Source organism: Clytia hemisphaerica, unplaced genomic scaffold, assembly GCF_902728285.1.
Source record: "Clytia hemisphaerica strain Z4C2 unplaced genomic scaffold, Clytia hemisphaerica genome assembly, whole genome shotgun sequence".
Lineage (NCBI taxonomy): Eukaryota > Metazoa > Cnidaria > Hydrozoa > Leptothecata > Clytiidae > Clytia > Clytia hemisphaerica.
In genome coordinates, this window is record NW_027103476.1 from 6,910 (window position 1) to 78,998 (window position 72,089).

At 36.7% G+C, this 72,089-nt stretch overlaps 1 protein-coding gene and 1 long non-coding RNA gene across 2 annotated transcripts; both read right to left on the reverse strand.

Moving 5' to 3' along the window:
* Window positions 1-1,757: 1,757 nt before the first annotated feature.
* Window positions 1,758-15,255, reverse strand: LOC136798549 (uncharacterized). The gene is made up of 4 exons (XR_010845396.1): window positions 15,191-15,255; window positions 14,749-14,860; window positions 4,743-4,805; window positions 1,758-1,904 (listed from the first exon to the last, which is right to left on the reverse strand). It is a non-coding gene; the product is annotated as an uncharacterized lncRNA (long non-coding RNA).
* A 471-nt stretch (window positions 15,256-15,726) lies between these two features.
* LOC136798546 (uncharacterized) lies at window positions 15,727-60,372 on the reverse strand. The gene is made up of 14 exons (XM_067055168.1): window positions 60,316-60,372; window positions 59,644-59,688; window positions 59,232-59,294; window positions 58,533-58,685; window positions 49,176-49,238; window positions 48,474-48,626; window positions 48,195-48,254; window positions 40,984-41,190; window positions 40,322-40,459; window positions 24,166-24,273; window positions 22,443-22,472; window positions 22,138-22,254; window positions 16,875-16,978; window positions 15,727-15,810 (listed from the first exon to the last, which is right to left on the reverse strand). Exons 1-14 carry the CDS (start codon window positions 60,353-60,355, stop codon window positions 15,727-15,729), a joined length of 1,365 nt encoding a protein of 454 aa, XP_066911269.1. The 5' UTR covers window positions 60,356-60,372.
* Window positions 60,373-72,089: the final 11,717 nt, after the last annotated feature.

Consider the following 72,089-nt stretch of genomic DNA (forward strand, 5'->3'; position numbering starts at 1 on the left):
ATTCAAAACTCCAGCCATTAAAAACGTATAGGAACCTTTATTTTCACCCCATTAGTTAGCTGAAAAAAATCCTACCGGGTATGTGAAAAAGTAGTGTAAAAAATCTTGGGTCAGTCCCTTTCAGAGATTGCTGTAATGAGGGATTCTACATGTTTCGTCTGTAAATATAGCATGAAATACTGCGTTTCTATCGGAACAAAATGAAATCATATCTCGCCTCCAAGTTCATTTCCTTACTGCGCTACGTTATACGTCCGATAAACTTGATACAAAGTACATCCCTGATGTGCTTCCTCAAAATTAGAAACGCAAATTAGGCGCAAATTTTCATTGGCATTCAAAATATCTTCCATCCTCTCTTTGACCATTCCCTAAAAAACACGATGTCTCGTCAGCTCCTTATTCGAAAGTCAATAAGACTTTTTTGTCTCAAAATCGCACGAAATCCCTCTTTCATACTCGAATCAACCCCCAGACAAACCATTCGAAATGCAGCTTTGCTACCATCTTGCGTTACACACAATTTTCATAAACTCATTTAGTAATAGTAAGATAGATTGAGACCAGCTGGAAAAATATGGTCTGTTCTACTGAAGATTGGGACCAGCTGGAAAAAAATATGGTCTGTTCTACTGAAGATTGAGACCAGCTGGTACTGAAGATTGGGACCAGCTGGAAAAATATGGTCTGTTTTACTGAAGATTGGGACCAGCTGGAAAAAATATGGTCTATTCTACTGAAGATTGGGACCAGCTGGAAACATATGATCTGTTCTTATGAAATAGTTTGATATCCAAAACTAAGGTGTCTAAGAATTTCCTATCTGTTCTGAGGGAATTTCAAAAAACTCACAAAGTCAAAAAGTCTTTGAGATATGTTCTTTTCCTTCTAAATGTAGATGCCTGGAGTGGCAGCTAAAAATTCTCCACCTGTGTAGAACATTTGGAAATTGTCGATCTTTTCGCACAGATATTAAAACTGTTAGCTGGAAATTAAGTTTCTGTTCTTAAAGCCCTTTCAGTCGAGCTGGAATTTAGCGATCTGTTCTTATAAAGATTTTGTCAGCCCTGGTAGATAAGAACAGTTAACTTGCATAAAATCAATCGCCTAGCAATTTCGTACCTGTTCCAAAGGTTTTTTTACCTCATAACTGGACAAATATAACTGTTCTGAAGTAAAAGAAATTTCTCCCCTGGAAAACGAGGAACGTTATTAATTTCGGGGAAATCCTTCCAACTGGCAAATCAGAACATATATTTGCAAATTTTAGGTCGGTGGCTGCTTCTGGATTAGGGGGAAAGTTGTTCGTCTTTCTTAGGTCGCTCGATTTTTTTAGTCAAAGCATTATACATTTTTGAAAAGCTAAGGGGTAGAGAAATCAAAATAACTTGGGTGCCAATTTTTTTTCGGACACTTTGGTGTGATTTTCGGAGAAATACGACGGTCTTAGGCAAAAATCATAGTGTGAAAAATTAATGAAAATTTTAGCTTGAGAAAACAGAGACCTGTTGTATATTTTTGGAAAGCTCTCAAAAAATTAAGATTAATGCTATATTGCGAGTATAGGTGATTTCTGTACCTAACTCGAGATATTAACCCTTAAAAACAGTGTTTTCAGCCAAAAACAGCTGTTTTGTCCAGTTTTTGCGCTTTCGGAAGCTCAATATCTCAAGTAAAAAAAATCGAGCGATTTTACAAATCCCCCCTACTATATGGGATCAAAAGATTGGACAAGGTATGCAAGGTATAGTTGTCAATGTGATAAATTCTTTTTCTAACTTATAAAAATTTTTACAAAATAAATAGCGTAATTCCAAAGAGTAGAAAACCATACAAAAAATACAAAAAAATTATCTATAATACAAATCTATCACTTAACTTTGCTTTCTTTGGCGGGACTTCATCTGTAAAAAGAAGAAACATAAGGTTTTTTATGAATTGAAAAATTAAAATAAAGAAGAAGAAAGACGACTTGAAGTCTAAAATTTCGCCTAAAGTTTAAACTGCATGGGAAAAACAAGAAGTAGAGATGGAAGCTAATCTGAAATCTACTTTACATTGAGCCTTGATGAAACAATTTTATATAAACAATGAGGTTCAAAATCGCTAAAAAGATAAGATCAATTTAAGAACAATGGTTGGTTAATTCTTAAGAACTAATAACTGAAAGGTATATCAGTCTATCAAGAGTTGTTAATTTGATTTTTATAAGAAAAATAAATATGTTCATATTGCGTGCCATCCCTTGTTTACTTTGTAAGAACTAATTACCGAAAGGTAAAAATGTGATAAATTCTTTTTCTAACTTCTAAATTTATACAAAATAAATAGCGTAGAAGGTGATATACGGGGCCCCCCAGCGGTTTGCGTGATTGCGTGAATAGGCATTTTCGGTTGCGTGAATGCGTGAAAGTTGAAAAAAAAATGCGTGAATGTGTGAAATGAAAAAACTTATGTGAACGTGAAAATGTACTTTTTGATTGCGTGAATGCGTGAATCTGGGCTATTTTGTTCGTAAATACGTGAATTTTTCATTTTTTCCACCGATTATGTGCAGTTTTCCCGATTTTCCCTAAAAAATTTTCCGATTTCTGAAAAATCGGGTTATTGCGTGAAACTCGAAAAAAATTTGCGTGAATGCGTGAATTTCGATAAACGCAAACGTCTTTAAAAAATTTAAGAATTATTTCTTCATCAAAATTTTTCATTGCGATTCTTAAATTTTCAAGGATAATTGGTCTAATAGAAAATGTGATAACATGCCACATTTTTTTGGGCTACATCAAGTAAAACTTTACATTTTGTAAGTGTCAAATATAAAAAATTCACTATGGTCAGAGCCCTTAACCCTATTATTATCAGGCTTTTTCGGATTTTCTCAAGGGGAAGCCTTGCATAAATTATGATCTAGAAAAGATATGGACTTGAAATTTGGCAGAAATGTTCTCTACCATTAAAGGAGTTCATAGAAAAAAATTTGGGTTGATGACGTCATCATAAAGGTGGTGACGTCATCACAAAGTTTCACGATTATCGCTAACCAATGAAAAAGTACTATTCAATAAAATAGCAATTAAAGTTGAACAAATGGAGATTTTTCCATTCTGTTTTGAATTTCTAAAAGCCACAAAGAATATCTTTAACATATTTGCCGGTTTTTAACATTCTAATAAAAAATTGAGGTTTAAAATCCATGCAGAAAATGAGTAATTTTTTAAAAAAAATAATGACGTCATTTTTGTTGACATCAGCAGTTTTTGAAAATTTTTAAGATATTTTTAAAAATTTATTATTGATACCTAAAACCTGTCAAAATTTAAAGTCAGTTGGATGCCTAGATCAAAAGTTATGGTAAATTTAAGATTTTGGGATTTTACAGGGTTTTAGCTGGATTTTATGATATGCCTGCACAAAAAAGTCATAAAACCTGACTTGGTCGGTGTTTAATTGTAAAACTTGGTATACATGCTGCTAATAGAATTATATTAAAAGTCAAAAACTTTCAGAGTGTTAAAAATATTTTTCGGTGAGCTATTAGCAAAAGAGTGCCAGCCTGGTGGAAAACACCTCCCCCCTGATAAAAATAGGGTTAAGGGAAGGAATTTAATTTAATCGCAGAATTTAATTTTAAACCTTAAGTCGGAGTCGGTGTAGGTCTAAAAAGTATTTCTAAAATAAAAAATAAGCGCCCCGCTTGAATAAGTGCCCCTCTTAGAGCCTGAAAAATTAAATAAGCGCCCGGGCGCTTATTCGAGGATTTACTATCTTATCTTATTTGTTTTTAAAGAAAAAATATTTCAATTCTATTATAATAATTACCTTATCGGCCCTTTTTTCACCGGCCCTTATTGGCGTTATTTTTGGGCTCGTGGCGTAATAAGGGCCGGCGTAAAAAGGTTTTTAGGAACTTAGGTTCCCATTTAGGCTCTTACTTAGGATTCTCACTTGGATTCCTGGGTTCTCCCATCTCACTTTTCCGGTATGTCAGAAATGTAATAGGCCAATCACGAGAAATGCCTAATAGACTCATTTTCCCTAGAAATGACAGAAAGTAATTTCTCCAAATACATATTGATAACTTGCTTTTCCTTACAGAGGATGCCCGGTTCTGCTTTGAGTAGTCTTGCGCTGTAGTTTATACTGTTGTTGTTATACTGTTGCTGTAGTTTATAAGTTTGTGCGGCACTGACACTGACACAAAGTGCGTTATCCGGCGTGAACCACTAGGGAACAAGGCTAGCGCATTCTTACCTCATCCACAGTGTATCATGGAATCGCTACCTAGCACAGTCACCGACAGGCTTCTTGAGTTTCTTTCTACCCAATTCCCCTCACATGGCATGGGTTGGCCAGGGCGAAGGTACACTCACTTGCAAAGTTAATAACAGTACCGAATGGAAATCGAACCCCGGCCTCCTGGATGGCAGTCAGGATTGATAACCACTACACTATTTTGCCTAATACATAATAATCTGATTTTTACAGCCAAAAAAAAATTTCCTAGAAAAACTGTTTCAGCCACTTTTTGGAGAACCTTTTCCTCCGAACGGACGGACGGACGTGGGTTAATTTATAGAACCTCCGAGCTAGGTGCAAAAAATGTAAGGTTTTTAGCCCCGTTGAATGCCCAAACGTCGAAATAAGAAACGAACGAAATCTACAAAAAGAACTAAGAACTGGCATCGATAAAGAAGGGTATCAAAAAAGACCAAATAAAAATTTAATGAAAGAAAAGGACCGACCTGTATTATCTAGTTCCAGTTCCCGTGGAGGCGGTAGCGAAGCACTATCATCTTCAGCTGGCTCTGAAAAAGAAAGGAAAATAAGTCGTAGAAAAATAGGAACAAAAACCAAACTAAATGTGAAAAAAGGTAAACGAGGCCCAAGCTCCATAGCTCTTCAGCACGGTGGAGAATAAGAACTAGTTCATTTTTCCTTCACATCTTTCGTGATGTCTTTCTCAGAAATAAAGTCAACATTGATATCGGAAATATACTGAGGACAACACCTTCAATTATATGCAAAGAACACTTTTCTGAAAGGGAAAAACTTGAAAGATTACAATCCAAAGACAAAATTCTGTTAATGACTCCGAGAAAGGTTCGAGATATCCTAGGACCATTGACAGCAGTTTGGCAGCAGCGATGCAAGGCGAATAAAAAAGTCGTCCAGTTTCAACTTCCAACATAATCTCAGGGGTGTGATCCAAATACGAGAAGATACTACGCATCAATATTTTAGAATTAAAGGTAGCTCTGCTAGCCATAAAAACCTTCACAAAAAGTCTAAAAAATCTTTCCCTTCATCTTCTGATAGACAATCAGGTGGTCTTAGCCCCTGTGACAAAAATGGGGAGACCAATAAACCAAAACACTGTTAATGTCGGCCAAGACGGTGTGCACTTATCTCATAAAGAGAACGATCACTTTAGCAGCAGAATACACCCCATCAATACAAAACCAAATTTTAGATTTCAATTCAAGGAATGAGGGGGGGGGGAAATTAGATTTCCCAGATATTTCAGAAATAAGAGAACCTATGGGCATCTACTCCAAAAATAACACTCATTTGATCTTCTAGCGTGACTGAGAAATTAAATCCAATGTTAGTCTCTTTATGTGAAGAACTAAGCTATTCTTTCTACCGTTTTAGTTAGCATAGCACGTTTCGTCTGGCTTATCCTCAAACTTCTTGTCCAGATTCTTTGTATAAATGGAGATCAGTTAAAGACATCTTCGCTCGTAACAAGAAAAACCATATTATTTTGTGACTTGCACAAACTCGGCTGCTGTATGCAGAAGATGTGCTGATGGTTTGGTTTTCAACGGGAATTTCAAAGCTTGTATTTGCACTTTCGAAAAACCAAACAGATCAACCACAACCACGAGACCAACTACAACTACAACAACTGAAGGAAGGTAAGTTTTGATTAGAAGTTTAGATGCAATTCAACCCTGCTCGTTAACGGCATCGTCTAGTGCGGTATTCAGCGAATTGGTCAAACTGAAAGAAAAAAATCTTTTGCGTTTCGGATGCAACCAAAAGCCATAAAATTATTTATGGTAGTTGAGAAAAAAATGTTGTAGGAGTGCGACCTTCAGGGTGCATCAGCCCCTCTAGTTGATGGTGCATTTTCAGTAAAATTTGAAAACATTAGAAAATGCTGAGAAAAGATTTATATTTTTCAAACATTTGTCAAACTAAAAGAGTACCCTCGCAAGGACATTTCAAAATGCATACGAAAAGATTTTCCATCCTTATGTGTGTTTTCAGCGACGGAGACGGTAAGGTTCTAATTTGGCAAGATCATGACCAACTGAGGATGACGGTAAATCAGCACTTTTACCGTCCTCGATTTTGCGGGTCAGAAGTGCGGGTTTTTCCAAATCGCTTCAGTCACTTTACCGTCCTCAAAAGTGCAAATACATAAACTCGCTAATGAAAGGGCAGGGAATACCACTACGTGGCAGCACAAAGGCCTTGACAATGAGGGGACAGATAGAACTAAGAGAATCTGTAATATTAAAAGTGAAATCAAAGTTAAATTGTGCAAAGATGAATCTTAAAACGGTGCTTTAATCCAAATGAACGACCTCGAACGAGAATTCTACGTAAAATGTAGTAACGGAATCGCTGCTTATCGTCGATGTGCTCCTGGAACGGTCTTTAGCCGCAAAATGAACATTCAATTCTTTGTATCCACAAATGAAGATAAAGATGGCAAAGATAATCACAACTGGCGATATGGGAAGGTACATAGAGGTGGCGCAACAACAAACCGGCTTCATTTCTCACCCAAGAGTTTCAACTCTAGCCTCTTCGGGGATTCAAACTCAATGATTCTGCATAAATGGGTAATTTTTTTTTATGTGTGTTTTAATGGGTGTGTTTTGTGATGGTGTGGTTTTGTAATGGTGTGGTGTGTATTTCTTGTAGTTTTCATTTTTGTCAATTTTTATACGATTTAATCTGTGTTCGGGGGCCTTTGTCAAATTACAAATGGGGTTCAGTATAATCCTTGCCGGACTCTTTGCGTTGTTTACGCCGAAAAACATTCGAATTTTCAAATGTAAACGCGCTTTGAAAATCGAATGTATTGATATAAACGAAGACTTTGTATTAACAGACAAATCTTGTCTCAATATTACGGTCATATCAATGACCTACGGTCTAAAATAAATTTTCTGAGGATTCTATTACGGCAGCACAAATTTGACATCCTATGTCTCAATGAGGCCAAAATTGATTCAACAGTTCCTGACGCTGAAATTTTTGTTCCTGGTTATAACATCTTTAGGCAGGACAGAACCTGCCATGGGGAAGGTGTTCTTATCTATACTTCGTGTCAGCTTACTGCTAAAAAACTATCTCATATTTCTAAGAAATCAAATGAAACTTTATGGGTCGAGATAAAACGAAAAAATATGAATCTATTTATGTTTGTGCTGTGTATCGTCCACCTGTCAGAGGACAGAATCTAGATATTGTTGAACATTATAAGTCTTTTTTAATGTCGTGTATTGATAAATCACAAAACGATTCGGAATTTTTTATTTTTGGTGATTTTAACTGTAACATGTTACAGAAAAATAGGCTCTCTGGTACTATCAATGAGCTCTGTAAGGCCAGAAATCTTTATCAATTTGTTGACATGCCTAGTCGAACTACTGAAACATCTTCTACTTTGATCGACCTCATACTCTCGAATAGTGATCATGCCATGGATTACTAAGTCCATGATATAGGCCTCAGTGATCATTGTTTTGTATCAATTATAAGAGGCAATGTTAAAATTGCAAGAAAACCAAAGTTTGTTGAAAATAGGTGCTTTAAAAACTTTAATGAGGAATCTTTTCAACAAGCCTTTGGAACTAGATTGGGCAAATGTCTTGACCGCAACAGATGCCAACTGTGCAGTTGAAGCATTCAATCAAAATGTCCTGTATGTTCTAGATAATTGGCACCTATCACAAAAAAGAGAGTTCGAGAATATAGTCCTCGTTGGATCACTGGAAGAGCTCTAAAAAGCCATCAAACTAAGAGACTATCTAAAGAAGACAGTTACTCATACTAAATCAGAAAATGACTAGTTGAATTAAAAAAAAACTCAAAAAAAGTATTTTCAAAGTACATGATGAAAACAAGGATAATTCAAAAAGCTCTGGAAAACCTTGAATTCATTGATTCCTAACGACAAAAGATACAACCCCAAACTTTTTAACCGATGAAGGGGGTGAGATCACAGATAAAAAGCAAAGCGGGTTCTCCAATTCTTTCCTACTACCTAACATTCATTTATAATTTATCTCTCAGTACTGGTGTTGTTCCATCGTGTTGGAAAAGGAAGAGAGTTACTCCTTTTTTCAAAAAAGGAGATGCTGATGATGTCAATAATTATAGGCCAATATCGATCCTACCTATTACAATGAAAATATTTGAGAAAATTGTTCATCTCCAGGTTTCAGAGTCCTTGAGAGAAATAAAATAATCAGCCAATACCAATCTGGTTTCAGAAATGGTCACTCGAATGACACTGCTGTATCTTTTGTTTCGGATTTTATTTTGGAAGAAGTTGCAAAGGCACTGTTTTGATTGATCTAAAAAAGCCTTTGATACTGTTGACCATATCATCCTTTTGGAAAACTTTTTTTGTTATGGTATTAGGGATGTACCTTTTGAATGGTTTGAGTCCTATCTTAGTGGTAGAAAGCAATGTTCTGTTTTAGGGGACTCGAACACCGGTAAAACTGAGTTGATATTTTTCGGTAGAAGACAAAAGGTTGCTGAGTGTAAAGTTTACCACTTTTATCTTTTCAAAAGGCAAAAATTAGTCCAAAACCTGATGTAAAACATCTTGGAGCAGTTTTTGATGAGGGTATGTTAGAAGGCTTAACAAGATTAAGAGAGTCAGTTCCACCTTAAATAACGATATAAGACGTTTATTAGTCAATTTGAATTATTGTGTGAACACCTGGAGCATTATGGAGCAATAACGTTCATAAACGGTTTTAGTCCTTTGTCCAGACAGATAAATCAAGTCTCTCAAACCAAAAAATCCTTTGAAAAATTGACAAATTATAGCACTGCGCTAATGACTTTTAAATGTGTAAATGAAATTTCTCCTCCTTATCTCTCTAAACGATTCATTCTCTGTGGTAACAGGAATGAGAAAGGCGAGCTAGTAGGTGTGAACACCAGAGCTGCGAGGGAAAACAAGTAAAACGTGTTCAAAAAACAAGAAACAAGTATGACTCAAAACGTTAAAACGTTTCTTCATAATGGTACTGACGTCTGGAATAATCTACCTAACGATCTCCGCCAAGCCCAATATATCGTTACTTTCAAGTCAAAAGTCAAATGTCATTTCTTTCAATAATCAATTTTTCAAAAAATTTGATGAGATTTTGGAATATGTTTTGTCTTGTTTTTATTTTTTTAATATAACTCTAGCCCTGGATATCCAGACCGTAAACTATTTCACCGTCTAGTTTTTTATATATAATATTGTCTCTGGTTTACGGTCTGGTCCAACTAACTTGTCTGCAGGGATATCTGTCCCTGCATATGCGAGTGTCTCTAATTGGTCAGTACGCGCTAAGTCACTGAGAAGAATTTTCGTGGAGTTTTCGATATTTCTCGATGCGCGCGCATAATTTATGGAAAAAGCTGACATGACAAAAAAAGATAAACAAATGAAAATGAAAACAACAGGTTCATTTCTAAACAATATGGCTGATGGAAAGGACATTATAAATAAATGTGGCTGACGTTTGGATATAGTTTAAAACTAGCCGTCACCCGGCGTCGCACCCGCCGAGTAGAGTGTTGTTGAACACATCAAAAGCCCTTTGGATGGTGGGAGAGGGTAATAAGTTTGAATTCTAAGCCGAAAAAACGAAATATTACCACTTATCAATAATCGAAGCTTGAAAAATCACATATTTTATATTTGGTGACGTCATTTGAGACCTAAGTGACGTCATCGAAAGGGTAATAAACTTTTCACTTCACTGAAAGTATTTCTTCATTGACTGAAAAGATTGTCTCGATGATTTCCGATCCAATGAGGGGTCAATTATTACTGAAATCCTTCTCAAACTCGAGATATTGTATTTTTAAGGTTTTGATGACGTCATCCGACCAAAAAAGCCTCAATTTAAATATACTTATTTTTTAAAGTTTCTATATACCAACTATTACCCCTCCCAACTTATTATCCATTAAATTTCCGATCAAATGAGGGGTCGACGACTTCCCAGCTCCTATCCAATCTCGAGATATCGCATTTTTCCTGTTTTGATGACGTCATAAACTGAAAACGCCTTAAAATTCAGCCAAATTCAAAAGTCACTTTCAAGCCTCATAACCCCTCCAATCTTATTCTCCATAAAATTCGCGATCCAATGAGGGGTCACCGACCTCCCAACTCCTTTTCAAACTCGAGATATCGCATCTTGAAGTTTTTCCCAAATCTGTGACGTCATTGGGTCCCTCTACCCCTAATGTTGCCAACGGAAGAGACAAGAAAGATGGCGGCGGTAACGGTTGTGCTGCAAAAGAAGATGCGAAGAAGATCTTAGAAATTCGACTCCGTAACGACGGAAAACCACGCCGGATTTCAGAGGTTGGATTTCATTTTCATCATCACTATCGGACGCTGCTGTAAGATCTGCCTTTATCGGTAAATCATCAGAGAATTGATTGTTAGATTCTCTCTCAATACAAAGTGACCGCTCCGTAAAGCTTACCCTCTTTTTCTTGTAAGCTGGTCTCTTTTGTATCAACGTACTCTTATTTCTCTTGGCTCTTACGGGCTCTGCTGGAAGGCCAGGACTTGCTCCTGGGGGACCACCCGTTTTAGCCGAAGTGTTGCTGCCTCCATTCCAGCCTTTTCTTTCTTTACCGGTATCATCGAAAGCAGAAAATGGCCAGTGGATGCAGCGAAGACGACATGTCAACCAATTCACCAACAAAAAACACCGAGAAGAAAGACGAGATATCCGTATTCCCCGAGACCAAATCATTGGATCAAGGACAATCGTTTTTCCGAATGTTTTCGATCCCAAGGCATGCTGTACAACAGGAATAGGAACCAAAGGAAGGCAAAAATCTCCCCCCTTCTCAGCCGATGCTTCCACCGGTTGCAGAGGAATATGCATGCGACATATGTGGGACTATCTTTCGTACCAAAAGTGGCAGGACAAGACATCGAAAAAGTTGTTCGAACGAAGTCGCTCCAGTGTCAACGGAAAAAGTAGTGACGCCGAAAGATTTGACGTCATTCCTAATCGTAAGATCGAACGAGCCACAAGTTTGGGCTGACCACACCTACTCTGAACTAACCCAAATCATCGATTCAGCATATGAAGAGTGTGTAAAGTGGAAGCGTAACCTCTTCATGCTCCCATCAGGCAAAATTGGGAACGATATCATCGACGAAATGACCCGTCTGGTTCACAAATGGGTCAATGATTCGCCACAAAGGAAACTTTCCCTTAAAATTCTAATGATAATGCCGTATCTTCTTCTACAAAAACCAAGTCGAAATTCCAAGTCAAAAGATAACTCTGATGCACTCAAACGGAGATTTCAGCAATGGAAGAATGGTGACTTCCACTCACTGATTCGTGAAGCACGCTACCTCCAAACTCAACTTGTGGACGCTGATGGCTGGAGAAGAATTCTGACATCTGCCTCTTTCGGAAGCCATAGTTTAAACCTTTGTGATGCTATCGCAAAAATGTCGCGAAAGTTATGTCATGAGCCTGAACTTTGGCAAGATGGTTCGCTGGAACCGTTGCTTTCCAGTAGATTGATCCCCTTGGACAAGAACCCTGGAGTTAGACCCATCGCAATCGGTGAAGTTCTTAGGCGGTTGATCGGCAAATCCGTCGTGACAGTCTTGAAACCGAACGTTTTAGCGAGTGTTGGTGATCTTCAGCTATGTGGTGGCCAGAAGTCCGGATGTGAGGCTGCAGTTCATGCCATGGGCATCCTTTTCAAAGAAGAGAATTGTGATGGGGTACTATTGGTGGACGCTGATAACGCATTCAATCGTATAAATCGCCGGGTGATGATCCACAACATCAAGATCATCTGCCCTCAAATCTCTACATATATCGGCAACACTTACTCATCGAATTCACGATTGTTCCTCTCCGGTGGGTTTGAAATCATTTCTTCAGAAGGAACCGCTCAAGGGGATCCGGTAGCAATGCCCCTCTACGCACTAGCTTTAGTCCCTTTACTGGAAAACATCAAGTCGAGTGACATCAACCACGTTGCTTATGCTGACGATCTAACAGCAGCTGGTAAATTGAAATCCCTCCTGAAATGGTGGACAATGCTTCAAAACGTCGGTCCATACCTCGGATACTTCCCAAAAGGATCAAAATCCTGGCTCGTCGTAAAACCGGACAAATATGAACTAGCTAAAATCATATTTAAAGATACCAATATCAAAATCACAAAAGAGGGAAAGCGTCATCTTGGTGCAGTTGTTGGGACCGAAACATTCAAATCAGAGTACGTTAAGAAGTTCGTTCAACATTGGGTCAAGCAACTGAAAGTCCTTTCCGAGATCGCTAAAGCATACCCCCAATCAGCATACTGTGCTTTTACAGCAGGGTTCGCACATAAGTTCAACCGAACCATCCCAAACATCAAAGAAGAGCTGCAACCTTTAGAAAATATCATCCGACACCATTTTATCCCCGCTCTATGTGAAGGAAGAACCTGTAATGATCATGAGAGACAGCTTCTTTCTCTACCTGTCAAGATGGGCGGCTTGGGAATAATCAATGTCACCGAGATGTGTGATCTTGAATTTCAACAATCTATCAAAGTCACTCAAAATCTTGTTCGTAACATCGTAAACCAGAACGAAGTCATCATTCCATCAACCGAAACCAGTAGTCCAAATACCGATTCAAAACTGTCGTTCAACAAGAGAAAACTCGAACTCTTGAAATTAAATTCATCACCAATGGAACTGAGAGCAATCGAAATCGCCAGTGCACACGGTGCATCAGCATGGCTGTCGTCACTCCCCATCAAGTCAGAAGAGTTCTCACTGACAAAAAGAGAATTCTTCGATGCAATCTACCTTCGGTATAACTGGGAGATGAAAAATCTACCGAGCGACTGTGTCTGCGGCTCCAAATTCAGCGTCGATCATTCACTACAGTGCAAGGTTGGCGGTTTTATTCACATGCGGCACAATGAATTGGTTAACATAACGGCTAATCTATCTGCAATTGTTTGCAAAGATGTTGAGAAGGAACCAATTCTTCAAAAACGTTTCGATCATGACTCGGAACTCCGCGCTGATGTTACACTAAGAGGATTTTGGCAGAGGCAACAGAAGGCATTTCTTGACGTGAGGGTTTTTTCCCCTTCAGCCATAAGTTACCAAAACCAAAATCTTGCTAGTGTAATGAAGCAAATGGAGAAAGAGAAGAAAAGAAAGTATGTAAATCGCATAATCGATCAAGAAAACGGTACTTTTACACCACTCGTTTTTTCTGCCAACGGTGGAATGAGCACAGAAACTAAGCGATTTTACGCCCGTTTAAGCTAGCTTCTATGTGAGAAAAATAAATCTTCATTTTCGGAAACATATTTTTATGTAAAACGAAAAATTTCTTTTAGTCTGATTCGGTCAGCTGTGGTGTGTTTGAGAGGCTCGAGGTCCTGGAGGCACCGGAGACACTCGCCTTTCGTTAACACCACTGCTGACGCAGAAGTCACAAATTTCATTTGTAATATTTAATTAAAGTTTTCAATAAGTTTTCAGTTTTTTTGGTTTTTTTTATTACTATATTTCATTAGACACGTATTTTTCAATACGTATTGTTGGACATTTTTTTGAGTTTTTCACACTGGTCTTTGCAGGGTTTCAGTTTCATGTTTGCCTGTTCCTTTTCCTATTGGTTATTGCTCACTGTTTTTCAGATTTTTCATCTTAAAATATAATTTATTTCTATTATATGTATATCCAAATAAATTTGTGATTTATCTTATGTGTTGAAAAAAAAAAAAAAATGTCAACGGACAATTCGCGAATTTTGAAATTTTTGCGGTCAACGGGTAGCTTATGCCCCAAGGGTCCCAAAAAACTAAAAAACGTCAATTATTTCCACGGGAAAGTGGGTTTTTAAATTTGCGAAAGATTGACACTGCAAGGACTTCTTTAAAAAAACGCTAATTTTCACACTCTTCCCCTGACCACTTTCGCTTTCGTTTTCAACCACAAACCCAACCATCCAACCATAAAATCGGTCACGTAACTCTCGAACCCCCTATCTCAAAAATCCATAATGGCCCCCCACAGCTTAATACGAATTAGACTTTTAGTAATATAGAAGTAGTTTTGAAAGTTTATTTGAGTTTGCAAAAGAGGTTTTATGGTAAGTAATTATGTGGGTTTCCAAAGTTTTGAGATTCTGTCAACAAGGGTTCACTCACAGACTGTGTCATTCAAAACTGTATCAGACTTTTTTAGTTGTACCCGACTCTAAAATTTTAGAAACTTTGTATGTTGAGGTAAAAGTTTTTTTTTCTGAAATTTTGAGTCTGGGTACCCAGGCTAATATAACTCTTGAAAACGAAAATGAAAAATTTCAAAATGGCGATAGAGGATAGAGTGTACTTAACTGTCCTCTTCAAGATCATCAGCAAGCAAAGTTCAGTCAAAAATAGTAGGTAGAGAAAAAGTGCTGGAACAATGTAAGAAATAGAAAATCTCACCTTCTAAATCTTCCCATTCAAGGTCAAAAAAATCGGGAAAATAAAGGGCCGTCAATTCTTCGTACGTCCGTAAACTTTCCTCATCGTTGAAACAAAATATGATTCTCTCGACCTAAAACAAATGAAACAAAGACAAAGACCTTAATACACGCTTCTTTATAAGAACCAGTAAATTTTGGCTCAGGCTGGGAGTTATGCAGGCTGGGCTCTTCATTTTTTGAAACTTCAATTTTCAGCCTTTTCTTATGAAAAAAGCGTGTATTATCATTTTGGAGCCCGACTGTTCATTTTACAAGAAAACAACCTGATGTAAACCATTGTATCGTCCTATTCAACGCAATAGCAAGGTTTGCTACATGTTAGTCTCCTTTCGCTGCCATTCGTAGGATAAATTTATATCTGATATCTATTTAGTGTATTAAATTCTACAATGGGTTCTCACGTCACAGAAAAATTCTTCTAGCCATGTACGGACAGTGTTCAACGCCACGTGTGTTGCTTGTTCCAAAGGATCCTAAATGCGAAAAAATTATTTTTTCAAATTGAAATCCAATAGAGATAATGATCAACGCAAATACTAACAATTATGAATTGGCAGAAGCCCTCCGGAAAATCATAAATAGTCTAACTCATGAGAAATTAAAGTCCTACTCTTTGGTAAGTTATTATGTCTTGTTCGGAAAAAATTTGATAATCGAAAATTTATTATTGTCCGAGAAGATAGACGTCACCCGCGTTTTTCCTACGCAATGAACCAAGAAACGAGATGAAGAATCCTGGTTTAAGGTGAGGTGCTTGCTACGAGAAAATAGGCGCAACAGTTTCTCTCCTCTTGTGAAATTTGATAAACCTTCAAGTTTTACCCTTTAAATGACCGCACCCCCAATTCAAAATCTTAGACCAACCAGGATGAGCAACAGTTTGCTCTAACATTATTCATCTCAACTATTATTATTATTTTTAGCTTTAATGAGTTGATTAAACGAAACAAACAATTGTAATTGAAAAAAAAAATTGGATATTCTTCTCACCAAATATTCCGGTGGAGATACAAGGAAAGGCCTGTAGATGAAAAGGAAGAAAAGTCATAATATAGTAGAGGGGCCAAGTCTGGGGTCCCCTGACATGAGGGGTAGAGAAATAGCTTATTTTCAAAAATCAAAATAAACGAAAATGATTGGTACCTTCTAAAAGAGTATGAAATTCCGAGTAAAAAATGTACACGTTTTTTTTATAAGAACAAACTATATAAGAACATAAGGCTTCGAGACCCAAAAGTTTAAGAACATTCTAAGAACATTTTAAGGCTTCAAATCCAAAAAACTAAGAACATCCGTAGGCTTCGAAAATTTTTGACGTTCTTATAAAAAAAAAACGTGTATTACAACAACTCTCCGACTAAAACACACAAAGAAATACAGCCGCTTGAAGTTCAAAAACATACCGACATCATTACGAAGTAGAGCTGACAGTTAGTTGGTCTTAAAGCAGCTGTATTTCTTTGTGTGTGTTAGTCAGAGAGTAGTTGTAATACAATTTTTTTTGCTCAGAATTTCATGCTCTATCAGATGGTACAAGAGTCAGAAAATCAAAGATTAATATACTGATTAGAAACTAGACTGGAGTCGTTTATAATGCGTGTAATACAGTAGTATAGGCGTTATATGATAATACGATTATTGTTACGGGATTTAGTTTTTAATGTATATCAATGTGCCCTCCCGGTTATTACCATAGTGGATTTATATGGCAACTCCTGAACTTGGGCACAGGATGTACGGTTACACATTTTGTGGATTGTATTGTGGAGTCACAAGAGTGCTCAAACTGCGAGCAGCGAGCAATGCATAATGCAAATAGTGAGCGTCTTTAACGTCGGGATTTTGTTTTTATAAACTAAAATTTGTTCCCTCCATTACTTTTTGCTTTTTTCGTCTATGTCTAAATTAGTCGTCTAGTTTGCTAGTCTAATTAGAAACATGCTTTTAATTCAATCAGGTATCTTCATTCAGTCGTCATTTCCAAAGTGGGAATTGAAGAACCTTTTGTTTGACTTGACCCTTTAACCGAAGCCGTCTGTTATTTGCTTCTGAGAAATAAAAAAAGTTAAGACTAACTTAACTTACAATTTGCTTAATGTTTTTTCGCCGAGCAAGGTTCAGCACATTAAAATATGCCATTTGTAGCACATTGGCATCATTGCCCTTCGGGCCAACGGTGTGGATAATATCTAAATCAGGAATGAATGAGAAATTCAGGATAAAGCGTTCTTCCATTGTCACAGAAGATAAGTACATTGAGTTCATCGCTCCTATAAGTTCGTATCCCCTACAAGAAAAAAATTATTCCTCCTAGGTACTATTCTGGAAAGTCAATTTTCCATGAAGTTTTATAGTTAATATTTGGACTAACAATAAGTGTGGTATATTAAGTGGACTACCAAATGTAAAATCTCGAGTTTGAAGGTAGTTTCAGAAGGTTCTTGAAAAAAAAAATCATTGTAAATTTAAACTTTATGAAAATAGATTCAAGACTGTTTCTTATCTATTATGCTCGAGACGTAAAGCTAAATTAGATCTTATGTTCGATCGATTAAGGGTAAGAAAACGTGTAGGGGTATTTTCAAAATCTACTCTTTCTAAAAATCTTGCTGTTCTCATCTTTATAAGTAAATACCTATAACAACCTACATAATCAAAATTGAGCTGAAATTAATTCAAGTAAACACAAAACATAACTTGAAGCTTAAATATTTTAAAAGTTTTTTAATTAAAGGGCTCGACCAAAAAAGTGACGTAATCATTCGGTCAGGGAAGAAGATGGTTACATGAGCGCATTTTACAGCAAATAAAAATTCGATGTTCAAATTTTTGTTCGAATCCACCCGGAAACGAGATGTTGAAGACTACTTGTCTTGACTAATTGTAACTTTACAATTGTGAAACTTGATTAAGAAAAGGCTTCAAAGATGCGTTTTAGAAAAAGATTCTAATATAAGGAATTATATGGTGAATCTAAAGACTTAAAAGAGTTCAAAATGAGCAATTCTACGAAGCTACATCTTCAACTCCTCTGACCATGACCAAAAATTGTCCTTCGTAAACTTGATCATAAAATTAGAGTTAGCAGGTAAGAGAATTAAAATGTTGTATAAAAAAGAAGTTTAAAATCTCTCTTTTCTCTACAAATATTCGATGAAAATCAAGTACCTTAGGGGAAGAAATTTTGGCGGGAATTTAATTTGGCTTTTCAAAGGGAATTTAATTTGGCGCATAACTTTAAATTTTGCGCGAATTTAATTTGGCGGATGAAAGACATTTTGTCCAAAAAACACAATTAAATAAGGAAAACCTGTTTTAAAGCCTGAATAGCATACATTTGGGACAATGATATAAATTTGGCGAGAATTTAATTTGGGGGATAGCGGGAACTTAAAGAGACCGAAGCTAAATAGGGGGTCCCGAGATTTGTTCCAGTTCCATGGTATATTCGCTAACGTCAGCACGGGTTTTAATTGGTTTAAAAGATTCGAAAGAGAAAACAAAAGTTCTTTTGAGTTATGAACGTTTATTTTCGAAAGTTTTTTTTTGTTTTTGTTTTTTATCCATGGCCGGGTTGTTCAAAAGTGGATTAGCGGCCGATTAGCTTAATTTCCGATTAAATCTCGATTAGCGCCGATTAGCACAGAACCGTCAGTTGTTCGAAAAAAAATAGGCTCAAATCTGGATTAAATCCCGATTAAATTGGCCAAAATATAATCCTGCTCTGACCCAGGATTAACGAGGATTAAGAAGCTTTTTCCTACTAAAAAAGTGAAGTCGCTGCAAAGATTGCGGACGCAAAACCGTCGCTCCGGTATTAAAAGAAGAAAATAAAGCGGAAAAGAAGATTAAAGGAGACAAAAGGCAAACAAAATTTGCAAAAAGGTGATTCTCTTCATTTGAGATTTTTCCACAGCGCTCTTTTCATTCTCGAAAATGCCGAACGAAGCTGAAACGGCCGAAAATCGAAATCAAGCAATCGTAAACAATCTTGTGGCGTGCGAGAGATGTGGACAGAGACGATTTCGTTCGCAACGTGGTGTCCTGCAACATCTTCCACACTGCAATGGACCAGCTCAACCACCTCCTGTACCACTACCACCTCGACCACCAGATCCACCTCGAGAACTCATCCAACCCGTAGTGCAACAATTATTCATGTGGGGTCAGCTCAATGGTGACCAAGCTACCCACGAATTGAAAGAATGCTACGAAAAGGTTGTTTATTGGCGAAAAAACATCTTCATGCTACCAAAAGGAGCTAGCGGTAAAGATTACATCAGAGAAACGACACGCTTAATGAATGGATGGACAACCGAAAGCCCCATCAAAGAGTGTGCGATGTATCCAATCCATGTCATGCCCGCTCTTCACCTACAAAAGCCAGCTAAAACATTAAAAAGCCGTCATCGCGTTGAGGCGCTAACCAGACGACTAAAACTTTGGCAAAACGGTGAATTCGACCAACTATTTCGAGAAGCTGACACCCTTCAAAAGAGACTGCCTAAGATCGAGCGAAAAAAGAACATCAACGTGATTTCACGAGAATTCCGAGATCACGTATCAAAAGCCAATCTAAATTCGGCCATCAAGGTTTTGACGAACAATATGGAGGGAGGTATTTTGCCGCTAAACGATCAAACGAAAGAGTTGCTCAAAGTCAAACATCCGGAAGGTCGTAAAGCTCAAGAAGACGTTAAATTGAAAGGTCCACTCCCAAACGTCGACAATGTTATATTTGATATCATTGACGACTCGATGGTTTTGGAAGCTGCAAAGATCACTCGTGGTGGGTCTGGACCTTATGGCTGGAGACGAATTCTTGTTTTCAGAGACTACAGAGAAACTGGCACAGACCTCCGAAAAGCAATCGCATCACTCATCAGAAAAGTATGCTCCGTCGAGGTTGAAGACACATCACTGGCGCCACTTTTAGCTTCACGACTCGTACCCCTCAACAAAAACTCAGGACTCCGACCGATAGGAGTGGGAGACGTGTTACGAAGAATTATGGGAAAAGTCGTCATGGCGGCTTTTTCAGAAGATGTGGTACGTGGATCATCCGACGTGCAAATGTGTGGTCGAAGTTCGGGAAGCGAGGCAGCAATCCATGCAATGAGACGAATGTATTCAAACGACTCAACTGAAGCAGTCATCCTCGTAGACGCAGCCAATGCCTTCAACAACATCAATAGAGAAGCACTGATCCACAACATAAAGTATGCTTGCCCCGAAATCGCAAGATACGTTTCGAATTGCTACGCGAATCCTGCAAGACTCTTCGTCATTGGTGGTCTTGAATCATCTCAAGAAGGCACAACTCAAGGCGACCCGCTTGGTATGGCTATCTACGCTTTGGGTGTAACGCCGATGTTGAACATCCTTCTGCTTCGTATTAGCAATCAGCACAATCGAATGGTTGCCTTCGCTGACGATATCACAGAAGCTGGAACTTTGGAAGCGTTAAAGCAATGGTAGGATCATCTCCTCGAAGTCGGTCAGTCGCATGGCTACTTTCCTCAACCGACCAAGTCATGGCTGATCGTCAAATCTGATCAACTTGACCAAGCACGTCAAACCTTTGCTGGAACTCAGATCAAAATCAAATCAAAAGGCGAACGACATCTTGGTGCAGTGATTGGCACTGATGAAAATAAAAGTCAGTACATCAACAAGAAGATCGACGACTGGACGCAAGAAATCGACCTCCTAGCTGAAATTGCAGCAACGTATCCTCATGCTGCTTACTCAGCCTACGTTAGCAGTTACCAACACAAGCTGACATACTTCCTTCGCACCATCCCATCAATCAATCAGCGACGAACTGAAGAGAGTTGATGAAGTAGTTCGACACAGACTCATCCCATCCTTGACTGGTGGACGAATCATCAATGATCATGAACGAGTCATGTTATCCTTGCCACCACGTCTAATGACATGGGACTGAAGATCTTCTCCGAAGAATCAACTAACGACCATCACGATTCGATGAGTGCAACTGTTGTACTACAAAACCTGATACTGCAATCAGAAGCAGATGCACCAGACTCGAAAAGCAAGTCTCGCCTGCACAACGAACGTCAACAACGAAATCAGGTGAAGCTACCAGCTTTCCTGGACGAATCCGATGACGAAACCAAACGGATGATGGAGACACTAAACCAAAAAGGTGTATCAAATTGGTTGACGGTCATCCCAACGAACGAACGAGGATTTGAGCTAACGAAGCAAGAATTTTGGGACGCCATCAGAATCCGTTACAACTTGATCAAATGCCATCAATTTGCGCGTGCAGATCCTCGTTTGACCTAGCACACGCGCTCTCGTGCAAGAAAAGTGGATTTGTGTCATTAAGGCACAATGATGTTAGAGACATTACGTCTAAACTTCTGGAGGAAGTTTGTCATGACGTAAGAACAGAGCCCATTCTCAATGAAATCAATAATGAAGACCTGTGCAAATGTGTCACACGAAGCAAGACTGGACATAAGCGCTCTCGGTTTTTGGACTGCTGGCCAAAGAGCATTTTTGACGTGAGGGTTTTCAACCCGTTCGCTCGAAGGTACAGCAAAACAAAAATTGAGAACTGTTTATTGTCTAATGAGAAAGAAAAGAAGAAACAGTATTGCGATCGTGTTCTTCAAGCTGAGAATGGGACATTTTCACCGTTAGTTTTTGCGGCAAACGGGGCTATGGGACGACCCAGCTGGCACACAACGTTGTTTCTACGTTCATCTAACGTTATATGGACGTTGTGAACGTTAGATAAACGTTGAAACAACGTTATGTGCCAGCTGGGGAGAGTGTACAATGTTTTACAAACGTCTCGCAGAAATGATTTCGGATAAGAGACATGATACACTCTCAAAAGTCACGAATAACATAAGAACTGTTATATGCTTCTCACTTTTAAGATCGACGGTGAGATGCACTCGTGGATCAAGAGGTAGAGTGCGACTCCCTCAAGATGAAATATTATTTGAAATATTGTATTAAAAACCACGTTAAAAAAAAGTAAAATCGAATTTCTGACGTTAAGACATTATAGCGTCTTTTTCGAACTCCAAACCAGAATTGACGTCACAAAAACAAACAAAAACAAAACTCAGCGTTTTTAAAAAGAATTTTATTAAGCCTTTTGTCGTTCTGTTTAATTTGTCAAATTTTGACCAAATCCGCTAAATCCGTCAAATTTTCTTTCCAACAAAATCTCTTCCCCTGAGATAAATTAAGAGGATTATTTCTTCACATCACTTTTCCTTCATTCTCTTCTGGACATAATATAACTACAGTAAAGTGTGCATTCTTTTCCAAGCACATGTTTTCAATTTTCCATTAATACACTTACATTTTGATGGTAATAGATGCCCTCCAGTTAAAATGGCGTTACCTGGAGGGCATCCATCAAACAGCGATAATTCTTTTGCTAGCGACGGACCAGCCGATTTCTGGATTGCGCCATTAACTATAAAAAAGTGAGTGAATAATGTGTTCGAACTCTAGCGAGCTAATATGCGATAACTGTCTACGATATGACTGATTGTCTTTTATGCAATATTCAGAATAAGAAATCTATTTCATTATAAACGACAACCAGCTCAGCTGAACCTAACGAACAAAGGTTTGGTTAGAATCTTTGTGAAATTATCTTACCTCCTCCACCATTGACAAGTTTCTCGTTGGCTAAAACAGAAAAAAAATTGTTCATTTGTTTACACGTGATGCTGTTAATTTCGGACAAAAGGTAAAATTAAAACTCATCCATATTTTATATTGGAAACGATTACAGTATGTGGCACCCAAAACGTCTATCAAATTTAAAATTTCTCTCAAATCTAGAGGAAAAGAGGTTTTACAAAAGTTTTTGCTGCATGAAAAACTTTAACATCTCTACTTTATTTCCCAGAAGTTCTTTTTCAAAACTATCAATTTCAACAATAATTTTCAATCGCTTAAAGATAGGTAGCTTTTTTCTAATGCCCCCCAAAACGGAGGTTTGCAATTTTAGCGATTTCTCGAGATATCTTTAAGATATGAATACAAAATTTTGACGATAGTTTTGAAATGTGATTTAGAGGGTTTTGGGCATAAATTTATTTGATAAAATTTTTACAGTATACCCCTGGTTGTCAAAACGGAGGTTTGTGGCCCCCAAAACGTAGGTGTGGTTAAAGTCAAATTATTAAGCCCAGTGGTAATAGGGGGAAAACTATGAACATATTTGTGTTTTCCCTTAAATTTACGATCCGATAGATGTAAAATTTACGATTTCTATGAAATATTTTAAGATTTTCGATATTGCAAAGTCCAAACTAAAAAAATTTAGAAATTTTTAAAATGACAATTTTGATTTAACAACGTCTTAATCAAGTTTCTGAAAACCAATCTCTTTTGAAAATAGTTTCGTTCATGTAAGTATGGAATAAGCTGTGAAAATTTTAGAACAAAACTTAACTGAAACTGAAAATATTAAGCTTTAACGGTATTTTTCTCCTATATTTTGCAAAAAAATGACAGAATTTGCCGTTTTTGCTGATTCAGCAAAATTTTTTATATATGATTTAATTTTTTGTTATAAACTATCAAGTCAAGCTGATAGGAATGGAATTCCAAGATTTTTTGCTGTTTCTCATATTTAAAATTTTTGGTTTTATCCATGCTGATTCTAGGGCTCCAAAATACTGGTTGACCTTTAAGATGCTATATCTTTTACCCAACCTCTAAAGTCACAGATGTATATGCATATTCTGAACGGCATTAGGTGTAGAAAGTTTCCTATACCCTATTTTCATAACTTATTTTCAATATCCAAGGAGCTAGAGTGAGTTATATGCAATTTTTATCCAATTTTGGTGTTAAAATATTTCCTTTAGACGCAAATATGTTATTTTGAATCCGTCTCAAACCAGCAAAAACATGCTCATTTTTAAGTATAACCATCATTCTTTCAAAATAAACAAAAATCGTTTAATTCTGATAAATCTACAAGTCAGAATCTTTATTTTAATGACGACCTCCGTTGGGGGCCGTCTCCGTTTTGGGGGCCATATACTGTAAGCATTGCAATTATAAGCATATGCTAGGCTCAGATTTGGCAAAAGATTAAGCATTATATGCTAAGCATGACCTTGAGCCTAAATTTTCCAATTTTGGCGGTTTTTGGCTGGATATTTACGGATTTTGGAATTTCCCGTAATACTTTTAATATTCTAAGGATATAAGCACCCTCCAAGCATTTTTCAGCCTTGTCGATCTCTTGATCTAAGCATCTCCGAACCAGGATTTTTGTATACTTATAAAAACACTGTGTATATGTGTGCCAAGATGACAAAAAATTTAAAAACTTTTGAAAACACTGTCATTTAACAATACTTACAAGCATTTACAATGCAGTCGATTTCGAGTCGGGTGATGTCCCCTCTCCAGAGGGATATCTTTCGATTTATTTCACGGTTCGTAATAAAGTGAGCTCTGGAAGGAGAATCTGAAAATCAACAGTTTCAAGTTTAGCAAGAATGACTATAGCTAGTCTTTTTTCTGGAAACCTTGTTCTGTCAAAGCTAGAAATAGGCCTACGTTTCAAATCTTCTCAATTAAAAACATTTTTCCGAAACAGAATCTAACATGTGGTAGCAGCGTAGCAGCCACCGTCGAAAAAATTCCCAAATATCTGTTCTTACAATCTTTATTTGAAAGAAAAACTTCTTTAGACTCGAAAAACTCTAATAGGGGCAATTTAAGATAAGCCCACTAGATGTTAAGAAAATTAAACATGTTAGCATTGTAATAGAAAAATACTAGGAAAGCACCCCTTCTGAGTTCTTTTCATGGAGATTTTTGCTTTATTTTTTAGCTATCGGCTTCAGTTTTATCCACTTACATTTTCCTGGAATACTCTTTCAACTGCATTAGTCACGTTTTCATCAAACAATTAATATTTTTTTCGACAAAATCATTGAAATTGATATACACGGCAATTTTTGTCTAATTTATCGCTAAGTTATCTAATATCTTTCCGGAATTTTGAGAGTTCTGTCAGTTATCCTTGGGTTTTGTGTTTACGGCATTTTTTAAAGAGTATATATTATTTTTTGATTTAATTTAAATATTTTTTAAAAAGGACGAATATTGCTCTCTATCAAGATGAAAAATGCTTCGACAAACCTATATGGATTTCTCTCCCTATTAACACTGGTCCTTTCATTTGCCGAAGAACTCAATAAATGGACCATTACATTAAATTTCCATACAGGAGGGGTGGACAAACCTTTTCAAGTCAAAACACATTTCTGGGATGTGTGGATACAACCTGGGAAATGTAAAAATTTGCAAAATAACTCTTGAAATTTTGTTTTCATGCCTTAAAAGTGACGATGGACGGACTAAAATCAGTTTTTTACCTTTCCTCACCGGATCGAGCGAGCTCGCTTTTCATCGTGTTCGATCTCTCACGAACACTGGAATGTTATTATGTTTATTGGTGGAAGATCCCCGTAGAGTAATCTCTTTGTTAGATGTTCTCTCCACGAAATATTCAGAACTGCCCGAAGCATTCTCGTATACGCGCCATCCAGCATTTTCTCGAGGGTTTTAGTCAGGGTCCGCGAGGCAGCTCCATATCGAAGAACTGACTCGACTGTTGCTCTGAAAAAATTCCTTTTTAATTCTGATGATAGGTTAGATTTCCATATTTTGTCCAATTTCGTTGAGTGCTGACCAGGCTTTTGCTAGTCTAATTTCCATATCTCATTTCGTAGAGGATAAGTTACTGCGAAGTTAATTCTTGAACAGCTTGGATGTCTTGGTTTGTTCGGGATTTTATTGAATCTAAATGCGCTGTCTTTTTCGCATTGACAAAAAGACCTATTTTGATGTACGCTTCTTCAAAACGATGGATGAGGACAGTTGCATCATTGAGATTGATGCACAAATCATCGGCATAATCAGCATCATTAATCATATCAGAGGGATGTCTACGGCTTGTCTGTTGCTTCAGAGTAAAACCAAGATTTGTATTATCTTCGGTTGCTTTCCTCAAGACTCTCAAGGCAAATTATAAAGAGGTATGGTGCGAGCCTGCCTACTTGCAATACTTCTTTGGTTATGTTAAAGAAATCAGTGCCACCGTCTGGAATCTGACCATGGATTTTGTATTCTTATGGAGCATCATTATTGCTGAAACTGTTTCTTAAGGTGTGCCATATGAGAGTAAGATCTGTTTCATTTTGGTTCCACTTATAGAGTCTTATGCTTTAAAAAAAGTGATAGAAAGAATGACAAGTGGGAGACTCTTTTCTTTTGCTCCTTCAATTAATCTACCAATGGTGAGGATATGGCCGTTAGTTGATCTGTTTGTCGGAAGCCATTTTGTTTTTTTTTCGCAATAACGGATCAATGTGGTGGAAGTACTATTCAGTATGGTATTGTAAATCTTAGCTGTTATTGATGTGAGGGTGATTCCTCGATAGTTGGACGCTACACCAAGGTCTCCTTATTTGGGAAAAGGAAGAACATCCTTCTCTCCATTTGTCAATTAGCTGGCCTTGATAGACCGAGTTACAAAGTGACAACAGGATATCATTGTAGTTACTTAGCTTCCAGACTTCAGCGAGTATGTTGTCTAAGCCACATGCTTTCTTGTCTTTTATACTTTTTAAAAGTCCAATTCTTCAATGGTGAAATCACCTTTAATTATTGGTAATTCGTGTGAGATAATGTTTATGGTAGATTCGTCAGTGTCTGTTGTCCCGCCTAGATGTGTCTCGAAGTGAGTTTTCCATAGCTTTAGCCTTTCTTCATCATTTAGGGCTTTAAGTTTGAAGTTATTGGATGATTTTCGGCCTGTTATCTCATTGATTATCTCTTTTTATGGACATGTCGTTTGTGTCCCAAGGTATGTGCCTTTTGGTTTTCTTTTTTATTGGTACGCTATTATCAAGGATTTATTGGATATATATACACTGGATATACAAGTAACAGATTTTTGCCGATTCTCGTGTACTAGCTATGTCCGCAGTAATGATATTATTGTTCACTCTCCTTCCCTCATTAAATGATTTTTCGAAGCATTTTTACTGCATTTCTTATATCAAAAATCACTCATCCAATTCCCAAAAGAGACTTAAAACTTTCCTGTGAAAGTCAGATTCTTCCACTTAATTGCTAATTATAAGTGACTTAAACCCTATTAGCCCTAAGCTTTTTTGACTTTTGTATCCCCAGGGGGGGGGGTAGAATCTACCGCCCTCGATTATTTTCGATCTAGAAGAGCTAGGGCCATGAATCTTGGTACAGATGTTCTCCATCATGATACAATTTTCCAGGAAGAAAAAAAAAATTGATGACGTCATGCAAAAACTGATGACGTCATCACAAAATTTCGACCTTTTGAAAAAAAGCCCAAATATATGGTTTACAAAAATGTCTATTACAGTTGAACCAATAAAGATATTTCAATTCTGTTTGAAGATTCTGAAAGGTAAAAGACTCTTCTTTAACATAATTGCATGTTTTGCAGTTTCCATAAAGAGTTTTTCTTAAAATCTATGCTGAAGATGCGTAAAATTTTCAAAATTTAATAATGTCATAAATGATGACGTCATCATTTTCAAAAATTTTCTTCCGATTTTTTTAATTTGTATTATCAATGCCTATCACGTGTCAAAATTTGAAAATGATTGAATAAATAGTTTAGAAGTTATCAGCACTTCAAAATTTTGAGTTTTAAGTGATATTAGCTGGGTTTTATATCATGTTTCACAATAAAGTCATAAAACCTGATCTGGACAACCTATGACCCTGAAATTTTGCACAAGTACTCTTAATAAGATTTTATTAAAAGTCAGAAAGTTTTTCTTTCAGATATAAACAAAAGAACTCCAGCGTGGTAGATTCTACCCCCCCCCCCCTGGGGCTAATAGGGTTAAAGTCGTTATGACGTGACAAGCTGTGAGAAAGACGCAAAAGACGTGTTGTGTATAAGAAATTTAATGTTGACACCGGAAATATTCAAACTTCAACCTAAAAAAAAACCACCTTGCCACCACATGCCTCCAAAGGATTTTCATACCACAGTGGAGCCAAGACACTCAGGTCTTATGTATGTTAATTTCAGCTCTTCTGGGGTTACAGGAAAGATATTTCCAATTGAAAATTCCGTGACACTATAAGCATTTTGTCTGAATTTCTTTTGTCTAATGATGTTTTTCTCACATTAGATTTCACAAAGGCGCAACCATGGTTTGCGCTGACGGAGAATTTGTCAGTTTTCTACAGTGGGGAAAAGGGTTGGTGTCCGCTAATTAGAAGTGTCCGTTAATTAGAGGTTTTACTGTAGCTTTTGTTTAGGCTAAAAACGCCCTTTTTAGACACTTTTTTCCGAAAATAAGCTGGCTTAGTTAGTGAATCAATACTATTCAATACGGGTTTCTGCATTTATTATGTTGGTTGCCCTCGATGGAGAAAACTTTTGTATTTTTCTCAACCCTCCATGCGAGCGAAGTGAGCGAGAAAAAAATTGATGGACTTATTTGTGCCGAGATTTGTGCAAGTTACTTGTCCACGATTTTAAACTCAAAAATTATAATCTCTAAAATCGTGTTTGGAAAAAGCATCTTTTGAGGCCCTAAAAGTATTACTGGACTGGACTATTTTATTTTCTGCTGGTCATATATACACAGTAGAGTGGTGGGTAGGTCAAGGATGGGGAGGCAAAAGTAGAATTTTGGCTGAAGGCGCCCCCTAGGCATATTCTGGCGCCCCCTTTTTGGTCACATTAGTATACCGAAATTTGTTTAACTCGAACTTTTGGTCATTTTCAAAACATTTAGGAAATGCAAGCGAAGCGAGCAAGAAAAATTTGCGACATTGTTATCGAGATGAATTGCGTAAAGTCAATTAGAGTATAATGATACTGAAATGCGAGCGAAGCGAGAACAAAATTTTCGACTAGAAAAGAAACAAAATAAAACCACGTTAAATTATTTTAATAACTTTATAAAATTATAAAACCTTTAAAATCAGGCATATAATATATGACAAATCTTATGAAAAATTCCACATACGATCCTTGAGGAACTATTATTGGTTATGCCTATTCTAAACAAGTGATACTTTTATGGACCTACCTTGTTATGCATTTAACACATACATAATTGATATCTACGTGAGCGTGACCATTAAACAATCATTCAGAACACAAATAGTGACGATCTATCAAAATTAGTCATTTGTTTCTTATAAAAAACGTTTAGAAATCAAAATTTCCTGCTCTTGAAATATTCTTTCATATTCAAGACTTCGTGAGCAAAAAAACATCTATATCATCAAAAAATTGAGTAATTTGGCTAAGAATATTGATGTATGCTTATTCATAGTGATTCTTATAGATAAACATGCGTTTTTTGAGCCAACAAAATTTTTTTGCAAAAATCTGCTTGAACCATCTTTTACCTACGATGGTACTCTACTTTCATGCAAAAAATCTGAAAAAATTAATGATCCAATTTTTCACCAAAAACCCGTTTTTTAGCCGTTTTTTGGCCCAAATTTGCCCAAAAACATTTTTTTTCGAAAACCGGGCTCCGTCACATTCTTGACTTACTTGACTTATCAGCACACCTCTGGTTGAGGCTTCGCCCACTTGTGAACTTTCTCTCGCCATCTGGTTCTATCACGTGCGTATCGTTCGGCCGTTGCTAATGGAAGACCTGTGTCTTCCCTGATTTTATCTTGCCATCTTTTTGCAGGTCTACCTCTTCTTCGTGTGCCTTGGAATTCATTTTTCAAACATATTTTAGCTAGGCTTTCCTCGGGCAGTCTTGCTACATGCCCAAACCAAGACAAGCCTCTCTTTTTGATCGTATAGACAATCGGCATTTTGAGCTTTGCTCTCTTACGTAGCCGTTTGAGTGATATCCGGTCTTGGAGTCTAATCCCCAGTATGGAGCGAATACAATTGTTTTCGAATACTGAGAGCTTGTTTTCATCAAGCTTTGTTAGAGACCAGGTTTCCGCGCCGTATATTGCGATTGGGAGGATGAGAGCTTTGTACAGTCGAATAGAGTATTTGAGACATCTCTCCTTAACCAGATCTTTTGTTTTAGTTTTCCAAAGGCAATATTTGCAAGTGCAATTCGTCTTTTGACGTCCTTGGAGGTACTAGGAACATTTGATCCAAGGAAAATGAAGTCTTGAACAGTCTCAACATTTTTATTGTCGATTACAACTTGCTGAGGGCTGGCTGTGATGGCTTTGCATTTTGTAGTATTGATTTTCATGCCGTATTTCAAACAGGCGTCCTGTAGTTGATTTGTGGAGAGTTGAAGTTTCTCAAAGACAGCTGCTATCAAGGTGGTATCATCTGCGTAGCGAACATCAATACACAAGCCATTGTTGAGGATTGTTGCCTCTTGTAGTTCTTGGAGCTCATCCATCACAAACTCCAGGAATAGGTTGAACAGCGTTGGTGATAGCAAGCACCCCTGTCTAACACCTACTGTCACTTCAAACCAGTTGGTTAATTTACCATCTACGTTGACAGCACATTGGGTCTTCTCGTACATGTTTTTGATCACCTCAATTACAGTTTCGTTGACGCCGATTCGCTTCATCATTTTCCACAGAGCCTCTCTCCATATGGTGTCGAATGCACTTTTGAAGTCGATGAAGTGGTAATGAAGATTGATGTTTTTCTCTTTGGATTTTTGCATCAATTGCCGGACAACGAATATCGCATCTGTTGTCCCTCTGTTAGGTCTAAAACCGTACTGCCTGTCGCTTGTAATTTCCTCCGTTTTTGCTTGAATATGTTGCAGTAAGATACGGTTTAAAACTTTTCCTGGGATCGACAGAAGGGCAATAGCTCGGTAGTTTGCTGGATTTTCCTTGTCAACTTTCTTGAATATCGGGGTAACAATCATCTTAGCAAAGTGAGATGGAGTATCTACTGAATCCAAGATCTTATCAAAGATAATCTTGAGCGCATCAACGATTGTGTTTCCACCTGCCTTCAGCACTTCTGGTGTGATGCTGTCAGATCCGGGAGCTTTGTTATTTTTAAGGGAGGCGATAGCTTTTTTAATATCCTCTTTCAATATTATGAACTCGTTTTCCTCGGTAAGAACAGGATGGTGATTTTCGATCGTTTCTAGCGTTTGTTCGTTTCTGGGAAATTCCGTGTTCAAATGGTTTTTGAAGTGCTTTTCCCAAATTTCAAGGACTTCGGCTGGGTCTGTGGTCTTTTTCCCGTTTGCACCTTTTAGGGCAGGGACATTTTTTCTTGGTTTGCCTTCAAGCTCGCGAACGGATTTGAAAAGGCTGTGAGAATTCTTTTTCTGAAAATCATCTTCAAGTTGTTTTATCATGTTTTCGAGCTTCTCTTTCTTTGCTTTGCGGACTTCCTTTTTTACAAGTTTGTTGATTTCACGATACTTTTTCCTCACATCTTCACAGTTAGGAGACGATAGCATGTCTTTCCGTAGTTTTCTCCTTTTTTCACATAATTGTATGGTATCCTTCGATAGGCCATCGACAGATTTTCTTTTTCGAAAGCCTACAATCTCCTTTGTTGCTTTATTTACAGTTTCGACAAATTTGTTGTATGATGCCTCGACTGAGCTGTTGTTTATTTCATTTATTAACGTTTCGAAATAGCCACCAATCTTAATCTTGAACTCTTTAGCGTATTCCTCAGTTTTTAGTCTGGGTATGTCGTATCTCTTTGGGGGAGTTTTGAATCTCTTTCTTTGGGGTAGCTGTAGTTTGTATTTTGCCATTAATAGCGAATGATCTGAGTTCACATCAGCAGAATTGAATACTCTACAACTTTTGACACAGGACTTTTTGTCAGCCGGTACAAGGATGTAATCAATCTGATTTTTGGTTCTCCCGTCTGGTGAGACCCACGTTATCAATCTTTGAAGTTTCTGTTTATACATAGTATTCATGATTGACAATTTGTTGGCTGCACAGAAGTTCAGTAGCCTCTCTCCTCCTTCGTTCATTTGACCTACTCCATAAACACCACAGTTTCCTGTCCAAAGTTCGTCTGTATGTCGACCAACCTTTCCGTTATAATCGCCAAGCACTACAAATCTAGAGTTACGTGGTAATGCGTTAATCTGCTGCTGCAACAAGTTGGAAGAAATCCTCTTTGGTATCATCATTGTAAGATGAGTCGGGAGTGTAAACTTGAAAAAGAAACAGGGGTCCTGTTTTGGTATTCAATTGTATGGACATGATTCGCTCATTGACAAGGGCATATCCACACATGTGCTGTGAGAGCTCTTTGGTGATGAATATGGCAACACCTTGGCGGTGGATATTGTCCTTTCTGCCAGACTGTACGATAACGTAATCATTCATTTCGAATGCTTCTTCGATCTCGTTAGTCCAGTGGGTTTCAGATACTCCAAGTATGTCGATTTTAAGACGCTTCATTTCGTCAGTTAAGGCTTTCAGTTTGAAATCATCATCGTCGTCACTATTGTAGAGTGTCCTTACGTTCCAAGTAGCTAAATTTATAAGTTTATTTTCATCCGGCAGATTTTCGCACCCCCTGATGTTAACCGGGACTGGGGGCCTTCTTTGAACAACTTTATACATTTCATCAAGTGGTTTACGAGTAGTAGAATCAAATTGACTTTCTCAAGGTTCAATCAGAGTGTTTTTCCAGAGACACCATCTCACCGATATGATATCAAGTTGGGTGCCATGGATCCGGATACCAGCCAGCCAACAAGTGGACAGTTTATATTATACAGGGCGCTGAACACTCGCCCTGTTGTCAGGGCCCTCGATTTGCGTTATCCAGTGCACACCGTCGGGGACTTCTGAGTTGAGAGGCTTTTTGAGACGCCGGACCTCTATGTGCTTTCGCACACGTCCATTCACTCGTCCATTCACTCAGCTTGAACACCACCGTCACATTCAAGGGTTTATAGTTATGCATCTTTGTGCAAAAAATCATAAAGAATGAAAGAGCCAATCTCGAGAAAAACTAATACCTTAAGTAATTGGCAGTGTGCTTATAAAAAAAAATCGAATTTGGCCAGTTTTTCTATAAAAACACGCCAAGCAACCAAAATTTCATGTCTAAACACACATATTCTTCAAAAGTAAGCCTTCCTGAGCAAAAAAACATCTATCTCATAGAAAAATTGAGTAATTTGACTAAGAACATTGATGTATGCTTATTAATAGTGATTCTTATAAATAAACATGCGTTTTTTGAGCAAACAAAATTTTTTTGCAAAAATCTACTTGAGCCATCTTTTACTTATGATGGTACTCTACTTTCATGCAAAAAATCAGAAAAAATTAATGATCCAATTTTTCACAAAGTCCAAAAAACCCGTTTGTTAGCCGTTTTCTGGCTGAAATTTGCCCAAAAATTTTTTTTTCGGAAATCGGGCTCCGTCACATTTTAGCCATCACCATTTTGCACCTTTGTACCAAAAATCAAAAGATTCCTATGATTCAATCCTGAGAAGAGTTGGTAACAGACGAACGGACGGACGGACGGACGAACGAACACAGGTTAATTTATAGGACCTCCACCCCACCGGGGTAGGTCCAAAAATTCAATGCAAAAAGTTGACTCTGTTTGACGCGAGCGAAGCGAGGGAAAATTTTTTCCAAAATAGAGCTTAAATTTGAGCAAAAGTTTAGTAAAAGGGCGCCTTAAAGGAAAAGGGGCGCTAAAGTTACATACTAAAGGGCAAATACGAAAGAAAACTTCTTTCTTTTGGCGCCTCTTCAAAAAGCCTCCACTGGGAGGGGGAAGTTGCCCCCTGCCACCACGCTACTGTATGTAAACAATTTTTTCCATCAGAGCTTTTACTAATGGGCTATTGCTGAACATATGTTATTTAACTAGGTGTTTTCTGCAAGCGAAGCGAGCAAAGAAAATTTTACTTCTTGATTTTTGATTATTTATGCACAATGATAGTCAATTCTCAGAAACCGACGTATGCGATAATCACCGAAAAGCCGCTATTTTTTGATTTTTTTATCGATAACCCGAACAAAAAAAGCTCAATCACCGACACCGTGATGTTTTCCCTTCACCGATAAACCGACAAAAAAAGGGCCGAAACCGACAAACCGCGCAAAACCGCTTTCCCGTACGCCCCCCCCTCACAAATGTATCCAGCTTGGAATGCTAGCCTTACTTTCAAACTTTTTTTTCTGCAAATGTACAAAAAGAAAGAGCTAGAGAACTTTTTAAAAATAAGACTGATAAACTAAATTAGACATATTCGAGCCGCCATAACAGTTGTCCTTTGCGGACAAAGCTAGAACATCAATTGTTTTCTGAAACAATGGAAATACAATGATCGCTCTCCATCGTTTTATAAGTCGTTTATCCAGTGTATAATAAATCTTGGCTATTATGTGCTGCTCCTCTTTACAGGTAATGACAAACTTGTTGAAGGTTTGGTTAGGTGAATTGGTTTCATTTGTGTCCTGTAGGACATCGAATCTGTTTCTTTTTTTTTTGTTTTTTTTCTATTTATAAGTAATGACACGAACATAGAATACAAACACTAAAGGTTCCAGCCCTCCCGCAAAAAAACCGCTAGATTATACCGCCAGGAGAGAGGAACCTTATAAAAAGAAAAACGAGAAATAAAACAATAGAAAACTTAGGCAAAATTAAACAAAAAACAAACTAAATGAGCATTGTGAACAGTCAAAACAACGGACCCTCGAATCGACCGGTATCTTGGATAAATTTTACGGTTATACTTATTATTTCATGATTTAGGTTGTTACTAAAATTCGAATCCCCAAAGAGAAGTATTCTGGAGAGTATTCTTGGGTTTAATGGTAGCAAGCATATCATATGTCAAGTTGAAGAAGGAAGGCTGTCAAACATTACATGTCTATCATCGGAGAAATCAGAGCAATGCATCAGAAAATGCTGTGTAGTTTCGATAGAGTTATTTCGACAGTTGCAAAAAGGATCAACTGTGTCTGCAAAATTGTGTTTGAATTTATGTTCCCGAAGATGACTGAAGTCGACCCTTAAACGGTTAAGTAGAACCACACCTCTATTGTTATCAAGTCTGAAAACCGAATTGGCATTGGGTTTTAAGAATCTGAGTATCGCGGTTTTGAAAAGAGAGATTGAAGGAAGATTTCGTATGTTCTCGTCCAGGTTATTCCACTCACTGATACAAAGAGGAAAAAAGGAAGCACGATATTGTTCTGTTCGACAAAAGGGTGGCACAAAAGGAGGTCTAATCCTACGTCTTCCACCAGCATCCTCATCTTCATCTTCAACTTCATCAACCTCCCCCCTCCCCCTCTGGGGAGGAAGGATATTAGAAAGATAAGTTGGCGCAAAGCCATTAATTATCTTATAGAAGAGAATAAGTCTGCGGCTAAGTCGCCTGTCCGCTAGACTTTCAAGACCTAGCTCAAGATAAATTTTTTCTCTAGATGTTCTTCTGAAACATCCTGTTATCGCAAGACAGGCATTGTATTGAATTGATTCGATTTTTTCAGAGAAAGTGGAATTACCTGGACGATCGTATACTACATCTCCATAATCAAGATGTGGTCTTACATGGGCCTTGTAAATAGTGAGAAGTGAGTCCCGTGGGAGGAATTCGCGAAGCCGGTCGATGAGACCAATACCTCGATTGGCTTTTTTAATTTTTTTCATCAAGATGACAATCAAAGGCTAACTTTTGATCAAGTATAAGACCAAGATGTTTTTGATGATCTTGAAACGCAATGGGTAAATTGTTGAATGTAACTACTGGAGGATCTAGGTTTACCCTCCTTGTAAAGTAGACTTCAACGGTCTGTTTAGAAGGATCAGGGTTGAAGGACGTCTTCCATTGATGAGCCGACTCATTTATCTTCTGTAAGTCACTGTTCAGTTCTTGAGAACAGCGAATCTGATCAAGAATCAAGGAAAACAAAGAAGAGTCATCAGCAAATATTTTTATCAAGGAAATTATATCTTCGGGGAGATCGTTAATATATACCAGAAAAAAGAGGGGTCCCAGAATGGAACCCTGAGAGACACCTGCTGAAATTGGGGTCCATTCAGAGGATTGACCATCAAGAACTACCCTCTGTGACCTTCCAAATAGAAAATTTTAGATTAAAAGAAGGAGAGAGCCAGAAACCCCATATGACTTAAGCTTGAAAAGAAGGCCTTCGTGCCAAACTGTCTAAGGGTGGGTTTACATCAAAATTTTTGAGGATATCATGCGTTATGGATAACAGCTGAGATACACTAGAGTCTCCTTTATGAAAATCTGACTGGGAATTTGTGAAGAGTTGATTTTATTCGAAATAGCTGTAAGTAAGTAAGTAAGTATATTCATCTGGTGGCTGTCGGTGGAGCCGGGAGTGAGGGAGTCTATCCCCTTTTCTATTTGCGCTAGACCTGGGAGATCGAATGCTGAGGTGGAGCGCCACACCTACTCTCAGCTCCCAGTAACTTACCGCCTAGATCAGATTACCCAATCTAAGCTACTCATCCGCTGAGTTGGCGGTGACCGGGGATCGAACCCACAACCCTGAGATTGTAAGGCGAATGCTCTACCGACTGAGCTACCCGGCTGTAGACGGAGTCAAAGATGCATGTTTCATAAATTTTACCAAGAATAGGCAAGAGGTCTATAATTTCTAACCACGCTCTTGCCCTCCTTGATTTTGTATACTGGGACAACGTTTGATTTCTTTCATTTATCAGGAAAAATACAAGACTCAAGAAAAAATTGATTATTATTATCATCTGGGTGGATATGTCATCCCAGCCATAAGCTTTGTTTATACAGAGCCCACGGATCAAGGCTAATATTTTAGATTCATTTAGAGGAATTTTGTCTACCTTAACGGAACTTATTTTGGCGGGAACTAATTTTGACGAGCGGCAAAAATCCTGAAAATTTTTAATTTTGGCGAGAACTTATTTTGACGATTGATGAATTTTTTTTAATTTTGCGGGAACTAATTTTGGCGAATGACAGCATAAATCTGTTCTATTTTGCCTTATTTAAAGCTTTTTTTGTGAATTCAAGAAGTTATTTAGGCAAAATACCAAAAAAAATAATTTTGGCGAAAAATTATTTTTGTGAGTGAGCAAAATATTTAATTTTGGCGGAAACTAATTTTGGTGAATTTTGTCTAAGTTCGCCGAATTCGCCAAAATAAGTTCCCTTAAGATAATCTATGGTTAGTTTTAAAGTTTTCTTGTGGTAGCACACTATCAGTGTTTATCAAGGAACACTGATTGGCAAAAAATGTATTAAATATATTTGCTTTCTTCGGGACATGAGCAACAAGATTGTTGCTGATATCTCGAATAGGTGGATGGAATTCTTGGTTTCTTCCTCTTATGAAGAAATTGATTTAGAATTGATTTAGACCAATATTTCTTTGATCCTATGTTGGGATCATTAAGGTTTTTAGCTAGACGGGAATAATAATTTTTCTTTACATCCCTGACAACCCTTCTACATCTGGATTGACTTTGGGAAAGGAGTTCAAGATCTTCATGTATCCTCCAATTTTTGACGTAACGTTCGTAGATTTTAGATTTATCAAGAAGAACTCTCTTTACCGCAGCTGTCATCCACGCCGCATTTTTGTTTCTGACTGTCAGAAATTTCGCGCGGACAAATTTTAGCGATCTGTCGATTTGGCGTTTTTTAGCGAGATTTATTTTAGCGAAAATAGGGAAAACTCGCTAAAACGCTAAAATTAGTCTCGCTAAAATTTCTACGATTAAAGTATCGCACAGTGCGATGGTTATGAAAAAGTTTTCATATTTATCGCACAGTGCAATATACACAAAACTGTGTATAAAAGGAAGCAGCTAATACACTCTTCTCGAGATGCATAAATTTATGAGGTGCAAACAACACAATTATCATTGTGAATATGTAATTTTATAGCAATGAAATCTGTTTGAAAATGAGGACTTCAATAAATTTATGCATCTCGAGAAGAGTGTATTCCTCCATTCCTTCCGAGAAATTTTTTCAAATCTTGGGAGATATCGCACTGGTGAAAACAAAGTTCACCCTATTACCATATTCTCTAATGCGATTGCGAAACATTTCATCGCATAGTGCGATAGAGAGTGTAGCTTTATCGCACTGGTGAAAACCACATTTTAGCTGGTTACTTTATCAAACAACGGAAATTTTAGAAACAAAGCTATAACCATGAACATGTTTGTCATGAATGAGATGATTGGTTTTTCCTTACAGAGGATGCCCGGTTCTGTATTAAGCGGTCTAGGAGTCGTCTCGGAGAACCGTCTCTCACTATAGTTTATACTGCCTGCAAGCTTGCGAGACACTGACACAAAAGTTCTCGTATCAAATGCGTTACTCCGGCGTCAACCCCTAGGGAACAACACCAGCGCACTCTCACTTCATCCACAATTATGGAATGTGCTAGGTGCACAGTTACCGACAGTCTTCTGCATCTTGCCTACCCAATTCCGCTCACGTGACATTGGTTGGCCCGGGCGAAGGTACATCACAGCACCAAGTGGGAACCCCGACCTCCTGGACGGTAGTCAAGAGTGATTACATTGATTACCTCCCTGTCATGAATAAGCAGGTTAAAACTTCTCTAATCAACTCCACCATGATTAAATATTCTGATCAAGTATTGAGCTCTCTCCACTAACAAATTCAGATATGCTAAAAGCCCTCAATCATCTGAATAAGTCTAAGTCAGTCAGTGGTAGCATTCCTACTAAGATCATGAAGTTAGCCAAATTTGTTTGTGCTCCAACTTTGACATCGTGCTTTAACCATTCTCTACAAACTCAGAATTTTTCTGACAGCTTGAAGTTGGCTGATATGATACCAGTCCATAAGAAAAAAAGTAAACATAACAAGCAACATGCTGAATGGACCTGCCTAACGATTAACATCAGATGAAAATAAGAAAAAAGTGACAATAATTTGTACAAAAATTCAGAATGGAAAAATAAAGCTTGTGTGATGAATAATGTAAAATGGTAAAAAGGAATTTCCCCAAATACGAAAATCACTTAAACCATTCACTCCACCGGGGTACCCGGAGGTAGGTCCAAAAAGGATAATTACAGGCCTGTCTCCTCCCATATCCAAGTAAAGTTTTGAAAAACTCATATCAAATCAACTAAACGACTTTCTAGAATCTTTTTTCTCGAATGGACTGTGTGGTTTTCGTAAAGAGTATAGCACATAGAGTGCTTTACTATACATGTTACGAAAATGGCAGAACTCCTTGTCTAAATCCAAAAAGATTGGAGCGATTCTGATGGATCTGTCTAAAACCTTTGACTGTTTACCCCATGATCTTTTGATCGCTAAAATTTCATGCATATGGAATGGATTACAGAAGCTTCTTGCCTTCATGCAAAGTTATTTAAATAATACAAAGCATAGGGTCAGGGTTGGCTCTCTTGTTGCTAATCCAGAGAAGTTTTAGGTGTTGTTTCCAGGTACTAAGAATGCAAATATAGTAATCAATATAGGGAATATTATATTAAAGTCTTCTGAGAGCGTGAAACTACTTGGATTATCTATCGACAGCGGCCTTACTTTTTATCCTCGTGCAGGAAATCTGCAATAAAGCTGCCCAGAAGACCAAAACAATTCTTAGATTTAGATCCTATTTGAACCAAAGAACAAGCAGATTTTTTAGTAAACAGTTTTATATTGTCTGCTTTTAAATGCTGTCCTCTTATCTGGATGTTTTGTAGCAAATAGACTCATAACCTTTTAAAAGAAACTCATTGTAGGGGCCTGAGGGCAACGCTTCATTCTTTCAATCTTAACTATGATGAACTTTTGAAGAATGTTAAATGTGAGTCAATTCATACTCAAAACCTCTACTTTATGCTTGTGGAGGTATACAAGAGCGTCAATAATATGGGCAATAAATTAGGCCGTAATCAATTTGAATTCATCTAAAGTGCCAGCGATGAAGCTGAAAATGAAAATGAGAACGACGATTCCAACAAACGTCCTCGACTTAGGAGAGGCGCTCAAATTAAACTTCCACTCCCCAAGGACACAGTTTGCTTGAATTCTTTTAATTTCCGAGCTGGTCAAGCTTGGAATAGACTATCTTTGGAATACAAAACTATTGACTCTTTAACAGAGTTTAAAAATAAAATCGCCAGGGGGCAATCTTGGACAAAAGGTTGTAGACTTTTCAAAAATACATGAAAACTTTCAAAATAAGCTCTGAAAACCCATTTTTACCAGGGCCAATGTTGTTTTTACTGGATTTGAGTGACAAGTCTAGAAGTCAAATCCACTCGACATTGAAGGAAATCCAAGCAAAAATTTACCAGCATAGTTAAAGAAGTACACTTTAGCCCAACCGACGCATCAATGTATCTACCATTGGGGGTAATAAATAAAACTTGCGATTATTTTTTTCAAAACTTCAATGACCTTTCATATAATAGAAAACACGTATCCGGTATCACGAAATAATCACCAGAAGTTTTACCTCACTCTATCATAAAATAACAGCAAATAATTAAAAAAACTTACGAATATGTCGAATCTTTGTGGGTGAAAAAATCATAATTTCTTCGAGCGTAGTATAAGGCTGTTTAGCATATATTTTACGCTTTTCAGAACGAGACATCGCCAAAAATTTCCCAGCATCTTCGTGCTCCCATGGATCGTCTGAAATGGTAGACAGTGTAAGAAGTAAGAATACACGTTTTTTTTATTAGAACACCTAAAATTTGGCTGAGCCTGGATGTGCTTATTTTTTTTAGCAATTTTCAGCCTAAAATGTTCTTAAATGCGTTCTTAATTTTTCAGACTACTCTAAATCGACAATATGATAAAAAATAAAGAGCACTTAAATTTGGCAAAATTTGGTCAATATTTGACTCTCGACTTTTGAAGATCCACCCCTAAATTCGGTTAAAACTGCTTAAAAAGAGGAAAAAATTGTAGTTTTTTGTCATTTTTTCCAAACTGAGGCTGGGCATGTTCTTAAGATGTTCTTAATTTTTCGACGAATTTCAGCCTATATGTTCTTATAAACTAGGTTCTAATAAAAAAAAGCGTGTATTTATTGAGCTTCACGAGGATTGCTTTTATGTTATATACTAATACTTAAAGAACTTTGAACACTGAGAGAAAATTTCACACTTGTTGCTAGGACAGACAAATTGTCAAAGAATAAAAATTGCCATTACAACTTTGAGTCTTTCCAGCAGCGCCGATTGCCTGTACAGTATCAGTTGATGTTGAAGTAGCTTTTGCTTTTGGAGTAGCTTTTGCCTTTGGAGTAGCTTTTGCCTTTGGAGTAGCTTTTGCCGTTGAAGTTGTTGTTGTTACGGAAACGATTGAAGCCGCGTTCATTTGAGTAGAGATAATTGCATCTTTCGAAGAGTGCACAGTTTCTAGAAAATAAAAAAATATACACTGTGACAGTGCTTTTCTATTGCATTTTTGTCTTTGATTTCACTAGAGGCTAAGGCCTCTGTTAGAAAAACCTGTGGGATATTTACTCTCATAGCCTGGACCATGGGGCCTCTGTTAGACAAGCTTAAGGTACCTTCTAGGACTGACCCAAATACTTCCCCAACGCTTGTATATAGTATTCCTTAGATATACACAGAATAAATATTGTCAGGATTAAGAGACTCACTCTGTGTCAATATCTTGTCTCGAACCCACTAATAGTGGGGTGGCTTCGCTCAAAAAAAAGTATAATACTAAACTATAATACTAATATCTGCACACTGATATTGTATGAAATCTAGAAACTTTTGGTCGAAAGAGACAAAGATGAAAAGCTTCCCTAGCAACGAAAAAAAAGGGGGTTTAGGTTTCCCATACTCTGTATCTCAAGTTATTCGTTTCGTAGTAAACTCTGTGCACATTGTGTGTTTGATAAAAAACATTCCCGTACGGAGACCTCTGCGATGAAGTATGATTTATAAATAACAGCAGTTCTCTCATCGCCTAAACTCTTTCGCCAGCACTCCATCACAGCGGTTGGTTTGAAAAATCTCAAATAAGAAAAGACAATGAAAACAGACCGCCCTCTACGGCAATGAAATTTGAAATTAAGCTTGATCTCAGGTCTGTGTACAGACAACGGTTTCCATAGCAATACATTTTTGAATATTTCCCCGCTATAAGGGGAAATATTAGTTAAAAAGGCATTTCTCCGATCCTTGGCTACTTACGCCCTTTTTGCGCCCTTAAAGGGGGCGGGAATCCGCCACCACATTGCGAAGTTTGTTTTTGTTTTCATTTGCCTTAGTTATTCAGACAAAATCGCACGGATTTACCTTGATGTTACGCGCATGTTTTTGAGTAATCAAGACACGAATAATTCAGATCAAAATACAAGATGGACGAAAATTCACTCTTGGCTTTTTAAAATTATAACTCTTTTCTGACAAACAAAAAACATATAATTTTCATCCAATTGGCGACCAATAATTACATGAAATGTGAGGCTAACACTTCAACTGTAATCATCAGTAATTTCAAGAGTTTTTCATCATTGATTACAAAGATATCCATGGATTACCTCTTCCGAATACCAAACCAACCAACTTAAAGATTTCAGAGACATTTGCTTGACATGAAGAAAACGCTACATCCCCATAACTTTGGACATTAAATGATTGGCAAAATGGTATTAACATTCTATTGAGATGTGAAACTGGTTCAAGTTGAAGAATTGATGAGAAAAATGGGCAGTACGAGAAATATTTTTGCTTTGAAATACAAACTCTTATATGGACAATGTCTCTGGAACAAGTTATATGAGATTTGTTTACCGAGTGACCCCAAAACAAAGTCTTTAATTCTTGGTTCTTACATTCATGAGGTCAGAGGTTTTGTGGATTTTCTAAACTTTTGAAACTTGTGTGATTGTTTTGGTATGTGTTTTGGTTGTTTTCCTGACTAAAGACACTTTGAATGTGTGATTGTTTTCTCTGACTAGAGATACTGTGAGCGTGTATTTAATGAACATATTGCATCTTGGCTTTTAATGCAGGAATTGTCAGTCGAACCCACTGGATGAAAATATACGATCTGACGAAAATGCAATCTCGAAATCGTAAGGACCGCGTTCGTCTATAAGAACTGGGGATGACAACAAAGTTGCGTGATTGTGTTTATGAATAGGGCGCCGTATCAGTTTTTAACTTTCTGGCGCACAACAAGATTCTTGTTGTGAAATTTTCCGCGGGAGGACTATTTTCCTCAGATGTATAATTTTCAAGTGCCTTCAGAGGTTTACCGTGCACGTATGAAAATTATGAACAGCTGTTATCAGGTTACCTTCAGCTGAAACAAAATGATAGCTTTTTTCTGAGAAAGGAAGATATTTTTTTGTGCCTTCCACCACGTAAGTTTGTTTTGATTTTTTTCCCGTCAAAAGTCACGTGATATTCTTATCTCGATCACTCCGCCTCAACTGGAAATTCCCCTATGCACCCTAAAAGTAATCGAGTTTTAGAAAAAACAATAACAAACCGTGTTATGTGGTGGCGGATTGCCCCTTTAATAACGCCCACGCCTCTCCCGATCGATTTGTGCAGTGAGGCGGAACTCTTGTCTATAGTGTAAAACCTTTAGTCAGGATTAATCAATGTGCGATTTTTATTGAGGAAATTTAACTCACCATGTGGTGCATGTTCTGGACTGTTTTGGTTGTCAACTCGACGGAATTGGAAACTTTCTCTCTGGTTATTTTTCAGACAGTGTCAGACAGCTTTAAAAGTGACTTTCAGGGATCTTTTTCCTAAGGATTTTTGAAATTTTTGGATGCAATATTCTTTTTTTTTTTTCCTCCTAAAAGTGCCATACAATGTGCTTGTGATTAAGGAAGCATTGATCACCAACAGTGTGAGTAAACAACAGTGCTTGATCACTAAAGAGGTACACGGCAAAAAATATAAACCTTGTCTGCTTGAGCAGATTGATTTACATTCTCGACAAAGAAGTCGATAGAAAAACTATTGTCTGCTTGTTGAACAGATTGATTATTTACACTATATTTCGTACACGGCAAAAATATAAACCTTGTCTGCTTGAGCAGATTGATTTACATTCTCGACAAATAAAAGAAGTCAAAGAAAAACTATTGTCCGATATTTCAGGTTGACATATATTCTTGACAAAGAGGTCGATAGAATAAAGCATCTCTTCTTAAAGAAGTCATTGCCAAAAAATGACAAAACGGTCACAATGCAATTGTTTGACCTTTGCCTTTATGATTCCAATAAAAACTGCTGATTTGGCCTATCCCATTTGTGCTGGTTTCCTTGATTTTTAACAAACTTAGCTTCACTGTTCTTTTGTTATACATTTTTTAATATACATTATATACATATTTATATATTAATATACATTTTGTGCTTAATCTGAGGTTTACATTCAGTGTAATTTTTAAAACACATGACTACAATAATATGCAACGTTCCTCACTTTGACATTTTCTTGTTATAAACCCTCGTTACGCTCTTTCTTTATAAGAACCATGAAATTTGAGTTAAGCCTAAGCTTGTTCTTATTTTTTCTATTGTCTAGAATAATAGACCTATTGTTTCAGTCTAAGCCTGATTGTTCTTATAAAAAAAGAGTGTATGCTGTTAACCCTTTCAGTACCGAGCCCTTTTTTCTACTTTTTTAGCCTACACTTTTTCATAAGCGTATCGTAATGCCCGAAGTTTTTACCATCTTATCCTGGAGATGAGCTTACTTTTTTAAATACAGTAGAGTCTCCATAACTCGAACCTCTATTACTCGAACGTCTCCTTAACTCGAACAAATTCGTTGGCAGCATGAAAATCTCCTGATAAACTCATATGAAAAAACCTCCATATATCGAATGTTCCCCTTTTTTGGCTCCATAACTCCAATTTGTTTTCCTTTCCTGAACTTGAAAAATATAAGCAATCTGATTGGCTAAGAGACAAACCATATTTCTTTTTTGAAAATTTTGATTTTTGGGCCTGGGGTCGAGTTTTCATTTTTTTCAAAATCTTAAACTGCTACAATCAGACCTTTAAATAATAAATAATTCGAAAGTTACTGAAGTACGGCGCATTTTTCAAGGCTTCACTTTTTCTTGCCTGAGAAAGGTTAGAGATTGAACTTTAGCCCTTCGGGCTTTAAACTCAATGAGTCCTTCTGCAAGTGTAAGGGGGAAATATTTAGTCGCATTTGTGCGAATCTTGTTCTTCTTCAGAAAAATAAAAATTCGTTCGTTCCAATCGAAAAAACACAATAATTTGATGAATTTTAGTATGAAACATGATTTAGTCATTTTTCTATCAAAGGTTACGAGTGTTTAAAATTTGTTAATGACGTCATCATTAGTAGTTCAGGCATTCTTCAAAATTGCATAGCTTAAAGATTGTTCAATGAGAAGTTCTCAAAGTTTGCAAAATTGTTCTTTGATGAATAGCAACGGTATTGGTACCGGCAGCTTCCAAAAAATTAACATGGAGGGTTGCCATAATAACTTTTAAATATTTGGAGAAATTTTTGAAAATGTAGATACCAGTGGAAAGAGCTCGAAATTCTGATGAATAAAAACATATCTCAACAATGATCCAGTGAAACGTTATATTGATTGAAGTTTTTTATGACGTCATCGTTGAGTATTACCCCAAAAAAACAAAGATGCGTATTGGGCTTTTCCAGAAATAGTCCGTGCCCCCTGTTGAGGATATCGGATATACAGGGGGTTAACGATTTTTGTTCAAAAGTGGATATCCAGGGCGGGTTAAATATCTAAAAGGAAGCGGATATCCAGTATTATTGTCGACCCAAAAAAATATCAGCGTTTTGATTTCACATGTGAAAAATGACCAGGTTTCATTTTGGGGGATTGGGTAAGCGGGCAACAAAAACCAAAACAAAAACGTTCGATTCGGAAAAAAAATCAAAACAAAAATAAAACGACGAAATTTGTTTTCCGGCTTTTGGGGAATTCTTGAAGAAAAGACAACAAAATGAATCGTTTTGATCAATGTAATAATGAAAATATTGAAGAACTCATTGGAAAATCTAAAAACAAAAATACAACCAGGGCTACAGATCAGTGGATGAGAACATACGTCGCTTGGGCTGTTGTACGAGACCAAACCAAAGAAATTGAACGACTGAATCCTGTCGAACTTGATCAGCTTTTGCAAAGGTTCTTTGCTGAAGTCAAAAAGCAAAATGGAAAAGATTACGAGCTCGGGTCTCTTGCAAACCTCCAATCAGGGATTGATCGATATCTGAAAGAAAAGAGCTTTCGATATTCTATCATGAAGGACAGAGAATTTGCTAGCTCTCGAGTTTGACACAGTGAGAGGATGAGATTCTCTGGGAATGTGAGCAATTTGGAGCAAGAAATGGTTCTTCGCTTATCAACACTATTTGGTGGCAATTCACTATGCATTTTGGGTCGAGAGGTTGTCAAGAACACCACATGATGCAAGTGACCGACTTCACATGGAGAAAAGATGACAATGGAGAAGAATATCTTACCTTTTCTGAAAGTTTTTCAAAAACAAGACAGAATGGTCTTCGTGAAGTTCACCGCTCAAAACAACCAAAAATGTTTGTAAATGGTTCGTCTCGATGTCCAGTAACGATATACAAGCTCTTTCTTTCAAAACGTCCACTACCATTACGAAAATCAGGTCCAATATATCTTTCCATCAACCACAAACCAACAACCGATATCTGGTATAAAAATCAACCAATGGGTAAAAACACCATTGATACCATCATGAAGAGAATGATAAAAAATTCTCCTCTAGCTTTGACGAACGAAAGAAAGCTAACAAATCATTCTGCTCGAAAGACTGTTGTCAAGAGGTTGAAATCCAACAGTGATCCTCACCACGACAGTGGTGATGAAGATGAACAAAGAAAAATATCTCACGCTGTCGATAACGTTCCTTGCTCTTCTCGTAGTAATCAAATTGTACCAAGAATTCCAATGTTAGTATCTCCGTCGAACCAAAGAATCCAAAACCCAACGTTCAGCTTTTTCGATCAACAACAACAAGTTTTGTACCCACGCACCTCAGCTTTTAATTTTCATGGATGCACTGTCAATTTTTATAACCAGTCACATACACCATCCAACGTTCTATGTTCACCACCACGTCCAAAAAAACGTATTCGCATCATATATTCAGACTATGAATCTTCTCAAGAACTTTGAATGTTTGTTTTTGTTTATATGTCTTGACTCAACGAAGTCAGTTTGTGAATAATTTGTTTTTACAAATTTTGTGGAATGTTTTTGAGAATCGAATGTTTTAATATTTTGACATTAATCAATCACATTTTTTATATTTTCTTTTGTTCTCCTCTTTGTTCTGCAACTTTTTCTTTTGTTTTGCAACATTTTTTACACACGTCAACACACAATATCAATCAAGAGCATCCGATTGACTTTCCTTTCCGAACAAAATTCTTATTTAAAAATTCTATTGATTCTATTGTTTTGAATGAAAATAATAACATTGGAAACTCGAAAACAAACAAATTTTTTTGGGTCGACAATAAATAAGTTATCGTACGGAAATATTTTACTCCTTCCGGATTTTTCTTGCCTTAAGGCTCGGAAAAATATTACGGAAAAATCTCGGAATTCGCAAAAATATTTATCGTATTTCACTCAAAGTCATGCGATAACTAATACGTAAAGTGTCTTTTCAAGTCAAGCATCTTTATAAAAGAGGGGGTCTTTACTAATAAAGTAGAATATCCAGGGGGTTCGATACTTTGAAAAATCAATATCCTCAACAGTGGGGGTAATTTGTTTTCTGGAAAAGCCCATTTAAGGCTAATAAGAATTTTCTGGGAATATCACCCCAGCCACTTTTTAGAGAACCTCGCCCTCTGCCTTTGTGCGAAATTTTCAGAAAAACTAATGAAGCTATTTCGCACAGTCCAAAAACCCTATTTTAAGGCACGTTTTAGCCCAAATTTGACCAAAACTTTTTTTTCTCCAAAGTCGAGCAAAATTTGAATATACCATTTTACATCATTTCGCAAAAAAATCAGAAAAGACCGACTACCACTAAACGAACCTACCTAACAATGTGACAAAATCGGATCAGTGAAAAAAAGTTTTAAAAACACAATATCGCAATAAAGGAGAGGCTGATCAAATAAAACAAAAAAAAATCGGCTATTTCAGAAAAAAATTGCAGGAGGATTGTTGAGGAGGTCTTTTTTGGAAAAGGTGACCCCAATAGATTTTTTTTAATTTTTCAGACCACCCTGGATTTTTGCTCTCGAAAAGACAGACCCCTGGATGTTTTATTTTCCAGACAATCCTGGACAAGTGTCACCTCAACATAGGGGGTACAGACTAATTCTGGAATAGCACATTGTGAGTGAAGGGAAATAAACATTAGCAGCTTACCCTCTTGTTTGTCAACTGAAGTGGTCCAATTTTTCCAGGTACCCCAATCATTATCCTCCCCTATAAAGAAAAAGATTTATAAGTAACATAACCTTCAAGTATATTGATTTCTTCTATTATGTTATTCAAGATCAGTCGAAAATGTAACAGTTCTATCTATAGACATAGATCCGATTATGTTGTATAATAATACTTAAAGAACTTTGAACAATGAGAGAAAATTTCACAGTTGTTGCTAGGACAGACAAAGGTTAAATAAAGAATAAAATTTGCCATTACAACTTTGAGTCTTTCCAGCAGCGCCGATTGCCTGTACAGTATCAGTTGATGTTGAAGTAGCTTTTGCCGTTGAAGTTGTTGTTGTTACGGAAACGATTGAAGCCGCGTTCATTTGAGTAGAGATAATTGCATCTTTCGAAGAGTGCACAGTTTCTAGAAAATAAAAAAATATACACTGTGACAGTGCTTTTCTATTGCATTTTTGTCTTTGATTTCACTAGAGGATAGGGCCTCTGTTAGAAACCCTGTGGGATATTTACTCTCGTAGCCTGGACCATGGGGCCTCTGTTAGACAAGCTTAAGGTACCTTCTAGGACTGACCCAAATACTTCCCCCACGCTTGTATATAACATCCCTTAGATATACATAGAATAGAATGTGACAAAATCGGATCAGTAAAAAAAGTTTTAAAAACACAATATCGCAATAAAGGAGAGGCTGATCAAATAAAACAAAAAAAATCGGCTATTTCAGAAAAAAATTGTACTCCTTATGTTGAGGAGGTCTTTTTTGGAAAAGGTGACCCCAATAGATTTTTTTTAATTTTTCAGATCACCCTGGATTTTTGCTCTCGAAAAGACAGACCCCTGGATGTTTTATTTTCCAGACAATCCGAAACAAGTGTCACCTCAACATAGGGGGTACAGACTAATTCTGGAATAGCACATTGTGAGTGAAGGGAAATAAACATTAGCAGCTTACCCTCTTGTTTGTCAACTGAAGTGGTCCAATTTTGCCAGGTACCCCAATCATTATCCTCTTCCCCTATAAAGAAAAAATATTTATGTTGAACTTGATGTCTGTCGTTATATTGTGTTCAATTACAAACTGAGTAAACCAAGATAACCATTCTTGCTCCACATAAGTGTCAATGCAATATAAAAGAGCTTGTAATTTCAAGAGATGAGTAAGCAAACAACATCAACCTATAAGCTTCAAGTATATTAGCCTCCGTCTCGGAAGAGGACTGGGCCCGAATTTGCGGATGTTTTCACAGTTTCACTTTCGTTTTCGGCTATACCACAGCGTTTTCAAGCAGAAAACAGTGGAAATCTGTGAAATTATGGCAGGGAATGATAACCTATTTTTCCAGTGTTTCTCAAGATTGGAGCAAGATTATTGTTCTAGAAAGTTCATAAAGGCCTAATAGTTTCAGATTAGTATGATTTCATCAGAAAAAACATTTACACCAAAGCTCCTTTATTGATATGCGAAAGCTACCAAAAATAGCAATTTCCTCCATCAGAATAACTTTAACATAAGGGACAAGGACAGTCAGGAGTCTACTTTGATGAAAATTTGCACAAAATACTTAGAGGAAATGGTACTGTGGAAGCCCATTCTATACTCCTAAATGATAGTTGAAAGATCAGCAGTTAAGAGGGTTGATTAAAATAGAACTCAAAGCACACATTTTCTATTTGTCCAGAAAGAACTGACATGTTGTTTGCTTTGTTTTGGTGTTTAAAATAAATATGTACTTATCAGTCCTAAAAAATACAAATTCGAATATAATGAGGGCAATGAGTCTGGTTAAATGTATTATATTGTACTATATTTACAAGAAAGGATTACTGAAAAAATACTAATGTACTACTGATGAACTAAAACTTTACCATAAATTTACATTACGACAACAAAGAAAAAAAACATGGCTCAAAGTTTTAAAAACAGAGCAAGTCAGAGCTTCAATTCAGTAGGTATAGAGCTTTCAAAATTTGAAAACAGACACTGCAGTGTTTACTACAAGACATACTATCCACACGGTTTTTTCGATTCATGAAAAAAATAAAGTATTTATCAAAAAAAGGTTCTCTTTTTTTTTGGTAATCAATTCCAACAAACAAAAATCAATATAACAGTTTTTTGAAAACCATCCCACAGTGTAAACATTATCAACTAACTAAACCCACATCACCAAAATTGTGAAGAAAAAATAAGTCAATATAATTTCTATCAACAATTTCTCGTAAAATGTTTTTTTCCAACATTCTGATACCAATCATGGCTGGAGGCATCATGTGTAGAGTGACTGTGTGGCATTTCATTGCTTTTAATGAGCACGATACCAAACATCAACCAAACAAAACTGACACCAAGCCAAATCTGTCGATTAAAAATTTCCATGAAAATTATAATTGAAACTTATCTCGTAAAATGCTTTTTTCAACATTCTGGAGGTGTTCAAAGTTAGAGGTATCATATGTAGAGCCAAGCAATACATGAAAAGTCATTTGCTATCCCATTTGTCATGAGATATACGAGTCAACAAATCAAACAAAAACCAACAAATCATGTCTCTTCATGTCACATCGTGTTTATATGGGGTATCAGAAAGCCAATCCACAAGAAGAGCCATCTTCCTTTATTATGGAGTGTTCCAAAACTATTGGTAGGTTGTTTGGAAGTAAAGAAACCCACACAGTTTGATTTATTTTGAAGATATAACTTGAAAACAAACTGCATCTTTCCAGCAGAAACTCCTGTTTCAACCTGCTACATAACATTGGTCAGTCGGGTCTGCTACTAACATGTAATAGATTTATTATAGCCGAGCTTGAGAATCCGTAGGCAGAACTTGTAACATGTATTATGTGTATAATTATGTCAGTCGACTTGAATCATGATACATTACTCACATTTCACTAGATGCATTTTCGCTGTGAAATAATCCGCAAAATTTTCTGACCACGTTCTGAGACGGAGGCTAATTGATTTCTTCTATTATGTTATTCAAGATCAGTCGAAAATGTAACAGTTCTATCTATAAAGAATTCTGAAGAAGTCTGAAAAGAATTCATTAATGGGCGCGAAAACAACAAAGATAACTTTTTATCGGTATGGTTGATTTGTCCGCTGCTTTCGACCACATCCGTAGAGATTGGCTATTCACCATTGTCCAAGGATACTTTGGAAACCTAACAATGTTCAAAATCATTGAAGATATGTATGATAAGACTAACTGTTCAATGAAAGGTTGTTCTATAATCTTTGAAACTACCTCGGGAGTCAGACAAGGCGGACCCGAAAGCCCTTTTATACAATATCGACGCTAACCACACACTTGAAATATTTCAGCAGAGGTGTCGTGAAGCTGGAATTTGATTTGTTGATATCCCCTACAAAATTCCTACTGAAGTCACTGGAACCGAATATGCCATAGCAGGAATTCTACTTCTTTTATGGCTAGGATATGCCGACGATGGCTAGGATATGCCTTCACCCCTTATCAATAAACCTTGACGCGGTGGGGCTGCTTGCGTGCTTTAATGATCCGGAGAGCTATGTCGGCGGGAGTTTACTCCTGGCAGGTTTTACCTAGCCGAACAGGTCGAAGGGGAGAGGCCTGACGAATATAGTGATACTCCATTCGGGAGGCAGGAATGGTTTCTACTTCAGGGGGTGGTCATCTACAAATCGATGTTCCAGTTCCTGTTGCTCGTTCGCCTGACAGATGAACCATACTATGGTCAATGGTAGGGGAACTTCACTCTTCTCAAGAAAGACAATGCGCCTGTGAGAGTTCTAGCGAAGCATCACAGCTATACCAGCTATTAGAAAACATGATGAAGTTCGGAAACAGCACCACGGTTAAAGCCCGTGACTCTCTGCCCTTGAATGTATGTATGTATGTATGTAATAGTTTATTTCAAGTTGACGAACAGGTAGCAACAAAGGCTAATAAAAGTCAACGCTACTTTACAATTTGTAAGGTGATTACAGTTGAGGCACAAGGGCCTCTAAACCGTTCTTGTACAAAAAATCTTTTTAAAATATAATTTTTCACGAGGGCTTCCTCGTACCCTCCATTTAAAATCGTCATTCGATCTGGCTTTATTCATCTCGTCTGCTCTCTTTTTCCACTCTTTGATTTGTTCCCTCTCCATTTTTGTCAAGTCGTCGGTGATACTTAATTTCACGTACTTCTCGTGTTGTTTCAATTCAGTCAACTTCTTCATGAATCTGTATTTGTTATGACTGTCTTTGAATACAACTTTGATTGGGCGCATAACCTTAAATTCTTTTCCAACACGAGAGACGTAGGTTGGTTGAATCTTTAAATTAACGTCATTCAGAAGCTCAGTAACGAAATCGATATCTTCTTTATTTTCATTTTCATTTACCCCATGGATGGATAATGATATTTGCGTCTGTGGATAGTTTCCTTTGGTCCTCAATTTGTTCGTCGATTTTTTCCTCTCGTAGTAGCTGTTTCATGCTATTTACGCTTAATTGATCATTGTTTTTAGTCGCTTCAGCAAAACTTTTCTTACGTGGTTCTGTTGCGGTTTGAATTTTTGCAGTCTTGTTATTCAACGTCTCTTCTATCTTGGATGTTAGTTTTGTTTCTAGCGTGGAAAACTGGCTCTGTATTAGATTGGTTACTTGATTTTTATCCTTGATGTATTCCTGATATCTTGCCTGTAAATCTTTGATCATTGTGTTTAGACTTTTTTCACTCTCACTTTTGACTTTTATTATACTTTCGCACGATTCGATTTCTTTTTAACTGTGCGTGCAGCTTTTAATTCTTTCCACTTGATTATGAACTTTTCTACCGAGTTCTTTTGCCGGAGAGCAACAAGTTATACACACGTATTTTCGGTAACTTTTATTTAAAAACATATTTAACTGGTATGGTGGTAGTCCAGTGCAGGCATAATGTAGCGTTCGTTGGCATTTATGACATTGAATTCTCATTTTTTCATCGTCTTTTATACAATTATGCTCGGTACATCGATTGTTGTCACTCGCATCTTCATCAGGGATCAGGATCTTGCCAGGTGATGTCGTTTTTGGTTGAAATTTGGCTATTTTTTCCATATTTTTAAAATTTTATTGAAAATTCTTCATTTTGAAAAATAAACGAAGAGCACAACCTTTCTGTTTGACGTCAAATTTATTTAGTGTGAATAGGTCGAGTGTCAGCTCAACGGCTATTGATGACGAGTCTGGCCTAAATTTGAATGGACGGCCAAACTCCGACTTCTCGTCCAAAAAAGGAATCTTTCAATTAAAAAGATCTTATAACATTGGGACTTTAAATTGTCGCTCGCTTAATTCGAATTTTTCTCGTAATGAACTTGATCTTCACATTAACAAATTCAACCTACAGCTGATTTGTATCCAAGAGCACCGCATCCTTCACAAAGAGAACGACCCTGAACTAATTAGTCATGATATTGGTAAAAGCATTTTATTCACAGCATCAGCGTACAAAAACGACATCAACGCCACAATCGATGGGATTGGCCTCACAGTCCAGAAATCTTTACTACCACTACTCTCTTCCATCAAAAAGGTGAACGACCGCATCCTGATCGCTACTTTCAGTGGTAACCCAAAAACGTTTATTATCAGCTGCTATTCACCTCACAATCATGCTTCGATTGAGGAAGTTGAAACTTTTTACGAGCAATTGAGCAATGTGATATCAACCGTACCTCCTCACAGCAACCTCATCATTGGCGGAGATTTCAATGCACGGATAACTGGCAAATTCTCCTATTATCAAGTTGCCAACCGAAATGGTGAATTGATGGAAGAATTCCTACAACAACACAACCTTCTAGCAGGCAACACACTGTTCCAGAAACCGGAGCGAAAACTATGGACGTGGAGACATCCAGCCGGTCACTTGGCCATAATCGACTTCATCCTATACCGAAAACGTCGGAGAAACAGCTTCCGTGACTGTCAAGCTCATTCATCATCCGTGACTATCGGTGGTGATCACAATATCGTTTCAGCTAAAATTAGACTGAGTCTTCGTGCCCCTAAAACTGCACCATCTAAAAATCTTTTTTGGAAAGCACTGAGATACGATAACGAACTTGCGGTCGCAGTAGATAATTCCATCTCTTCAAAGTTCAACGATTTACCTATCGCCCAAAAATCTTATTCATCATTCGTCTCTATTTGTAACGACGTTGGAAAAGAGAAATTACCTACTCGCCAAAAACGCAATTCCCCTACCGTTGATCACAAAGACATGGTATCAGCACGCACAAACACCCTTCGAGCTTCAGTGCAATCTGTACAACACCATCAGAATATACAACGCCAGACGTATGATCGACTAGAAGACGAAAAGATTAATCAAACTCTTACTGAATTTGAAAAAGGGAACCAAAACAGCTCCCGTGAAGCTTGGAATTCGATCAAAGAACTGTCTGGGAAAAAGAGATCAATTACATTTATTCAAGGAGAAGATCGCCTTAAAGTATGGAAAGATCACTTTCAAAACCTCCTCTCTGTGAATAGAAACGATGATTCGGATGATTTTACAGCAGTCAAGCAGTTCGAAATCAACCCATATATTAAAACTGGTGAATTTTCTGAGGACGAGATTACGACAGCTCTTAAAGAAATGAAATCTGATAAAGCTCCAGGTCTAGATGGATTGACCTTAGATGTCTGGAAGCTAACTAACTCGGACTAAATATCTCAGGCAATTCTGCATTGAAACCTTCAACGGAGTACGCCCAGATGAGTGGGGAATATCCGGGATCGTCCCAGTTCCCAAAAAGGGCGATCTTACTCAATGCACAAACTATCGTGGTATAAGCTTAAGCCAAATTGCATCAAAGGTCTACAACCGACTCATTCTTAACAGAATTCGTCCAACAATCGACACCTTGCTGAGACCAAACCAAAACGGCTTTCGCCCTGGTAGATCAACTTCCTCACATCTTCTAGCACTGAGAAGAATAACGGAAGAGTTGCAAAATCACAAAAAAGAAGCCATCATCACCTTCATTGATTTTAAAAAGGCATTTGATTCCATCGATAGGAAAAAGATGCTAAAAATCTTGGTTTCGTATGGAATTCCACCCGAGATAGTATCTGCAATCAAAGTTATGTATGAAAACACGTCAGCCCTCGTCATAACACCAGAAGGTAGCACTGATATCTTCGAGATAGATGCAGGAGTCCTGCAAGGTGACCCCCTGGCTCCCTTCCTCTTTATTGTTTGTCTTGACTTCGCACTCCGAACAACTATTGGTCCAACCGATGGCTTAACATTGAAGAGAAGGAGAAGCCGCAGAACCCCTCCTGAACTTCTACCAGAACTCGCTTTTGCCGACGATATTGCCCTCATGGAGGATACCATTATCAAAGCTGAGGCATTTCTCCACAAAGTCGAGATCGCCACCCAGACTATCGGTCTTTTTCTGAATGCCGGGAAGATAAAGGTTATGCACATCAACCCATCATCAAACAACATCATTCATTCATCGAACGGAGACGTCATAGAAAAGGTTGATGATTTCGTCTACCTTGGTGGTTACACAAAAACCACACGCGAAATCAACACGCGTATTGCCAAAGCTTGGGGAGCCCTTAACTCACTTACAAGGGTTTGGTGCTCGCGTATCAAGTCTTCGACAAAGATACGTCTGTTCAAATCTACGGTTGAGTCAATATTGCTATACGGATGTGAATCTTGGGCCATGACAAAAGCCCTGATCAAGAAAACTGATGGGACATACACCCGAATGTTAAGAAGAGTGAAAAACGTCTCCTGGAGAGCACACCTGACCAATGAACAACTTTATGGTCAAATTCCCAAGTTATCAAATATCATCAAAAGAAGGCGTCTAGCACTTGCTGGTCACGTCTTTCGACATAATGAACCCTCGGGTTCACTATTATTCTGGACGCCTGAAGAATCTAGAAGAAGAGCGACGCCCAAACATTACTCTAAAGGTCGTCATCCAATCTGACACTGGACTCAATTCAAACGAGTTAAAAACAGTCATGGCAGACAGGCACATCTGGAAAACAAATTTCGTCATGTCACCGAATTGAAGAATCGGATGCACCTATGTATGTATGTATGCCGATGACATTGTCCTAGCAGCTTGGAGCATCGCATCACTTCAGCCATTTGCAAATTTTACGAATTGAAACCCTTTTTCACGAATTATAAAATCAAACTTCACACCAGAGATCTACACCTCGATTCACTTGTTCGCTCCAGTCCCATGTATGGATGTCACTGCTGGACATTGACCAAGAAACATTCGATCATATTGAGAGTCTATATATCAAATTCTTACGTTACCTAGTCAGAGGAGGTAATCAACGCAAACCTGAACTGATTGAATATACAACAAATGATGGAAAAAAAGGAACATTCAAAAAACTACTCTACTCAAATGAGCAAATCAAAAACCTTATCGACCGGCCTTCGCTTTCTAAGTACCTTCAAAATCAGCTATACAACTGGATTGCACACTGCATCCGAGCTTCAAACGAATGCTACATAAAAAAAGTTAACTTTCGAACAGTACCACCCTAGTCTAAAAAAGAAACCAGGTGTAACGAATTCGACATACCGTGAAGTCATCAGAGATGCAAAGTTGTATGGAGTGAGTGAGTCAGATGCACTCACAATGATGGTGGAAAGAAAATCCTGGCGCTTCACGGGTGCCAACCTCAATAGAGTTTAAAACATATTTATAAATATATTTATTGTTACTTTTTAACTCTGAGGAAATATCTTATTATTATTGCCCCGCGGGGGCTTTTGTTGCTTCACGTAGCGGACTTGCTCGCCAAAAAAATATTCATGTTCAGATTCATGTTGTTTCTTCCGATTCTGAGCGGGCCGCCGCGGTTAAAAAATGTTCACGCGCACCTAATATTATATCTCTTTTGTTGCTACTTGGTATTTTATAAGAATCAAATCAATAACTCTTGATTGGAGGCCATATACCTTTCGGTAATTAGTTCTTAGAAAGTAAACAAAGGATGGCGAAAAAATTGAGCATATTTATTTTTATCATAAACATCTACATTATAAGAATCAAATCAATATCTCTTGATTGAAGGCAATATGCCTTTCGGTAATTAGTTATTAAAAAGTAAAGAAAGGATGGCGAAAAAATGAGCATATTTATTTTTATTATAAGCATCTACTTTATAAGAATCAAATCAATAACTCTTGATTGAAGGCAATATGCTTTTCGGTAATTAGTTCTTTCAAAGTAAACAAAGTATGGCGAAAAATTGAGCATATTTATTTTCATTGTAAGCATCTACTTTATAAGCATCAAATCAATATCTCTTGATTGAAGGCAATATGCCTTTCGGTAATTAGTTCTTTCAAAGTAAACAAAGTATGGCGAAAAATTGAGCATATTTATTTTCATTGTAAGCATCTATTTTATAAGCATCAAATCAATATCTCTTGATTGAAGGCAATATGCCTTTCGGTAATTAGTTATTAGAAAGTAAACAAAGGATGGCGAAAAATTGAGCATATTTATTTTTATTATAAGCATCTACTTTATAAGCATCAAATCAATATCTCTTGATTGAAGGCAACATGCCTTTCGGTAATTAGTTCTTTCAAAGTCAACAAAGTATGGCGAAAAATTGAGCATATTTATTTTCATTGTAAGCATCTACTTTATAAGCATCAAATCAATATCTCTTGATTGAAGGCAATATGCCTTTCGGTAATTAGTTATTAGAAAGTAAACAAAGGATGGCGAAAAATTGAGCATATTTATTTTTATTATAAGCATCTACTTTATAAGCATCAAATCAATATCTCTTGATTGAAGGCAATATGCCTTTCGGTAATTAGTTATTAGAAAGTAAAGAAAGTATAGCGACAAAGATGAGCATATTTATTTTTATTATAAGTGTCTACTTTATAAGCATCAAATCAATTTCAGAATTTTTGGCGTTTCCACTGTGATAACATGTGAGCGATAACTTCTCTTTTTGAGATGTGAGCGACCGTCTATCGCTCGCATGTCATCTCAAAAGTAAAGTTGAAACCAAGCTTTCTTCCTCCGACTTAAATATTATCGATAAAACGAATTTAAAATCTACACATGCGTTATTTTTCTTACTTGGGGATATTTCGAAAGGAAGCTCTGCGGGGCATTCTTAGCGACATCTACTTGCTAGTTATTATTATTATAGACATAGATCCGATTATGTTGTATAATAATACTTAAAGAACTTTGAACACTGAGAGAAAATTTCACACTTGTTGCTAGGACAGACAGAGGTTAAATAAAGAATAAAATTTGCCATTACAACTTAGAGTCTTTCCAGCAGCGCCGATTGCCTGTACAGTAGCAGTTGATGTTGAAGTAGATTTTGCCGTTGAAGTTGTTGTTGTTACGGAAACGATTGAAGCCGCGTTAATTTGAGTAGAGACAACTGAATCTTTCGAAGAGTGCACAGTTTCTAGAAAATAAAAAAATATACACTGCGACAGTGCTTTTCTATTGCATTTTTGTCTTTGATTTCACTATAGGATAGGGCCTCTGTTAGAAAAACCTGTGGGATATTTACTCTCATAGCCTGGACCATGGGGCCTCTGTTAGACAAGCTTTAGGTACCTTCTAGGACTGACCCAAATACTTCCCCCACGCTTGTATATAACATCCCTTAGATATACATAGAATAGAATTTGACAAAATCGGATCAGTAAAAAAAGTTTTAAAAACACAATATCACAATAAAGGAGAGGCTGAGGATCAAATAAAACAAAAAATTTTTCAGAACAAAATTGTACCCCCTATGTTGAGAAGGTCTTTTTTAGAAAAGGTGATCCCAATAAATTTTTTTTAATTTTTCAGACCCCCCTGGATTTTTGCTCTCGAAAAGACAGACCCCTGGATGTTTTATTTTCCAGACAATCCTGGACAAGTGTCACCTCAACATAGGGGGTACAGACTAATTCTGGAATAGCACATTGTGAGTGAAGGGAAATAAACATTAGCAGCTTACCCTCTTGTTTGTCAACTGAAGTGGTCCAATTTTGCCAGTTACCCCAATCATTATCCTCTTCCCCTATAAAGAAAAAGATTTATGTTGAACTTGATGTCTGTCGTTATACTGTGTTCAATTACAAACTGAGTAAACCAAGATAACCATTCTTGCTCCACATAAGTGTCAATGCAATATAAAAGAGCTTGTAATTTCAAATGATGAGTAAGCAAACAACATCAACCTATATAAATACCATAACCTTCAAGTATATTGATTTCTTCTATTATGTTATTCAAGATTAGTCGAAAATGTAATAGTTCTATCTATAGACATAGATCCGATTGAATTAATGTTCGAAATTAAAACGGCAAATCTGGTAAGACTATAAAACGTGATTAAGATACTCATTGAAAATTTCATGGACTCGTACATTTCAAAGTCTGCTTGGAAGATCCAATACCATTGTCTTGATTCTCTAAGAACAAATGTCGAAAATTGTGGAAGTGATTTTCTCATAGTCATAAAAGGGAATAGTTCAGGAACAAACACATAAGCGCTATGAACTCATGACGAAGACTTATAACAATGTAATATCAGCCATTTTCAAGCTAAAGCTGAATGAAGTTTTTAGCACTAAAAATTTGACATATCATTTCCAAGGTACTAAAAGTCTTTTCATTATCTTCTGCTTCAATGATTCAATTTAACTTGCAATCATAAATAAAGCAATACCCAATTTAATAAAAATTCTAAGGTCACCCACTGCCTTACTTCAGCTGAATTACTTTCCCTGGCAATATTTGTTCTATGTTTCTATTATTCGTAAATGTATATAATGCATTTCCTTTAAAAATAAAAAGAATACAAAGTTTTGCTTTCTTTCTTTTTTCAAAAAATAATTTAAAAAAATGAATATGAAGAATCACAAAATCAAGAAAGGTTAACTATTATGGCAGCAAACCATTACCAAAACATCTTTTAGTAGTTAAGACTATAATAAGCATGCGTCAAGGAGTTTATAATAGACAAATTCAATGTAAATTACAGTAAACTTTAAACGATGAATACGTACAATTGTACAGTTTAAGGAAATTTTTTTTACCTTTATCTTTTGAGTGAGAGATGTCAAACCAGTCATCCATACTTTTTTCTTTGATAATAAACTATCAATAAAAGATAAATTAAGAATTAGTCAAGGTTTTGCTTGTGATCCAAGCATGATAAATTTGTAATATATGTTTTTTTTAATCGGTCAACAATTCGCAAATTTATTCTGTTCTTTCAATGTTACAAAGCTTCAAAATAACTTTGGAGGATAAAAAGAATTGACAACCACATAGACCCGTTGATTCAAATAATTATGTATAGAATACCTAACTTAAGGAACATAAAACTTTTACTTTTGAAAACAAAATGGAAATCCTTGGATAAACATTAGTTTGCAAACGAGAATTGGCTTGAAAGTTGCAAAAATTCCTTTAAACTGCTTCAAATACCAAAAACAGTTCTGTTTTAAGTTATAGTTAAGGTTCTAAATGTTAAAAATATAATTCAAGTATCATATAGTTTTGATATCTAAAAGAATTTTCAATCTCATAAACTTTCACAAGCTGCAATCTTTAAGACATTACCTTTCGTGAATGAGACTGAATTGAAAAAATCATAAGCTTTTGCTCTGAAGACCTGAATCCATGTCATGATTGAAAGATATGACAATATAATTCTTTAAGTTTTCTTTCCATTTTCTGAAGATGAGCCTTATTATTACTTCCCAATTTTGAATTTTAAAGATAGGGGGGGGGGGTAGATATTGCAGAAATGTTGGGGTAAGAGAATTTCTTGTAGAAAGGGGAAAGTCCCATCTTTCTAAATTTCTAGTTTTGTAGTCTTGGACTGGGTTGAAATTCTAAAAATCTTCTTGCTCGCTTCTCCTCCCCATCTTTTTTAATTCATTTTCAAAGGGATTCTGCAAATAGTCTCAAAAGCACCACTTTTCAAGAGTGAATATGCCATCTCTTTAGTTAATCTAAGTGGTGCTTAATGTCTTGAAAGTGGGAAAAAATCTAGATGACACCCCCATTCCAAAGGGGGTTCCATCAATGAAAGGGGGTAGAAACTAGATTGGGGGTTGCTCTAGGCTAGGGGGAGCGAACCCCTTTGGAACTATGTCTGAATATTCAATAAAGAAAAAAAATTGTTTTTTTTTTAAGTAAAAACGCAATGAGTGGAACAGTTGATGAAGAACGAATTGAGCTAATCTTCTTTGCCTCCTCTCAATGTCAAACTAATTGAAGGTGAATGTAATCGAATGTATTCAATTATTGAGCGCAATCAAACAGCAATCAAATGTTACCAAGAATTTTTATTCAATTACATTCTATATTGCATCGCTTGGTTGATTACTACACTATTACTTGTAGGACCCTTGAGAATCTTTTTTGGTTCTACTATCATAGCAGAATAAAATGACAAAAAGGAATTTCGCTGAAAGTTTAAAAAGCCACAGGTAGTTTGTAAGTTAAGGTTCGAAAGTGCAGTTTTAATTCTGAGAGTTTTTCTGAAAGTTCATGAGACTTTTAAGACTTAGGGTCTGAGGATCCAGAAGCTTGGGAATGGTCTCACTGGGCTGAAAGTATAGCCTGGAAGCCAGTGTACTCCTCCCATGTCAAAATATTTGATTAGGTGAAGTAACAAACCTGAAAATGTCATTCTTGCTGAAACTTTTAATTCTGCAAAATGCTAAAATACCCAAAAATGTCAACATATTCTGACAATGATTGTAGCAGTGTAGTGTACGATAATGATCCAGCTTGGATTTCCAGCATCTAAACTTTGTCATCCAACAAAACTGAAAAAGGAACTCATGTTATTCCAAAGTTTGCTTCCTGGAACAAACTTTCCTCGTCATGTAGTGAACAAAATTATCCAAAATTCTACCATAACCTAGAGAACCTGTTGAAGAGAGCCCTGATCAAAACTAACCTACCACTATCTGGTTACGTCTTCCGTATGCTGGTGATCAATATTGGTATTGTTGTTGCAAAGAAAATTGCGCCACAACTTATGCAACAAACAAATTGGGTTTTTACACAAACATGAAAGACCCGACACCTTTGAAATTCAAACCAAACGTAGTTTTTATCAATTCGTTTGTCCTGGGTGTGGTGACTGTTAGGTTGGAAAAACGGAGAGGAACTTATTTACTCAAGAACATCGTACGAGAAGATAGCTTGTCTTTATTAAAAGAAAATATTTTGTCTGTGCGTTTACAAAAATTGCTTGAATCTTGAATTCTGTTTCTTGGATATATACTGCAATTGCGGTAAGAAATCTAAGATTCTGAAACGGTTTAGTAAGAGGATGAATCATCCAAGTCAAATATGCAATACAAACGTATTCAAGAGCATTCAAACAAAATCAATAGCAGTCAAATTCCAATCAAACACAGTCAAATGCGATCGAACACTATCAAATCTCAATTAAATGCAATCCAATATCAATGGAATCAGTATGGGAAAACCTTGCGTTCTCGCAGGTACTGAACATATGAGTACCATCACCACACATCGCAGTTTTTATTTGACATCAACTAGATCAGACGCTTTTGCAACGCTCTTCGAAAAAACGGCTGAAAACTAATAAAAACATCAAAATTTATGAAATTAACATCAAAATGGATAAAGATCAGCCTTTCGAAGCAGCCTCACCACCTCAAGCTTGCACGACGTCAAGATGTACTGAAGACAAAGACCTGGATCGCTTAACATGCAAAAAATGTAAAAGATCAGTTCATTATTAGTGCACACAGTTACCCCTGTATCAACTACGAATATTCGTGACATCCTACAACGATCATTACTTATGTTCAAACTGCGTACGAATAACGAAAAACCTAAGAAATAAAAAGTGGGAAAAAACACTCAACATATGATGCAAAATGAACTTAAAAAGAAAGACGACGTCATACAAAAACTGAACAATGAGGTCAACACCAACACCAAAACCTGTGATTCCATCAAAAATGACTTAAAAACTTTTCTGGCAGGGAAACTACAAGAGATGGAGGAAAAGACAAGAAGCATGATAAAGGAGTAAATAAAGCACACCGCAGAAATAATGATGGAAACATCAAAGAAAACATACGCCGAGATTACCAAGAAACAAAAAGAAGACTTAAAATCTGCCGAAGAACAAACGCAGAAAGAAGAAAGTGAAAAGAGAGACATAGAATCTAGAAAACTGAATATGATCGTTCACGGGTTTCTCGAATATTCAGGCCCAGATAAGAAAGATGAAGAAAATGGGAAAAAATATGACAAAATTTTGGTTCCGAGAACTCCTAGACGACATCATGTGATGAAGAAATCGTCAGCGATTGGGCATTGAAGGACCCTGCCGACGCACCGGACTGTCCAGTGGCAAAAAGTATCCTTTTGCTACACCGGACGCAATAAGTCCGGTGTCAGTCCGGTGCTGCATACAGGAAATTTTGGACGCCGGACATTTATAAAACAAAAAGTTAAGCAACACCGGATGCACTGGACTGGTCATGTCCAGTGTTTTGACTGTCCGGTGGAAAAAGATATCCTTCTCCGACACTGGACATCCGACTTCCTTAAGTCCGGTGTAGAGATCGTCCGGTGGTAAAAAAATTCTCATTTTACACCGGATCTTCAAATGAACGGGGTATTTTTCACTTGCGACCATGGCAAATGAACGGGGTCAAAACGAAAGTGACATATAGACCAAATAGACCTTTTTTCAAAGAGGCCACCCTGTTGAATAATTATGTAGTCCAGCAGAAAAACAATGCTAAAACCATGCATAATTATTACAATATGCATGATACAGTAATTATGCATGGCTTTATCATTGTTTATATGGCTGGACTACATAATTATTCAACAGGACGTCCTCTTTGAAAAAAGGTCTATACCCCGGTTAATTGAACCGGGTTGGAAATATTTTGCTTCATTTCAAAGAACTGCATAGATGAAATTTTTTTTCCATGGGTCAATTTTGTCTTCGAAGATTGAAGAAACTTTTAATGAAAAAAATTAAAGTTCCCACTTTTCTTCCGGTTAGTGTAAAACACAGGTCACAGGTCACAGGTCACGGGTCACAGGTCACAGGTCACGGGTCACAGGTCACAGGTCATACAAATTACAGACCGGAAAACTGTAACGCACTCGTAACATACAACTCATAACATCAGTTCCTGAAAATATTATATGTAATGGAAATGTAATATCAAAATATGTTATTTAGAAGGCTTAAACGACAAATCATCAACCCCAAATATTGACAACAAATGACACTTAAATTATGTAAATAATGATGTTATCCCAAAGTATGGGGTTTTGTACACCAATTAACAATAAAATATTCTTCATGCATAATAGGATGCTGACGCTGCAAGTGGATATAGATTGACAGGTTTTGAACACAATAAATACTCCAAGAGAGCTGTTTTAGAGAGATGAAAATAGTGACGTCATTTTATCAGAAAATACAAAGCAGGGCCGATAAAAATATTGAAACAATTATAAAATATAATCCCATTGACGCTATTTTTATCAATTATTGTTATCATACCCAAGGTGATGCAGGAGATAAAATGAGATATGACATAGTGATTGTGAAATAGCTATTTTCCTGTTAGGGCGCTGTTTAAAGCAAAGGTGAGATCGATATTCGAATATTTCCTTATTCTTTGTATATAACATACGCAACATGCGTATAACATTGAAAAAATAATTTTTTTACATGTGTGATATAGATGTAATATATAATACAAGTATTCCAGGTCTGTGTTATACACGGCATAAAACACGAAATCACGTGGTAAGCACGTGGGTAGATTTTTAGCTTTAAAATAGTTCTAGATCAATAAAATACCTTTGGAAATATATTTTTGACATTAACAACTGTTTTTCAAACATTTTCTTTGTGTTTTACAGTAATTGAAGCTGACCTGTCAACACTGACCTGTGACCCGTGACCTGTGACCTGTGACCTGTGTTTTACACTAACCGCTTTTCTTCCTTTTTTCCCTTTTTCAGTTTGAAGTTCATTTTTATTCATTTTCACGCTTTTAGCCTGAGATGTCCTATCTCATTTACACTGGGTGACGAATACCCCATGCAAATGCTCACCCCGTTCATTTGCCAGGATGTGCCTGACTGTTTATAGACCTTTTTTCAAAGAGGTCACCCTGTTGAATAATTATGTAGTCCAGCAGAAAAACAATGATAAAACCATGCATAATTATTACAATATGCATGATATAGTAATTATGCATGGCTCTATCATTGTTTTTATGGCTGGACTACAATTATTCAACAGAACGTCCTGTTTGAAAAAATGTCTATTCTTGATGATCTTGTTGTTTCACACATTCATGGATAATTAATGGAAACGAGAGTCTCCAGCTATTCAACGTGACACTGCATCAACCTGACTTACCATGACTAATTAGTGAAAATATGTAAAATTTTCTCATCATTACTTTCGAGCTTTGTTTTTAAGAAAAACTTATATTGAATTGCTGGTAAAAGTTAAGTTTTACATTTTAAATTTTATAGAAGAGCGATTCTTTTTTATACTTTCGATTTCTACTTTCGATTTTGTTTTGCATACGCACGTGTCATATGCTTACGTTGTTGCTAGGAGACTTATCTATGGGGCGCCAAATTACTTTTTCTTTTTTTTTTTTTTTTTTTTTTTTTTTTCAAAATTGTACCACTCCACCTTGGTGGGCAAAAAAATTATATGTCTAATACAATTTTTTCGCAAGTACTTTCGGTAGCTGTTCTTAAGAAATAAAAAAAAGTAAAAGATTTATTAAATTTTTGGAACTAGCCTAGAAAATTTGGCTTTGAAAAATTTATGGAAATCACAGAAAAAAATTTGAATGTATAGTGAAAGCTCCAAGAGGTGAAAACGGCATGAACTAGCTACCTACTATTCTTTGCTTTAAATTTATATAAAATGTTCTATCATTGTTTTGAAAAATTTTATAGTCGTATTTATTTTATCCAAATTATCCGTAATAAAAATATCATTCATATCTATCATTTTTTCGTCCGGCCACGAAATTTTCGTTTTCATATTTCTGCATTGTACCACGTGTTCAGTTGTTTCGTTTTCTATCTCACACCCTCTACATTTCCAATCACGCTCTGTTGCTTTGAAGTTCATCTTTAATTTTATCATATTTAACCGTATGTCCATGTATATCTTAGTATCATTCTTTCCGAGTTCTAAATATTTCTTCGCTCCGAAGTGGTTTGTGAATCTGGATTTCGTGCCTGCTTTACTCAGGTCGATTTCTATATGATCTTTAAACACTTCATTAACATTCTTTCTCATTTCCCTCTTAGATTTTCCGATTTCAAGAACTTCCCCCATATCATACTTCGTCATTGCATTTTTCAGTTCTGTGTACCAACTTCCTTCTTTCTCGTTTGATTATTGTTGTTCTAATACTTTCTTTGCTATTCTGTTGTCGTCAGACGTTTTGAGGGTATGGTATAGGTTAATTTTTTTCATCAGAATTTGTTTTTCTACCGGTAGGATGCCAATCTCACTTAAAAAAGCTAGGTACGGTGCAGATTGACCTATGTTGAAAATGTTGTATAGAGCCTGCTTTTGGATCTTTTCCAGACTCTCATATTCCCTGTTTGAAATGTTTGACCATGTCTCCGTGTTTGCTGTTATTACTGGTATTAGACATGTTTTTATAAGTTTTAACGCGACTTTGTTGTATAATTTTCCAGATTTTTCTGCATTTCTTTTTATGACAACGGTAACTGATTTTACCTTTTTCTCTTTTTCGACACCAACTTTTTTTTTCGACACCAACTTTTTTTTTCGATACCAACTTTTTTATTTCGACACCAACTTTTTTATTTCGACACCAGCTATTTTTTTCCCAATATCAACTTTTTTTCCCGACACCATTTTTTTTTTCGATGCCATTTTTTCAGACCAGAACTCTTAGTTCCAGGAGGCCCCCAGCAGTTTGCGTGATGGCGTGATTAGAGATTTTTTTAGCGTGATGGTGTGATCAAGATTTTGGCGTGATGCGTGATGATAGGGCAAAAATCTGTGTCGTGATGCGTGATTTGGGCTTTTTTTCGTGATGCGTGATTAGGGGTGCCACTGGGGGCCTCTTCCAGCTCTTCTTCATCAATTTACAAACTAGCCCCATCGGTAAAGTAAGCAATTTTTTGTGACACATGTGTTGTCGTTTAGAAATCAAGTAGCTGGGAATTCCAGCGTGAAATACACGTCGCAGGGACGTTGTTGATACGTCACAAATTACGTTACCAGTATTTCGATTGTAAGTGGTGAAATGAAATGACGAAGCGCGAAGTTAAACAAGGTTACTCAGTAACTACACCGTAAGCACGTTGCAAACGTACCTACGTCATTTTTTCAACTACAACAGTAACTTTGATTCATTTTTTTTTTCATTTTTAATTTCGCCTAGCGAAAGTATTACGATAGCCTTTCGCGGCGGCGGCGGCGGTGTAATAAAAAAATTAGAAAACGAAAGTACTCGATACGGTGGACAAACTCACTAAATTCAATTTACAAATTACACGCTCGTATAACCACGGACGATTTTCGCGGGTTTTCTTTGGATTACGTCATATATCTTTGTGTCTTTAGCTTCACAGTTTTGATTTGTTCTTTATTTTCTTATAAGCATATACTTTATAAGAATCAAATCGATAACTCTTGATAAACGGTGATATACCCTTCGGTAATTAGTTCTTACAAAGTAAACAAGGGGTGGCGCGCAATGTGAGCATATTTATTTTTCTTTTAAGCATATACTTTATAAGAATCAAATCAATAACGCTCGATAGACGGTAATATACCTTTCGGTAATTAGTTCTTACAAAGTAAACAAGGGATGGCGCACAATATGAGCATATTTATTTTTCTTATAAGCATATACTTTATAAGAATCAAATCGATAACTCTTGATAAACGGTGATATACTCTTCGGTAATTAGTTCTTACAAAGTAAACAAGGGATGGCGCGCAACGTGAGCATATTTTTTTTTCTTATAAGCATATACTTTATAAGAATCAAATCAATAACTCTCGATAGAAGGTGATATAGCCTTCGGTAATTAGTTCTTACAAAGTAAACAAGGGATGGCGCACAATATGAGCATATTTATTTTTCTTATAAGCATATACTTTATAAGAATCAAATCGATAACTCTTGATAAACGGTGATATACCCTTTATTTAGTCTGGCAGAAATAAAAGTTGACCTGGAAAAAAATTCCGCGTAAACATTCTTGGTATCGTTGGAAGCGGAATTTTACGAGGTTTAACATACTCAGAGCCTCATGTTGAGGCCCTTGGGGAAAAAATTGGTGAAATAAAACACTTAGGACCCATTTTCGATATAAAATGCCTTGAAAAGTGCTATCCTTGCAATGGTAGGTGTCTTTCAAAACACTCAAATATGTATACCCCTGTCTCAAAAATCTGGGGGAGGGGGATTTCCCAACAAACACATTTCTGGAAACCACAAGCAATTAAACAGGGTCATCCATGATATCAAATGGGTCAAGTGCAAGGCGAAAGCACATGGGGATAGTGCTGACTTTCAAAGACTTTGAATAGCTTTGATAGGTTTTTAGTGTAGCTGATGACCAGTACACTGCTAAAAACGTATCTGTTTTGGGGCGAAGAAGTACACTTCAGTCTTGATTTTACCAAAAGTTTTCCCCAAGGGCCTCATCATGAGGCTCTGAGTATAATAATCTACACATAAAATTTCGCTTCCAACGGTACCAAGAAAGTTTACGCGGAATTTTTTTCTACGTTCACCCCTGTTTTATTGTATTTCGGCCAGACTACTTCGGTAATTAGTTCTTACAAAGTAAACAAGGGATGGCGCACAATATGAGCATATTTATTTTTCTTATAAGCATATACTTTATAAGAATCAAATCAATAATTCTCGATAGAAGGTGATATAGCTTTCGGTAAGTAGCTCTTACAAAGTAATCAAGGGATGGCGCGCAATATGAACATATTTACCTTATCGGGGGAAACTTCGTCGCGGAAAAACATTCGTCACTTGCTGGTAGTTGGTAAACGCATTTAGCCAGGGTAAATTTTCGTCGGGGAAAAATATTCCTCACTTGGCCAAAACTTCGTCACTTTTCCCCGACGAAGTTTTCCCTGATAAGGTATTTTTCTTATAAGCATATACTCTATAAGAATCAAACTAATATCTCTTTATAGTTGGTGATATGCCCTTCAGTTATTAGTTCTTAAGAATTAAACAACCATTGTTCGTAAATTGATCTTATCTTTTTAGCGATTTTGAGCCTCGTTGTTCATATAAATTTGTTTCGTCAAGGCTCGATGTAAAGTAGACTTCAGATTAGCTTCCATCTCTACTTCTTGTTTTTTCCCATGTAGTTTAAACTTTAGGCGAAATTTTCGACTTTAAGTCGTCTTGTTTAGAATTGTTTTTCTTGGGTGTCAAAAATAATTGTCCGAAAACTTTTTTTATTACCTCATTGCTCAAATTATCTTTTGATAAACGTAATTTTTCTATGTGTCAAAAATCTAGGACACGCATGCGTAGTTTGACATATCAAGGATAAATTTACTACATCTTTAAGTTGTTACTACAATTATCCTCCTTCGCATCGTGCTCGGACTTTCTCTTTATGGGTAAAACACCTTTCTCGAAATGTTTTTTGTTACATTTTTTGAGTGTTTCATTTTGGTAAAATAAAACTCTGCAAAAACAAAATACAAAACAAATAAAAAAAGAATTATCCAAAAAGCTCTTCCGGTTTTTGAGTTATTTTGAATTAAACTTTTATTCTAAACAATAGAATTAAATGAAAACGAGGCCGGGCTGTATGTTTCAATTTTTATGAGGCATTTGACCGTGAATAAACATAGTAATTTACAGTGATAGAAAAGAGCTTTTGAGCTCAAATTTTTAGGATTGATTCGTCCCTATAATACAATCATACGCATAGAAATTTAGTATACTGTTGAAAATTCCATTGAAAATCACGCCCATGCATGCATGCATCCGTGTATGAAAACGTCCATTCGATTTTTGGTCAATTTTCAATATTTTGAAAAAATTGATCCAATTTACATTTTTTTTCACGCCCAAAAAAATTGAGAATTGAATATTCATCCAGTTTTCACTATTTTTCAGTCTCAAAAAAGATTGAAAATGTAATTTCGGTCTATTATTTTTAATTTCAGAAAATATGCTGACTTTTAAAATGTATTGAAATTCCGATAGGGGTCAAAAGGGAATGGCACTAGTGAGGAGGCCTGGGAACTAAATCCAAAACACAACAAATTAACACAGGTCAGATGGATATCTATTTATAATTTCGTATGAAACACCCCTGTTCCCATGACCTGGTGGAAAATAAAACTTCACCGGAGTGAGTCTGATAAAAGTTTAAAATCGGCTGCGGGAAGATTTTTAAAGAAACTTTCCACTGGGGTGGAAATTTGAGCCTTTTTTGATTGGTGTGATTTTCGATTAGGTTCTTGGGGATTACTCATATGGCGTTCTAAATCTCCAGATCTACTAAAGGTACACTTTTTTGTGACTCTAGTTTTTTGGGGGATTTTCTAGTTGATATATACACTTTTCTACCTGTTTTTTTGCCAAGTGCAAGTGTGCTTTTTGACCGGGTAGCGTGGTTTTTATAAAATTTCACCGGGGGTGGACAGCTTTTATTTCAATTTCTCACTGGGGTTGAGATCACTCAGCTTCAATTACCTGGGGTGAGTCATTTTTTCAATGGAGCTTAAATTTAGACAATTTTTTTCACCAGGTTATTCACCCGGGCGGACTTGACAGGGACACTGATTTAGGGGTGTTATAAATAAGTGTTTTCAAATAAATAAATCTACGACTCAACAGTTGGATTCGTTTAACGATTATTGTATTCTGTATCGTATCATAACTGCACACATGTTTTCTTGCTCCCAGATCCCAAAAGACAAAAGGTTGTGTTATGGATTTAGTTCACAGGCCTCCTCACTACCACCCTTTCGACCCTATTGGAATTTCAATAAATTTCGAAGGTCAATATTTTTTATGAAATTAAAAATAAGACCGAAATTACATTTTCAAATTTTTTTTAGCGTGAAAAAAAAACTAAAATTGGATAAAAATCCAAAATTCAATTTTTGAACTTTTTGAAATACTGAAAATTGCTGCAAAAAATCAATTTTCAATTTTCAAAATATTGAAAATTGACCAACAATCGAATGGACGTTTTCATACACGGATGAATACTTCCGTCCATTCGATTTTTCACAATAAAAATGAAATAAAAATTGATTTTTTTCAATTATTTTCAATTTTTCATTTTTGTTTTTAAATTGAAAATTGAAAAAAAAAAATTGAGATTCAATTTTCAATTTTTAATTTTTTGTCCATGTGGGTGACATTTCTGTCATGATGATATATCATTCAGATTAGACGGGGGTCTGAAATGGCAATGTTTGTTGCTTGCGCTTAACATTTTACACTGTTTTTTAAGGGCTCTGACCATAGTGAATTTTTCATAATTGCCGTGTTTAAAATGTGTTTTCTGACTGATGTAACCAACAAAACTATGGTATGTTATACATTTTCTGTTAGACAAACTATTCCTGAAACTGAAAATTCAAAAATTGCATTGAAAAAGTTTGATGAAGAAGAAAATGAAGACTTTTTCGAGGAAGAGTATTTCAACTTTGAAGAGCTTAGTTTCGACGAAGAAGAAACATTTTGAAAAGAATTTCGCAGTAGATGGTGTATCTTTTACCGAACAATTAAAATTTTTGCGGAAAATTTTTGTAAAT

Coding starts and splice junctions, on each gene's coding strand:
- LOC136798546 (XM_067055168.1), bottom strand. CDS start 60,355: ATGGATGACTGGTTTGACATCTCTCACTCAAAAGATAAAG. Junction 22,473..24,165: donor CGACTGCATTGTAAATGCTT/GTAAGTATTGTT, acceptor TTTCTGTTTTAG/CCAACGAGAAACTTGTCAAT. Junction 22,255..22,442: donor ACTTGTCAATGGTGGAGGAG/GTAAGATAATTT, acceptor ACTTTTTTATAG/TTAATGGCGCAATCCAGAAA.